This window comes from Oncorhynchus mykiss, chromosome 4, assembly GCF_057628025.1.
Source record: "Oncorhynchus mykiss isolate SJ-2025 chromosome 4, ASM5762802v1, whole genome shotgun sequence".
In the NCBI taxonomy this organism is placed as follows: Eukaryota; Metazoa; Chordata; class Actinopteri; order Salmoniformes; family Salmonidae; genus Oncorhynchus; species Oncorhynchus mykiss.
In genome coordinates, this window is record NC_143025.1 from 68,862,101 (window position 1) to 68,924,489 (window position 62,389).

At 42.9% G+C, this 62,389-nt stretch overlaps 1 protein-coding gene across 2 annotated transcripts; it reads left to right on the forward strand.

Moving 5' to 3' along the window:
- The first annotated feature begins 18,633 nt into the window (after positions 1-18,633).
- Positions 18,634-60,006, forward strand: LOC110522255 (protein stum homolog). 2 transcript variants are annotated; one of them, XM_021600489.3, is made up of 3 exons: positions 18,634-18,994; positions 38,209-38,388; positions 58,836-60,006. In XM_021600489.3, the coding sequence occupies exons 1-3, from the start codon at positions 18,817-18,819 to the stop codon at positions 58,868-58,870; spliced, it is 393 nt and encodes a 130-aa protein (XP_021456164.1). In that variant the 5' UTR covers positions 18,634-18,816; the 3' UTR covers positions 58,871-60,006. The 2 variants fall into 2 exon arrangements, with proteins under 2 accessions (XP_021456164.1, XP_021456162.1); XM_021600487.3 differs by lacking the exon at positions 58,836-60,006 and adding an exon at positions 38,478-38,737.
- Positions 60,007-62,389: the final 2,383 nt, after the last annotated feature.

The following is a 62,389-nucleotide window of genomic DNA, read 5'->3' on the forward strand; positions in this document are numbered from 1 at the left end:
TTCTAGTTCACTATGACCTGAAATCAATGTAGGTTGTGTATAGCGGTTAGCGGTCATGATATGAAGGTTTGGCTTGGAAATCATTTTTTGCCTGGTCACAGAGAGCTGATGTGTTGTGCACTGAAGTCCACAAGTGAAGGGAAAATATCAGATTAGTATAGCACGTAGATAGCTGTGAGAAGGAATTATATATACCACAAACAAAGTGATCATGCTGTTTTTATGTTGCTGCTATGAAAGTGAAATGTTTGCGTGTGATCAGGGGTATATTCATTCCGCCAATTCTGTTGAAAAACATTTTTAAAATGGAAGCAAACGGAACGAAACGGGGATTAACATACTTGAATTTGTCCAACAGAAACTCTCATTTGCAACTGTTGGACTAAGGATTACACCCTAGATCAGATAGATGCAGGCAAGAATGTGCAAGGCGGTAGTGAATGTGTCACTGTCTGTCACCTTGATTACTCAAAATTCTCTCGACCTGTGCGCCTACGTTGTAAACTTTTATTCATATGCTAGGTTGTAGCAACCTCATGATGAGTACAGGGAAAATTAGAGTTTCGTGTAGTAGCCTAAACCTATTAAAATTACAATGAGCTGGGTGAATGGAACAGGAATGACAGTCATCCAATATGCTGAACAAGAAATAAGGCCATGCTCATAAAAAATGGCACAGACTGCTACTGGTATACAGTTACATTACAAAAGAGATCTCTTTTCTGACGAAAACGGCATACACACAGGATACATATTATTCTGCAACATTCCTGCATAAGAAGTGTATCAAATCGAATCAAACTTTATTTGTCACATGCGCCAAAGTGTAGACCTTACCGTGAAATGCTTACTCACAAGCCCTTAACCAACAGTGCAGTTCAAGAAGAGTTAAGGGAATATTTACCAAATAAACTCAAGCAAAAAATAATAAAAAGTAATACAGAAACATAACAATAACAAGGCTATATACAGGGGGTACCGGTACCGAATCAGTGTGCGGGGGTACAGGTTAGAGGTCATTTGTACATGTAGGTAGGGGTGAAGTGACTATGCATAGATAATAAACAGCGAGTTGCAGCAGTGTACAAAACAAATGGAAGGGGGTCAATGTAATAGTCCGGTGGCCATTTGATTAATTGTTCAGCAGTCTTATGGCTTGGGGGTAGAAGCTGTTAAGGAGCCTTTTGGTCCTAGACTTGGCGCAGAGAAAACAGTCTATGACATGGGTCACTGGAGTCTCTGACAAATTTATGGGCTTTCCTCTGACACCACCTGTTACACACACTACGGTTAAAAAGCTTGGGGTCACTAAATGTCCTTGTTTTCCATGAAAACATACTTGAAATGATTTCCAAAATGAATAGGAAATATAGTCAAGACATTGACAAGGTTATAAATAAGGATTTTAAATGTAAATAATAATTGTGAGCTTTGCTCTTGTCAAAGAATCCTCAATTTGCAGCAATTACAGCCTTTCAGACCTTTGGCATTCTAGTTGTCAATTTGTTGAGGTAATCTGAAGCGATTTCACCCCATGCTTCCTGAAGCACCTCCCACAAGTTGGATTGGCTTGATGGGCAATTCTTGCGTACCATACGGTCAAGCTGCTCCCACAACAGCTCAATAGGGTTGATATCCGGTGACTGTGCTGGCCACTCCATTATAGACAGAATAACAGCTGACTGCTTCTTCCCTAAATAGCTATTACAAAGTTTGGAGTTGTGCTTTGGGTCATTGTCCTGTTGTTGGAGGAAAATGGCTCCAATTAAGCGCCATCCGCATGGAGTTGCAAAATGGAGTGAAAGCCTTCCTTCTTCAAGATCCCTTTTACCCTGTACAAATCTCCCACTTTTCCACCACCAAAGCACCCCCAGACCATCACATTGCCTCCACCATGCTTGACAGATGGGGTCAAGCACTCCTCCAGCATCTTTTCATTTGTTCTGCGTCTCACGAATGTTCTTCTTCGTGATCCGAACACCTCAAGCCATCACTGATCCATTTTTCATTTTCCATTGGTTTTGTCTTGTCTTCCTTCACACCTGGTTCCAATCCCATAAATTACATGTTGTGTATTTAACCCTCTGTTTCCCCTCATGTCCTTGTTGGAGATTGTTTTATTGTATTTTGTGTGCAAGTCATGTGTCGGTGTGCGACGGGTTTTGTACACACTTACATTCTTTTTTTGTATATTTTGGTTTTTGGAGTTTTATGAGCACTTATTAAATGACTCCGTTTATACCAAGATCGTTTTCCTGCGCCTGACTTCCCTGCCACCGACACGCACCCATTACAACTGTTGACGTTGAGATTGGTATTTTGCGGTACTATTTAATGAAGCTGCCAGTTGACGACTCAATGAGGTAAGGACAGGGTAACAACATATTTTTTAGTCCGATTCCTTCCAAAGGTTGTACCACATGGACTGAACTGTTCACTCCTCTTCTTCCTTAAACCACGTGGACATGGTTTTCCCAGTAAGCACAGATTTTGCCCGGTCCTCCTCTCTGCAAAATATTTCTTATCAGGACATGGTCTCCGAGTTCCAGTACTGAACTCCATGCTCTTTGATTGTAGTAGTTTTGCCCTCTCTTTGCTGCTTTTTTCATGTTCTTCGTCACAATGTTGTAATCTTCCAGTATCGATGTCTTCCATTTCTCTACGTATCCTTCACAAGACTGTGTTCTTCCTCCATTTTCTCTCCATAAAATCAGGCCTATTGGCAGTATTGGTTCTCGTCCAAAGAGAAGGAAAAAGGGAGTGAAGACAGTTGACGGCATGAACTACTGTTGAGGTAATCCTTACAGTTCAGTTTCGGTGTTTCTTTCAGTGTCCTCAGTATACTTAACAAGGTTCTGTTAAACGTTCTCCTGGGTTTGAATCGGGATTGTATGGGGTCGTTCTTGAGTGATGTATTCCACTGTAGCTTTGCAACTTTCTGAACAGTTCATTCTCAAACTCCCTCCCCTAATTATGATTAATTTTGGATGGGTAGTCGAAGCGCAGAATGAAGTTATTTAAGATCTTGCAAGCTGCAGTCTTTGTGGACTTGTTCGGTGTAGTGTAAGCCTGGGCAAACTTTGTGATCCCCAGAATGTAATCAACATCACCCTTGCTTCTCTCCAATTGAAAGGAAAAGGAAAGGGGGATACCTAGTCAGTTGTACAAATGAATGCATTCAACTGAAATGTGTCTTCCTCATTTATAAGGTAGTCAATTGAGATGATCTCAAATGGGGAAGAGGTTTTGATGGTTTGCAGCGGTGTTCATGTCATTCTGTTTGGTTTCATTTGCTTCAGAGGTAGACTTGTCACATAGTGTAAACATACATACATTTGATGGACGTCCTGATAGGAAATCTGCACCTCTGTTAGCAGTTCCAGGTGGGTATTTCAGTGTGAACCGATAATCCGGCCAACTCTCCCACCCAGTGATGTCCTACAGAATTGAGCTTCACTGACTTCTTGATGAAGGTAAGTCAAAGGTTTGTTGTCACTATGTACAGTGAAATGAGGGGCATGGAACAGATAGTCCGGAATCACTCAGTAATGGCCCACTTTAATCCAGTTTCCCAGAATGCAACCTGTAGTTCTTCTCAGTAGGGGTTAACGTCCGCAACCTGTATCCGATAACTTTCAACACACTTCCCTGTTGCTGATACAGTACGGCACCAAGACCTTCTTCAGACTCGTCTGTGTGTAACAAAAACAGCTTCTTGAAATCTGAATATCCCATCATAGGTGGATTAGTCAGTGTCTTGACGAACCTCTCTAGCACCTCTTGATGTTTCTCTGTCCATTCCACTGCTTGGGATGATGGCAGCTGGAAAGAACGACGTCCACAATTTTTCTTCTTTTGGTGTAATAACATGTCATACAGCAGCTTGGCGATCCTGGAGAAATCAGCGATGTAAGCTCTGACGTATCCCAGGAAGCCAACCAGTGTTCTCACCTCCTTGAATGTCTTTGGTTTTTCAGTGTCAGAGCTTGGATAGCCTCCACTTTGTTGGGGTTCATGCAGTATCCATGCAGTATCCATTCTCTCTCGCAAGTCCCAGATTTCTCTATTAAAAAAAATCACATTTCTTGTCTCTTAGCTTGATTCCACATTCCTTTTGTCTTTGCGGCACTTTTCGAACATTCTCGGTATGTTTGTCAAAGTCGGAGCTGAAGACCAGGATGTCATCAAGGTAAGGGACACACATCTCATCTCTTTGGTCTCCCAGACAACCTTCCATGTAGCGCTGGAAAGACGCTCGAGCATTCGGAAAGCCAAAGGGGTAAAGCCAAGCAAAAGCCAAAGGGATTCTCAACCATTCATATAGTCCCCAGGGTGAAATGGATGCTGTCTTTGCCCTGCTCTCTTCACCGATGAAGCCCTGATGATATGCTTTTCCTTGGCCAAGCAAGGTGAACCAGGAGTTTCCACCAGGATTTTCCAGTATCTCTTGTATTCTCGGAATAGGGTGACGGTCAGGTGTGTGTTCTCATTCAACCCTCGGTAGTCTCAACATCGACGCAGGCTACCATCCTTCTTCCTGACGCACACGATCAGAGAGGAATAGAAAGAGTACAATTTCTGAGTCCATCCTCAACCGTGTAGATCTTGTACGTGATTCTTCCCATCTTGATACAGTGGTAGTGGAATGCATCCTTCAGTTGTATCTCCATTTGTAGATCTGGAATACATCCAGTGTCCCAATCGTATTTTGAGAACACATCACATTCCTCTCTTAACATGCAACAAATCTTCTCTTGCTGGTCCTCTGATAAGTAATTGAGGTCGACTGGTGGGTCCCAACTAGCCTCTTCAGGTTTCTTCTCTTGGTGTTTATCCACTTTGTATTTCATGTCCGGATCTGGGCCGTGTGGACTGCTCTTGAGGTGCTGGATTAGCTTCAAAAGGGTGGATGGCATCAATAGCATGTAACCAACCAAGCACTGTTTTATTCTGGAGAGTGAAGTCATTTTGTTTGTAGTGCTCTCTACTGTCACTGTGATAACAGTTTTGTGTTCATGTTTCTTTACCTCCAATCCAATAGGCCATGAAGTATTCTCATTGGGTTGTAGCATCACAAGCTCCTGTCGTTAAATTCTTATTCAAATTGCCATAGTTCACTTTTGCAACTTTGCATTGTCTTGCAATGTGACTGTCGGTGTTGCGTTTCGGTTTCTTCAGCACTGTAAAAACAGCTCTAGGCCCTACATATAACGCTGAGTTTAGGCTGTAAACAAACTGACTTGAGGAAACAGTTTTGTCTGCAGTTGAATCTTCTTGAGCCAACTCTTCAATCATGTTGAACCCTATGATCGGCCTCTCAAAGGAACTGGTGCTTACCAACTCTAGGACTTCCTGTCTGGGTTGTCTGTCAGACCAAATTCCACTTCAAACCAGCCCTCGAAAGGTACACTTGTTCCTTTAGCAGCTGGGAGGTTCAACCCTCCATCATCAAGTAGTTCTTCAACGGATCTGATTTCAACGTCAGATAAGTATTTCCTCTTCCAGTTCAGCCCCACAATTGACACTTGTAATCCAGCATCCCACAACACTGAGGTTTTGATTCTGTCAAGAGAGCACTGGACTAGACATATGTGTCCTAGCAGCTTGGCAGCTTTCACTTGTTTCCTGGTAAGTGGCAACTGTCTCTCTGTAATTGCAGCTGAACATGTTTCAGTGAGAGTAATCTCAATCTTGCTTGTAGTTGCAGTATTCTCTTTTTGTTTACAACAGCCTGCAGATAATTGTTCATTACTGACACATTTGTAACAGTGTGCACATCTTCCATCAGGGTTGGACTCTTCACACTGTCTTGGTTTGCATTTCTCGTTACCACCACCAGTCTTTTTTTTTGTACGTGGCTGGTGTGTTTACTTCCCAGTCTTTGTCCTATCGGTCTGAGAGAGGCTGGCTACTTGTGTGGTGAGGTTTTGAAGAGCATCAGAGATAGCTTTGTTTCCAGCGTCAAGCTTCTCAACCAGGCTATTTGATATAGGTGTGAGACCCCAAGAATTGGGGTTTCTTTGGGTTCTTGAACTGCACTGGTCAATGAGTGATGCAGCTCTGTTGCATCTTTTTCAATGTAGTGAGTTCTCAGTATTTGTCTCAATGAGCTCAGTGTCAACTCAGTTCTGCTTTCTAAGTATGTTTTCAGTTTAACCTCTGGAGCGATCGACTGAATGACGGCTTCAACAATATCCCCTTCATCATAGCCTTTTTTCTGAGTTCTTTCAATCTGTTGAAGTAAAATGTATCCTTCTGGCCAACTTCACCAGTCTGATCACTGATTCTGAACACTTTTCTGTAAATGGGGTGTACACTTGCATGGCTTTTCACTCGTATTGGCTTATTATCTGACTCAATTGCACTGGCTGGTTTGTGAGGAGAAATGCTTGTAGCAGTAGTACCATCATCCACCACAAGAGGGCACTCGTCAACCACATCCACACCCATGTTCCCCAAGTTGTCAGTCAAAGGCATACACACACAATCCATGTCTCAATAGTCTCAAGGCTTAAAAATCCTTCTTAACCCTGTCTCCTCCACTTCATCTACACTGACTGAAGTGAATTTAGCAAGTGACATCAATAATAGCTTTCACCTGGATTCACTTGGTTAGTCTACAGTATGTCATGGAAAAAGCGGGTGTCCTTAATGGTTTGTACACTCAGTGTTTAGGACCAGACACTTTACTGTAATCTCATCAACAAGTGGCATCTTAGTCCCCCTCACACTGGGGCATTTTAGCAATGCTACTGCCTGCCTCCTAGACACTGGGACAAACTGTACTCGTTTAGCATTGGGAAGCATTTCTAAAGCTCTTTCTCTGAGACAGACAAGGATGGATCCTGCTCTGTTGTTCTCTTGAATTTCAATTGAAATATCCAGTTCAATACACTTACTCTGCACTTGCCTTATAGACGAAGAGGGCCACTCTGCCTCCCCAGAGATGACATGAGAAGAGCACTGAGCTCTCTGTGTAATACAATAAAACTGTGAACTATACGACCCTCGGCGCGTGCATGTCTGTGCATCTAGAAATTTGAACTGAAGCTTGAAAAGCACCGAAAGGCTATGTTTCATAAGATGTTTTGCTGTCTGGGGTTAAGACACCTGTCTAGTCTTGCTCCCAAACACACACTGGCATGATACTATTTTGAATACATCCTGAATGTGAATGCATAACAAGCCGATGAATGTTTCTCATGCGACACGTGCAAAGACGATCCTTAGTTGAGAGTTGTCGGTGATGAGGAATTTGGAAAGCAACTGTATTTTTGGGACAACATATACACACTGAAGGATCTCACTTAGTGTTTTTAATATATCACATTTCTGACAGGCAATATGAGGGAGGGACGCGAACAGGAAGTAGTCCTGTCCCTCTTGCTGGGTTTGAAAGGCTCTCTCTCTCTCTCGTGGTGCTTTTCCAATGAGACTTACCCCACACTTGTGGGCTGCCACTGTTTTATGTCAATGTGAGCTCTAGTGTTATTGTGTTTCCCTCAGGAATGTGACACTAAAGGCTTGTGGTGAGCAGAATCTCCAATCTTTGCATTATTCTACATCTGCATTGCTTGCTCTTTGGGGGTTTTAAGCTGGGTATCTGTATAAGCACTTTGTTACAACTGCTGATGTAAAAAGGGTTTAATAAAATACATTTGATTGATACATTGATTGATTGATCATTCAAGACTGTTGCTTTGTAAGAAGGTCTTAAAGATCAGTTAGCCATTGTCATGTAAATGCCAGCTGAAATGAACCCAGGGCCTTGTCTCCAAGTTAGAGCAGGTCTGCAGGAGCCATGGTCCAGTGAGACACAAGTGCCGGCCCTCGTAGATGGAAAAAGAAAAGTCTGAGCCTTTTGGGTTAAACGGCATTAGTGAGTGACAGGAAGTCCAAATGGGAGGCTTTTGAAGTTGCATAGGATGCAAGTTGCGTTCCAGGTTGCCTGTCCCCTGCAGGAAAGACTGCCAATCCGTTGTACAGGACAGGGCCCTGCAGTTGAAGGCAAGACAAAAACTATAATATGACTAAGCTGCTAGAGTGTTGCCATCGTTGGCAGCTCAGGATGTGGTTAGAATTCGGGGTCCGGATTCATGGGACAGAAAGGCTACTGTCTTGGAGGAGGTCATATACAGTCAGGACAGAAGATGGGGCGGTGTATCGGCACAATAGACAAAGCCTTTTGAGAACACATAAGAAGTTTCAGGATGCTCAGGACACAGAAATATTGTGACACCAGGTACTGGGAGTGTGACATTAGTGGGGATGTTTCTGAGACACCAGGTACTGGGAGTGTGACAGTAGTGGGGATGTTTCTGAGACACCAGGTACTGGGAGTGTGACAGTAGTGGGGATGTTTCTGAGACACCAGGTACTGGGAGTGTGACAGTAGTGGAGATGTTTCTGAGACACCAGGTACTGGGAGTGTGACAGTAGTGGGGATGTTTCTGAGACACCAGGTACTGGGAGTGTGACAGTAGTGGAGATGTTTCTGTGACACCAGGTACTGGGAGTGTGACAGTAGTGGGGATGTTTCTGTGACACCAGGTACTGGGAGTGTGACAGTAGTGGGTTTTATGGGACACCAGGTACTGGGAGTGTGACAGTAGTGGGGATGTTTCTGGGACACCAGGTGCTGGAAGTGTGACAGTAGTGGGGATGTTTCTGGGACACCAGGTACTGGGAGTGTGACAGTAGTGGGGATGTTTATGGGACGCCAGGTACTAGGAGTGTGACTCTAGTGGGGATGTTTATGGGACACCAGATACTAGGAGTGTGACAGTAGTGGGGATGTTTCTGGGACACCAGGTACTGGGAGTGTGACAGTAGTGGGGATGTTTCTGGGACCCCAGGTACTAGGAGTGTGACAGTAGTGGGGATGTTTCTGGGACACCAGGTACTGGGAGTGTGACTCTAGGGGGATGTTTCTGGGACACCAGGTACTAGGAGTGTGACTCTAGAGGGGATGTTTCTGGGACACCAGGTACTGGGAGAGTGACAGTAGCTTCTGACACAGTGCCTCAGACCCTGTGCAGGTCTCAGAGGACCAGCAGGCCTCCAGAAAGACTGACTATTGAGTGGTGATGCTCAATTGACCAAAGACTGTGATCCTGACTCATTGAATTGTTGGTTGTTGTTTTGTAATTTCACTATTGCCTATTTTCAGGGGTGCAATTTTGGTTTTAGAAGTGGGGGGGACATTATTATTATTATTATTATTATTATTATTATTTTTATCCAGTCAGATAAACACACCAAACAGCCTACCCTACAGTTTGGAGGTGTCCACATGGTCCTAAAGCACACCGTAGCCCAGTGGTATCACATTCCAATTATAAAAGGGGGGAGGGTTGATAAAAATACAATTTCAGAAAGTTTGGAACCACCAAGACTCTACCTAGAGCTGGCAGCCTGGCTCAACTGAACAATCGGGGGAGAAAAACCTTGGTGAGTAAGGTGACCAAGAACCCGATGGTCACTCTAACAGAGCTCCAGTGTTCCTCTGTGGAGATGGGAGAACCTTCCAGAAGGACAACCATATCTGCAGCACTCCATCAATCAGGCCTATTGTGGTAGAGTGGCCAGACGGAAGCCACTCCTCAGTAAAAGGCACATGACAGCCCACTTGGAGTTTGCCAAAAGGCACCTAAAGTACTCTCAGACCATGAGAAACATTATTCTCTGGTCTGATGAATCCAAGATTGAACTTTTTGGCCTGAATTTCAAGCGGCCCATCTGGAGGAAACCAGGCACTGCTCAACACCTGGCCAATACCATCCCTACAGTGAAGCATGGTAGTGGCAGCATCATGCAGTGGGGATGTTTTTCAGCGACAGGGACTGGGAGACTAGTCAGGATCAAGGGAAACATGAACGGAACAAAATCAAATCAAATCAAATGTTATTTGTCACATACTCATGGCTAGCAGATGTTAATGCGAATGGGTGGACCATTTCAGTTTGTCCGTGATGTGTATGCCGAGGAACTTAAAACTTTCCACCTTCTCTACTACTGTCCCGTCGATGTGGATAGGGGACTACTCCCTCTGCTGTTTCCTGAAATCTTCGATCATCTCCTTAGTTTTGTTGACGTTGAGTGTGAGGTTATTTTCCTGACACCACACTCCGAGGGCCCTCACCTCCTCCCTGTAGGCCGTCCTGTCATTGTTGGTAATCAAGCCTACCACTGTAGTGTCGTTTGCAAAGTTGATGATTGAGTTGGAGGCGTGCATGGCCACGCAGTCATGGGTGAACAGATAGTACAGGAGAGGGCTGAGAATGCACCCTTGTGGGGCCCCAGTGTTGAGGATCAGCGGGGTGGAGATGTTATTTCCTACCCTCACCACCTGGGAGCGGCCCGTCAGGAAGTCCAGGACCCAGTTGCACAGGGCGGGGTTGAGACCCAGGGACTCGAGCTTAATGACTAGTTTGGATGGTACTATGGTGTTAAATGCTGAGCTGTAGTCGATGAACAGCATTCTTACATAGGTAACATGGGTTAGGGCAGTGTGCAGTGTAATTGCGATTGCGTCGTCTGTGGACCTATTGGGGCGGTAAGCAAATTGGAGTGGGTCTATGGTGTCAGGTAGGGTGGAGGTGATATTGTCCTTGACTAGTCTCTCAAAGCACTTCATGATGACGGAAGTGAGTGCTACGGGGCGATAGTAATTTAGCTCAGTTACCTTAGCTTTCTTGGGAACAGGAACAATGGTGGCCCTCTTGAAGCATGTGGGAACAGCAGACTGGGATAAGGATTGATTGAATATGTCCGTAAACACACCAGCCATCTAGTCTGCGCATGCTCTGAGGACGCGGCTGGGGATGCCGTTGGGTTAACACGTTTAAATGTTTTACTCACGTTAGCTGCAGTGAAGGAGAGCCCGCAGGTTTTGGTAGCGGGTCGTGTCAGTGGCACTGTATTGACCTCCAAAGCGAGCAAAGAAGTTGTTTAGTTTGTCTGGGAGCAAGACATTGTGGTCCACGACGGGGCTGGTTTTCCTTTTGTAGTCCTTGATTGACTGCAGACCCTGCCACATACCTCTCGTGTCTGAGCCATTGAATTGCGACTCTACTTTGTCTCTATACTAATGCTTAGCTTGTTTGATTGCCTTGCGGAGGGAATAGCTACACTGTTTTTATTCTGTCATGTTTCCGGTCACCTTGCCCTGATTAAAAGCAGTTGTTTGCGCTTTCAGTTTTGCGCTAATGCTGCCATCAATCCACGGTTTCTGGTTGGAAGGTTTTAATAGACGCTGTGGGTACAACATCACCGATGCACTTGCTAATAAACTCGCTCACCGAATCAGCATATTCATCAATGTTATTGTCCGACGCTTTGCGGAACATATCCCAGTCCACGTGATCGAAGCAATCTTGAAGCGTGGAATCCGATTGGTCAGACCAGCGTTGAACAGACCTGAGCACAGGCGCTTCCTGTTTTTAGTTTCTGTGTATAGGCTGGGAGCAACATAATGGAGTCGTGGTCTGATTTTCTGAAAAGAGGGCAGGGAAGGGCTTTGTATGCGTCACGGAAGATAGAATAACAATGATCCATGGTTTTGCCAGCCCAGGTCGAGCATTTGATATGCTGATAAAATTTAGGGAGCCTTGTTTTCAGATTAGCCTTGTTAAAATCCCCAACTACAATAAATGCATCCTCAGGATATGTTGTTTCCAGTTTACATAGTCAAATTAAGTTATTTCAGGGTCGTCGATGTGTCTGCTTGGGGGGGATATACATGGCTGTGATTATGATCGAAGAGAATTCTCTTGGTAGATAATGCGGTCGGCATTTGATTGTAAGGAATTCTAGGTCAGGTGAACAAAAGGACTTGATTTCCTGTATGTTGTTATGATCACACCACGTCTCGTTAATCATAAGGCATACACCCCTGCCCTCGTTCTTACCAGAGAGATGTTTGTTTCTGTCGGTGCGATGCGTGAAGAAACCAGGTGGCTGTACTGAATCTGATGACGTATCCCGAGTGAGCGATGTTTCCGTGAAACAAAGAACGTGGAAGGGAACCCTTGCTCGGATTTCGTCTACCTTGTTGTCAAGAGACTGGACATTTGCGAGTAGTATGCTCGGGTGCGGTGTGCGATGTGCCCTTCTATGGAGCCTGACCAGAAGACCGCTCCGTCTGCCCCTTCTGCGGCGCCGTTGTTTTGAGTCGCCGGCTGGGATCCGATCCATTGTACTGGGTGATGGACCAAACAAAGGATCCGCTTCGGGAAAGTAGTATTTCTGGTCATAATGTTGGTGAGTTGACGTTGCTCTTATATCCAATAGTTCCTCCTATGTCATAAAACTTAAGATTTCCTGGGGTAACAATGTAAGAAATAACACATAAAGAAACTAAATACTGCATAGTTTCCTAGGAACGCGAAGCGAGGCGGCCATCTCTGTCGGCGCCGGAAGTATCTATCTCTTGATGAAAACTTGCTCCAGAGCGCTCAGGATCTCAGACTGGGGCAAAGGTTCACCTTCCAACAAGACAATGACCCTAAGAACACAGTCAAGACAACACAGGAGTGGCTTCAGGACAAGTCTCTGAATGGCCTTGAGTGGCCCAGCCAGAGCCCGGACTTGGACCCGATCAAACATCTCTGGATGCTCCCCATCCAACCTGACAGAGCTTGAGAGGATCTGCAGAGAATAATTGGAGAAACTCCCCAAATACAGATGTGCCAAGCTTGTGTAGTCATATATAAGAATACTTGAGGCTGTAAGGTGCTTCACTGCCAAAGGTTCTCCAACAAAGTACTGAGTAAAGGGTCTGAATACTGTTATATTTTAGTAGTTATTTTTTTACTTTGTCATTATGGGGTATTGTGTGTAGATTGATTAGGGGGAAAAAACATTTATTTTAGAATAAGGCTGTAACGTAACAAAATGTGGAAAAAGTGAAGGGGTCTTAATACTTTCTGAATGCACTGTATGGTTGAAATATATTGCATACTACGCTTTATATACATCACAGAAGACTGAAATATAACAAAAACGTTTGACATAGAAACACTGGATTATATATGTATATTTTGCACCAAGTCCGATGCACCAAGTCTGAAACCAACAGGACCCTGAACAGCTTCCACCTCCAAGCAATAAGACTGCTAAACAGTTGACCAATAGTTGCCTGGACAATCTGCAATGACCTGCAACTCTTTTGACTCATCACATACACTGATGCTACTGTTTATTATCTATCCTGTTGCCCCGTCACTTTACCACTACCTACAGTTGTCACGGTCGTTGTATGGAGGAGACCAAGGTGCAGCATGGTAAGCATGGTACTTCTTTAATTAAAGAAAGAACACTAAACACTGAACACACTATCAAAACAACAAAACGAACCGTGAAGCCAATATGCGTAGTGCAGACAGGCAACTAAACATAAAATAAGAACCCACAAACTACCCAAGGAATATGGCTACCTAAATATGGTCCCCAATCAAAGATAACGATAAACAGCTGCCTCTGATTAAGAACCAATCTAGGCAACCATAGACATATAAACACCTAGACTACCAAAATTCCTAGACAATACAAAAACTAAACAAACCACCCTCTTCACACCCTGACCTAAACAAAATAATAAAGAAAACAAAGATAACTAAGGTCAGGGCATGACAACAGTCAAAGTCAGAAGTTTACATACACTTGGGTTGGAGTCATTAAAACTCGTTTTCAACCACTCCACAAATGTCTTGTTAACAAACTATAGTTTTGGCAAGTCGGTTGTGCCTTCTTTGCCGCCACACAAGATAACAAAGGTGGCGGTGCCTTTATTTCTGTGAAAAATAAGATGCAGAGATGCTTGATTGGTTGCTAAACCTTTCCAAATGCACTCAAAAGTTTAAACTGATTGATAAAATAAAATAAATGGAGAATAAATGTGTGAGTAAGAAGGACATCATCTGATCCTTATCAGTCAGCAAGTGTTGACCTTTTTGACTTGTTCGCACTTGTTCGCAATTTCCTCAGTTATAGCCTGAACTTCAGTTAGAACACATGACCCAGGGATACGAGAGACTGTGGAGAAACAATCAAGTTCTGAGTAGGAAAGGTCGGATCATATCAAATACGCAATGAGAACCCCTTTCATATGGTACTTCAATATGTCTGGAGAAAATTAAATTCTCTCTCTCTCTCCCCTCTCTCTCTCCCTTTTTCTCTCTCATTTGGTTGGGGTTCTCTAAGGGATATGATATCATTGAAATCCAAAGCTTTCTCCAATATGAGTTGTTTCCAATGAAACATGCAACAGTAAATGTGTATAAATGAAATAAATTGAACAGTGAATTGGAATGAAAATACATTGGGCATAATAAATCAGCTTTGCATATTGCTGATGTATGTCACCCGTAAGGTATAACAGTAGTTCATTAAAGCTGTTTATGAAATGGTAATTATTTAGACATGCCTCAAGGAGATTTCATTCAAAGGGAGACCCATAGAAATATAATTATTTCAAATTCTATGGTGAGACCAATCTTCATCAAACCCAAATGTGTGCCTCTTAAGAGGCAACCCGCCGGAGACCCCGCGTAAAATGGACATGTTTGAAATGCTTTGGGGCTGGGTCACGGGGATTTCAACATATTACCTTATGGTTTAAATGACATAAATCCCACACACAGGTCAAGAGGCAAAATACCCCAAACCCCCTTGATCAATATGGCCCCTTCTACCTACAGTTTTCACTGTTGCTAGGTAACAAACAACCTTGTAGGGATAAAGAGTGACAATCTGTGTTGGGTGAGATTATGAATATTTACTGAGAATTGACAATTGCATTTCCTTGTCCAGTCCTTAATAAACCATATCTGTTTCAGAGGGGATAGTCTGAGAAAATTCTGCTCGACCTCTTGGTAATTTCACCAATTCGGTGCCTTTTGAGAAGTGTAACTTGGTAAAAAAATAAACGTTGGGATTTACCTAATTTTAACATTCTGTCATAAAGAGCACATGTTCAACATCATTAAAAACAGGTTTGTGCCAAATAAAGTAACAGGGTTGACGATTTCTTCTTAAATCAGCCATAAATTTGATTCACTGTTCATGAGTCTTATGGCAACAGCTTCTACCACTAAGCCATAAGACTCCTGAACAGCTAATCAGATGGCTACCAAGACTATTTGCATTGCTCCTCCTTTCATGCTGCTGCTATTCTCTGTTTATTATTTATGCATAGTTACTTTAACTCTACTTACATGTACATATTACCTCAATTACCTCGACTAACCTGTGCCCCCACACATTGACTCTGTATCGGTACCCCCTGTATATAGCCTCGCTATTGTTATTTTACTGCTGCTCTTGAATTATTTGTTACCTTTATTTCCTATTTTTTACTTAACCTATATTTTTCTTAAAACTGCATCGTTGGTTAAGGGCTTGTAAGTAAGCACTTCACTAAGGTCTACACATGTTGCATGTTACAAATACAATTTGATTTTTGATATGATTTGAAATTCCCTTGTGACAGCGGGAATGGAAGCTTGTTGTGTGCATCAGGGAGTGGCAATTGAATACAAGCTTCATCCCAAAACATTTCTATCCTGTCTGTCTCAGGTTTCCACCACAAAACACCAGAAAATGTCCAAAAAGAGTAGAACCAGCTCACCTGCCTTTACTCTATGGTCTGACTTTTAGATGTTCAATGTTCCATTTAAAAATAATATTTAAAATAGTTTCACCATTATGAAAACGAGAGTTCACATAAAAGGAGGGACAGATGTAAATAAATCATAATTTTCAGAAGTGACTTTTGACAAAGTAACAAAATAATTTAAACATTTTTTGGGGTTACGTGGCTTAAAATCTTCCTAAAAGTGATACAGGTGTGAGGAAAGAAATGTAAAAATGCAGAATTGTGTCAATTTATCTAGCTTTTTTTTTTTTTAGATGTATTGAATTCTCCATGTGGACTATATTAAAAGGCACTCTACAGTCTCACCACACAGTATCAAGGTTAAATTTCTTCCAACAATTCTACACATATAAATGGTTAAAATTGTTCCATACCCACAATGAGTACACAATATGTTATACAGTAACATAATGGAATTGATACCATTGTTACCTTATTAGGAGTCCAAATTATCCAAATCTTTTTAGGAGATTTCGTATTTATATAATAAAAATACATTACAAAGCAATCATGTCAATAAGACAATGCTAACCTAATTAGGCCTATGCATGTAGGAGGGAACCCAACCCAGTGGATACTGTTCTGTTCCCATTAATGCCATTTGGCTAATTGGCAGGACAAATTATACCAATCTTGCAGAACAGAAGCACTTGAGGCATAACCTCTACAATCTCACTGGTATTATAACCCTCTTACAACATGGCAATAGAAGGTCACGCTCAATAAACCAGCCGGTCAGTGAGAAATATCAGTGGTGATTTATTTTTCAAATTTGACCCCCTTTTTCTCCCCAATTTCGTGATATCCAATTACGATCTTGTCTCGTCGCTGAAATTCCCAGATGGCTCGGAAGAGGCGAAGGGTCGCATAATGCGTCCTCCAAAACATGACTCGCCAAACCGCGCTTCTTAACACCCGCTAGCTTAACCCAGAAGCCAGCTGCACCAATGTGTTGGAGGATACACCGTTCAACATGCGACCGAAGTCGCCCGCCACTAGGAGTTGCTAGAGCGTGATGAGACAAGTAGATCCCACCCAGCCAAACCCTCCCCTAACCCGTACGACACTAGGCCAATTGTGCGGCGCCCTATGGGACTCTCGGTCACGGCCGGTTGTGAGATCAAAATCCAGGCTGTAGTGACGCCGCAACACTGCGATGCAGTGCCTTAGACCGCTGTGCCGTAGGGAGACTTCAGTGGTTATTTCTAATAAGGTAGAGGGGGACTGTACTAAGGTCAGAGTGAGAGGTCATCCAGTCATATCCAATGACTGTCTTCATATCTCTCTGGGGCGGTGCCCTTGATTTGGACTCATACTGCCCTTAATTATCCCATTAATTACAGGGTAAACCTAAGGCTCTGCACAGAGCTTTAATAGGACAGCCCAGTAATTTCAGCTTTGATCTGTGGGCCCACTGGAAACATCAGGCATGATTACCAAGCAGCAGCCAAGAAGCAGGGCTGGGAGACGACTAGGCCATTTAAAAGGACCAGGAAAGCCTTTAGAATCTACAGTTGAAATCGGAAGTTTACATACACCTTAGCTAAATACATTTCAACTCAGTTTTTCCTAGTAAAAATCCTAGTAAAAATTCCCTGTCTTAGGTCAGTTAGGACCACCACTTTATTGACGTCAGAATAATAGTAGAGAGAATGATTTAAGCTTTTATTTATTTCATCGCATTCCCAGTGGGTCAGAAGTTTACATACACTCAATTAGTATTTGGTAGCATTGCCTTTAAATTGTTTAACTTGGGTCAAATGTTTTGGGTAGCCTTCCACAAGCTTCCCACAATAAGTTGGGTGATTTGTGGCCCATTCCTCCTGACAGAGCTTGTCACGACTTCCACCGAAGGTGGCTCCTCTTCCTGTTCAGGCGGCGCTCGCCAGTCGTCGTCAACGGTCTACTAGCTGCCACCGATTCCCTTGTCCTTTTCTGTTGGTTATGTCTGTATTGGTTTTACCTGTTTCTCGTTTGGGGTTTTGTTCAGGGCTATTTAAGCCTTCTATGCCCGCCTGCGTTTGTGCGGGCTTGTTTTCTGTTCTGTTTGTGGATGGTTGTGTTTGGTTATGTTTTTGGACTGTTTGGTGTCCTGTTTTGGGTAGGTCATTATTTTTGTTGGCGGTCCTAACCGATTTGCCAAAACTATAGTTTGTTAACAAGAAATTTGTGGAGTGGTTGAAAAACAAGTTTTAATGATTCCAACCTAAGTGTATGTTAACTTCCAACTTCAACCGTATTACATGTCAAGCTGTCTTTCCTTTTTCTGCCTCTCTATTTTCTCTCTCTTTCTCTATCTCACCTCACCCAATGTTAGACCTTTGATTCATTATTTCATAAATTAATGAGGGCAGACTGTAGCGACTGCGTTTGAGACAACTCATGGTCCAATGAATGCACCTGCTAGGAGCATTTGTCCTGCGTTCGAAGCTAGATCCATAATCGGTAGACGGTTCTGATTGGAGAATTGCCGTTTGCATCGCACAGCAGTGAACAAGAATCTATTAAATCCTATGTTTTCAGTTTTTTCCCCCTGCTTTTACACCTGTCTGTTGTTGGCTAATGAGTCACGCAAAATTAGCAGACGTGAAGTAAAGGGGGGGTGGGGCGGTAGCATCTAAAAACTGGATTTAATAGATTATTTTTCACTGCTCTGTGATGCAAACGGCGATTCTCCAATCAGAACTGTCTAGCCCATGATGTTCTCAACATTTATCAACACTTTATTACACATGTGAATCTGCAGCTGAGAGGTTTAGCTAGAGGAACATATCTGTTTTAAATGCAGTGTTCTCTGCTACCCAAAGGCCATTAGTTGTGCATCCATAATATGAATATAAATAGAGCAAATATTGTTTGTTGCATTTATTTATTATTATAATTATTATTTGCCTAATTCTTGGTGTCTCGGTGGCATTAATTGGTAGATATTTTGAAACACCAAGCAGGGTACTGCCGCTTTAAATATATCAGGCTATGTAACCTACAGTAAGTAGTCAGTCCCCCAGTGTTCACAAAACTGTGTAAAGGAGCAGATACTCGGTGCTTGCGTGCTACCTTCGTACACACACACACACACACACACACACACAGTCAGTCCACTTCGTTCAGTTGGTCATCTTTGGAGAGGTGTGATAAATATTTCACACTTTGCGTGTTTTATGCTCAAGATGGACCAGAAAGACACCGATATGAATGAAAAGGGAGTTACTTCTTCGACCAGTGGAGTTGTGGTCCAAGTAAGAGAGAAGAAAGGACCTTTGCGTGCAGCTATTCCATACATGCCATTCCCAGTAGCAGTAATATGCCTATTTCTCAACACTTTTGTTCCTGGTTTAGGTGAGTTTACACTTTGATTTAGCAACTTTTTTTATAACACCATGTGAAGTAGCAACTATCGAAAGCATACAGTGAGCATATGGCACTGTTTTTCTTAGGTTTTTCTTAGAACTGAATATTTGCATACTTTTTGAAAAGGTTTGTATTCATCACAAATTCGTTTATATTATCATTGTAGTTGTATTATTTTTTTTTTGTGAATGTCTGAATTCACCGTTATGCGCACCCGGGGTGTATTAATTATGCCATTCTGTTGCAAAACGTTTTGCAACAGATACTGTTTACTCCAAACTTTTTGCAACAAACGTTTTGCAACAAAACACTGTTTTATTTTGGAAAAATTCTGGTAGGTCCCTGCTCCCTTCATTCCCTTTGCTTGCAGTTCTTAAACTGTAAACGGTTTCCGTTGCAAGACGTAATGAATGCACCACTGATGCTTGGGACATGGTTGTAACATTTGCTGGGCGTAGGAGTAAAGAGAAAAGCGAGGCCATAAAGCTAAAAGTGGTTGCTGCCATCTTGCTAGTTCAGGTTTTACTGGGACTACTCTGTCCGCTCACTAGCGCTCAGTGCGTACATGGAGCAGCGAAGGAGCGACGAGGTCATCATGACGTCATCCAAAAATTTGACAGACATTGATATTAATATAAAATGTTAATGCGTTCGACATTTCAGCCCACTTTGAAGGCAAGGTGAGACTGACTAATCTACAAATCAACTTGCATCATAAATAACTACTCAATATTATTTGTAGATCAGTCAGTCGGTCACGTTTTACCCATGATACATCACAGTTTTGATGCACTCATACACTCTGAGTGCAAAAAAAAGGACCCTGCAACAAATATTTTAGTAATTAAATTGTTATTTTGTGCACAAAGGTAATGACTAAAGTGTCTTATTTGGACTAGAAAAATGTAACTTCTCTATTGTCTTTTTGGCAGTACATCAGATAAACTGCAGTAACGAAAGTGCCCTCTGAGCACAAGGGAGAGCCTGTGACATAACTTCCGCTTTTGGATGAGAGCCTCAGCTGTTTACAGTCCTTGGTGAAGCGGATTAGCGTACGACTGGAAAACATTGAGCTTTCTGAGCAAGTATTCGAGGAAGCTCTAACTAAAACTTTCAAGATTCACGGGATAACGTAAACTCACCCCATTCCGTACAAATGTGCGCAACCGCAACATTCAAACAAGGCTACAAAGAAAACTAATGGGACTGTAGCGACTGTGTTGACTTCAAAATCGGTGGTGTGAACTAGGTATCTATTCAAGCGTTGATCGACATGGTAATAGCTCTATAGTATTGGAGAAAAGTTATTTCTGCCGTAGAATCTCTCTCCACCAGGTGTAGCACTTCTCTCGTCCTTTAAAAACAAGAAATGGACAGTGACGGGGGTAAGGGGGGATACCTAGTCATTTTTTGCGTCATCATTGCATGCGATCATCATTCTCAAAGCCGCTGTTTACTTCTAAGATAACTTTAGCCCTGTCCTAAAAACCTGATTCAAATTCGACAACCTTTAAATAGGTATGTAATGACACATTATATAAACTCTTTATAGTGTTTTATTTACATTTTAGAGGCGATAAGGTGATAAGTTGGACAGATCGAGTGAAAAAAAACTATGTTCTCCTTCTCACTACCACGCATTAGTTTCGCTTCCCCACCCGCCATTTTTAAAAAGACCCGACGGTGCTCATTGTCTTCTTGAATTATGCAGAAACGGGCAGCGTTTAGGTCATGTCATTTATTTTGTAGGAAAGGGGAGAAAGTGTGCTTTACAATGGTATTGACATTACAGTTGATCTGGAAGTTTTACGTTTTTGGTGCGCTAAAATAAGGTAAATTGTACGGACCAAGGCGATGTACAAAAGTGAGTGAATTTACGTTAGCTTCTTTGTAGGCACTTCCACATACCAATTTTGTTGCTGTCAACTTTGTTGGAGATTCTATTATCGCTAGATAACACTAGCTAATATCTGGGAAGCAGCTAGCTACGGCAGGTTTGCTAGCTTGCTCTCTGAAATTGTGTCCAATATTAACAAGACGACACTCCATCTTAACAACTCCTCCAAATTTACTGAACAGTGCAGAAGAGAACCTCCAAACAGTTTCTTTCCTTAGCGTTCTGTGGAGAACTGTTCCCTTCTTTGCCAGTGTCAACTCTGGTAGCTGGCTTCCATGAAAGAGAGGCTATAACTTTAAACAATAGCAATATACACAATTAAGTGAATTAGTGATACAAATTGTTAGACACAGTACTTGACCAAAAGCATGTGGACTCCTGCTCGTCGAACATCACATTCCAAAATCATGGGCATTAATGTGGAGTTGGTCCCTCCCTTTGATGCTATAACAGCCTCCAATCTTCTGGGAAGGCTTTCCACTAGATGTTGGAACATTGCTGCAGGGACTTGCTTCCATTCAGCCACGAGCTTTAGTGAGGTCGGTCAGTGATGTTGGGCAATTAAGCTTGGCTCGCAGTCGGCGTTCCAATTCATCCCAAAGTTGTTCGATGGAGTCGAGGTCAGGGCTCTGTGCGGGCCAGTCAAGTTCTTCCACACCGATCTCGACAAACCCTTTCTTTATGGACCTCGCTTTGTACATGGGGGCTTTGTCATGCTGAAACAGGAAAGGGCCTTCCCCAAACTGTTGCCACAAAGTTGGAAGCACAGAATTGTCTAGAATGTCATTATATGCTGTAGCGTTAAGATTTCCCTAAGGGGCCTAGCCCGAATCATGAAAAACAGCCCCAGACCATTATTACTCCTCCACAAAACTTTACAGTTGGCACTATGCATTGGTGCAGGTAGCGTTCTCCTGGCATCTGGATTCATCACTCCAGAGGGTTTCCACTGCTCCAGAGTCCAATGGCAGTGAGCTTTTCACCACTCCAGCCGACGCTTGGCATTGCGCATGGGGATCTTAGGCTGGTGTGCGGCTGCTCGGCCATGGAAACCCATTTCATGAAACTCCCGACGAACAGTTATTGGGCTGACGTTGCTTACAGACGCAGTTTGGAACTCGGTAGTGAGTGTTGCAACCGAGGAGAGATTATTTTTACGCGCTTCAGCACTCGGTGGTCCGGTTCTGTGAGCTTGTGTGTCCTACCACTTCGCGGCTGACCCGTTGCTACTCCGAGACATTTCCACTTCTCAATAACAGCCCTTACAGTTGACTGGGGCAGCTCTAGCAGGGCAGAAACTTGACAAACTGACTTCTTGTGAAGGTGACATCCTATGACGGTGCCACTTTGAAAGTCACTGAGCTCTCAGTAAGGCCATTCTACTGCCAATGTTTGTTTATGGAGACTGCATAACTGTGCTTGATTTTATACACCTGTCAGAAACGGGTGTTTGCGAAATAGCCCGAATCCACTAATTTGAAGGGGTGTCCACATACTTTTGTGTATGTATAGTGTAAATCATTAATACACATTTATGAGATGCATATCATAATAGTGATACATAATATACATTAGAAAGACATTTCATCAGCAAACTATTACTCCCCTTCATCTCTTCACATCTATTAAGATGAATTCATTGAGAATCTCAGTCAGATGCTTCCTCCCTAGAGTCTCAGTAATTGCAACACTGCTGTTTAATATGGATTTTGCAATTTGGTTTTATATGCCCTTCTTCCCTCTCCTCCTCCTCCTCTCCTCCGTTATCTTCCGTTACCTAATTGTCAAGAGGCGATGCTGGGCTGGCAATAGGTCCCATTTGGAGTTCCCTCTATGCATGCCTCTGTCTTTGTACGGATGCCACTGTACCCTATCTGGACTAGAGGTTGACCGATTAATCGGAATGGCCAATTAATTAGGGCCAATCTCAAGTTTTCATAACAATCGGAAACCGGTATTTTTGGACTCGGGGGAAGTCAGTTAAGAACACATTCTTATTTTCAATGACGGCCTAGGAACGGTGGGTTAACTGCCTTGTTCAGGGGCAGAACGACAGATTTTTACCTCGCCAGCTCCGGGATTCAATCTTGCAACCTTACAGTTAACTAGTCCAATGCTCTAACCACCTGCCTCTCATTGCACTCCACGAGGAGCCTGCTTGTTACGCGAATGCAGTAAGAAGCCAAGGTAAGTTGCTAGCTAGCATTAAACTTATCTTATAAAAAACAATCAATCAATCATAATCCCTAGTTACACGTGGTTGATGATATTACTAGTTTATCTAGCGTGTCCTGCATTGCATATAATCGATGCGGTGCGCATTTGCGAAAAAGGACTGTTGTTGCTCCGTGTACCTAACCATAAACATCAATGCCTTTCTTAAAATCAATACACAGAAGTATATATTTTTAAACCTGCATATTTAGCTAACAGAAAGGTTAGCAGGCAATATTAACCAGGTGAAATTGTGTCACTTCTCTTGTGTTCATTGCACTGCAGAGTCAGGGAAAATGCAACGGTTTGGGCCGCCTGGCTCAATGCGAATTTTACGTAATTATGATATAACATTGAAGGTTGTGCAATGTAACATGAAGGCTGTGCAATGTAACATGTAATACAGTTCCGTATTTCACTGAAATAATAAATGTTTTGTTTTCGAAATGATAGTTTCCGGATTCGATCATATTAATAAGATAAGGCTCGTATTTCTGTGTGTTATTATGTTATAATTAAGTCTATGATTTGATAGAGCAGTCTGACTGAGCGATGGTAGGCAGCAGCAGGCTCGTAAGCATTAATTCAAACAGCACTTTCGTGCATTTTGCCAGCAGCTCTTCGCAATGCTTCAAGCATTGCACTCTTTATGACTTCAAGCCTATCAACTCCCGAGATTAGGCTGGTGTAACCGATGTGAAATGGCTAGCTAGTCAGCGGGGTGCGCACTAATAGCGTTTCAAACGTCACTCGCTCTGAGACTTGGAGTAGTTGTTCCCCTTGCTCTGCATGGGTAACACTGCTTTGAGGGTGGCTGTTGTCGATGTGTTCCTGGTTCGAGCCCAGGTAGGGGTGAGGAGAGGGACTGAGGCTATACTGTTACACTGGCAATACTAAAGTGCCTATAAGAACATCCAATAGTCAAAGGTATATGAAATACAAATCGTATAGAGAGAAATAGTCCTATAATTCCTATAATAACTACAACCTAAAACTTCTTACCTGGGAATATTGAAGACTCATATTAAAAGGAACCACCAGCTTTCATATGTTGTCATGTTCTGAGCAAGGAACTTAAACGTTAGCTTTCTTGCATGGCACATATTGCACTTTTACTTTCTTCTCCAACACTTTGCTTTTGCATTATTTAAACCAAATTGAACATGTTTCATTATTTATTTGAGGCTAAATATATTTTATTGATGTATTATATTAAGTGAAAATAAGTGTTCCTTCAGTATTGTTGTTATAGTCATTGTTACAAATACATTTAAAAAAATCATCCGATTAATCGGTATCGGCTTTTTTTGGGTCCTCCAATAATCGGTATCGGTATCGGTATCAGCGTTGAAAAATCATAATCGCTCGACCTCTAACCTGGACCACGGAGTTAGAGGATCTAATGGGAGTCAGTAATGGGATCTGTATAGTAGTGATTTCCATTTTCAGCATAACATTGATCTCCACACTATCCTGCCCTAAACCTAATGAATCCTGTGGAGCCCAGGCCCCACATATCCCTTTCATAGCAGGCACATCTGAAAGGAGAGGAGCCAGGAGCTGCTCGGCCCTCGTTAGAAAAGTGAACTAGGCCTACTCTGCTGTTCACTGCCAGTGCCATTCACTGACTGAGTCACTGTTGTTATTTGATCATACAGTATTTCTATTCAGTATCTGTTTCAATAGAGCCAGACGGAGCTACACACAGTCTTTCTTAGATTCCTTTCAGATTCATGTATCCATGGTTATTGACCACAGTTATTGATCGCCCTTTTATACGACACTATCCATGGCCCGAGTACTATGACTTGTCCTCTTTGGGCTGTCTTTGTGGGGACTAGGCCTAGGGAGTCTATAGTACTGAGTGTGTAACACTATAAATGTGTCTCTCCATGTGGCATATCCGTGGCATCCCAGTAATGTCATTGTGTTCCTGGCTGGCCCAGATGTAATTCTTTATATTTTTTGTGGTTTTTATTAGTATTTTCTTTAATGTTTATTTATTCTTTCAAGTATTTTAAAATTCTTTTTTTAACCTAGTCAAGTCAGTTAAGAACACATTTTTATTTACAATGACGGTCTACACCGGCCAAACCCGGGCTACGCTGGGCCAATTGTGCGCCGCCTTATGGGACTCCCAATCACAGCCGGTTGTGATTCAGCCTGGATTCGAACCAGGGTGTCTGTGGTGACGCCTCGAGCACTGAGATGCAGTGCCTTAGACCGTTGTGCAACTCAGGAACCCGAGGGGTGGGGTGGGGTGGTCTGGTCCACCTTCTGGCCATCCACACCAGTGAAAAAGAGCTTTCCTCCCTTCTCAGTCAGGACTGGCTATACTGAGTGTTGTGGGTGAGACTGCCAGCTGCCAACAGGCCTTCCCAGTTCCCATGTCACCCAGCAGCAGTTGAGGTTTCTGTGTGACTACCATGTCTCTTCAGGTTTTGTCCAATCACCAGTCTTATTCTTGATTTTGTGGTTTGACCTATACCCTGGCTAGTGTTGCTGTCTCATCAGCCTATTTACACTGAAACAGCATCACACTTCCTGCAAGGCCATCACGTCAACTGGGATTTCCACTAGTCCCACGACTGAGAGAAAATAAATGCATTCACAGGTGCTGGGCAAAGCTGTTTTTAAGTAGCAGCTTTATGTTTTATTAGGAAGGAGAGATATTTCTTAGGGCCAGATTCTGACTGGTCAGATTGGGCGTCTGTGAAGTCAGCACCTGAGATGAGGAACAGAGAGCGGATAGAAAGTAGTAATGTACAGTAGCTGAGTGCTAAATACAAAGAGACATCTCCTCCCCTCTACAGTCAGTGAGCCATATCTAACACACCCTCTCCTTGTGTTTACTGTAATTGCTAGTGGCATGTGCTGTGTGCCAAATTAAGTTAAATGAAATCTCGTTAATTGGCACTGGATTTGATACGGCTATAATTGAAAGAAATATATAAAAAAAATCCTCTGCTGAACTGACTAAATAAATTAATATCTGCTAGCTTGTTTGTCAGCACCTTTCACCAGCAGCTTTCTAGAGAGAGAAATTAGGCTACATTTAGAGTGAGACCAGATAGTGTGACTGGGACTGTGGACAGAGGGATGGGGATTCATTGGTTGAGGGAAATAGCATTGGCTTTCGTCCCATGTGATCCTTATCTGTTTGGCGAGGCTGGTCCAAATTGAATTCAGTTTCAAGATCAATGACTAGTCGTAGGAATACCCTTCAAAGACATGCCAATGGAAACATTCAAATTGGACTTTGGTATCTGTTTTTTTAACTGTTCAGACCTGTTTTCATTGTAGGCTACATGAAGCTCCCTAAATGTAAAAACAGTATATTTGAAAGAACAATTAGTTCTAATTATTGGTCTTGATGGAGAATTAAAGAAATCCTCTTATTTTTTTGCTCAATCTTTCTTCACCTTTGTGTCTTCCCGTCTTTTACAATGAAGGTATTGTGGAGGATGTCCATTATAATCTGATCAACAAGTGAGACAGTTGGAGGTACTGTATCACTCTCCATTAGTTTTCACACAATGGGAAGACCACTGTAACCTTGGACAGGATGTGTTTTTTCTTCTTCTGTGGATACATCATAGAATAGCATTCTGACAATGGCAAAGCATTACAATGTGATTCATAAAATTAAAAAGGCAGCATCAAAAACAACGTAGGAAAACCACAGTCAAACCACAGAAGCAACAGGCCATGTGTGGCTTCTCTCTGTCCCCTAACCTGTTACAGAGCAGTTGTTATTGGCTCCTTTAATCACAAGGCCTTCTGAATGGTTACAGGGCCCCCATTGTACCACTCCCATTGCTCTCCCTCCCCGTAGTACGCTGCCGTTTCCATGACAGCAGGTAGAGCTACCAGAACAGAAGGCTGTTCCTACCATTAAAGGTCTTCTCTATGGATGGCTGTGTCTTTCTTTCTGGTGACACTCAGCAGGAGTAGGACGCATAGCAGGGGGAGATTATGGGCTGTTTTAGGGAAAGCTAATTGCATACACCTGAAACGACCACTCACATTTTTAATCCCAAGATGGTAGACCTGCATAGAATATGCCATGACATTTTTTTGCTCTTTCCATAGCATAGACTGACCAGGTGAATCCAGGTAAAAGCTATGATCCCTTATTGATGTCACTTGTTAAATCCACTTCAATCAGTTTAGATGAAGGGGGGGAGACTGTTTAATGAAGGATGTTTAAGCCTTGAGACAAGACATGGATTGTGTATGGGTTCCTTTCATAGGGTGAATGGGTAACACAACATATTTAAGTGCCTTTGAACAGGGTATGGTAGTAGGTGCAAGGCGCACCAGTTTGAATGTGTCAAGAACTACAGCGCTGCTGGGTTTTTCAGGCTCAAAAGTTTCCTGAATGGTCCACCGCTTATAGGACATCCAGCCAACTTGACACAACTGTTGGAAGCATTGGAGTTAACATGGGCCAGCATTCCTGTGGAATGCTTTCGACACCTTGTAGGTCATGCCTCGACAGATAGAGGCTGTTCTCAGGGCAAAAGGGGGTGCAACTCAATATTAGAAATGTGTTCCTATGGTTTTGTACACTCATTGGATATCTTACAGTACAGTACTGGCCATCTAACACACTGTAAACAAGCTTTATTAGGACTGAGAGAGAAGAGAGATGAAAGAGAGAGAGAGCGATGCCATGGAGATGCTTGGTTTGGCATTGGTCCGGCGACACAGCTGGCTTACAGATCCTCACCCCAACAGAAGCACAGAGAATTTATGTTTCACCCTTTAGATGAGTAAGATAACATCAGACACACGTCTTCCATCTCTACCATCCATCCTGCTTTAATACTGTACAGAAACCCGGTGGCCATCAGAAATGTAAATACATTGGGCCAGAACAAATTGCCGTACGTGGTGAGTGGTTACAGTGACGTGTCAGAGTAAGTGCTGGATGATTAATGACAAACCCCCTCTAAGCAATAAACGTGAGCCTTCCTTCCCAGAAGCAACTTAATCAGCTCCATCCAGACACATGCACATTTCCATTACTGAAAACAGAGGAAAATGAGGTCTGGGTAGACATCGCAAAATGATTCATAAGAGCAGAGATCCATCATATGATGCAAAAGCGTCGGGCTGCATGAGGACATCTTGATATCCTCCCCCAGTCTCTAATTGTGTTGACTGAACTTCCAGAATGGCTTTGTGTTTGGTTTGGGAAAGAGAATAACGTGGGTTTATTTAGAAGTAGACAATAGGCTACCCCTGCTGTTTCAGGGTCATGTGTATTTGGGATCTTGGTTGAGTGTTGACAAATTAATATCAATAAGAACTATTATTCAATGGGAATGTTTTAAAATCAAACCTCAGAGACGGTTCAAGTCTCTCCCTAACACGGAACCCATCGAGCACACATTTATTTTTTCCCCCCACACCAAAGGTGACCTCGACACAAAATATCAAAACAAACTCTGAACCAATTATATTCATTTGAGGACAGGTCAAAAAGCATTAAACATTCATGGCAATTTAGCTAGTTAGCTTGCACATGCTTGCTAATTTGTCCTGGGATATAAACATTGAGTTGTTATTTTACCTGAAATGCACAAGGTCCTCTACTCCGCCAATTAATCCACACACAAACCGGTCAACCGAATCGTTTCTATTCATCTCTCTTCCTTCCACGCTTTTTCTTCTCCTGACTTTATATCGCGATTGGCAACTTTCATAAATTAGGTCCATTACTGCCACTGACCTCGTTCGTCTTTCAGTCACCCACGTGGGTATAACCAATGAGGAGATGGCACGTGGGTACCTGCTTATATAAACCAATTAGGAGATGGGAGAGGCAGGACTTGCAGCGCGATCTGCATCAGAAATAGAACTGATTTCTATTTTAGCCCTTGGCAACGCAGACGCTCGTTGGCAAACGCGAGCAGTGTGGGTGCAATAATTGAATAACATAGATTTCTACATTTATTTTGCAATGCTCGCGACACTAGCGGTGTGGTCAGCCTGTTAGAGTTTACTTCATTGTAAACAAGCAGCTCCATGCCCTTGATAAAGTGCGGTCTAATACCAATGGGAGAAAGGTGTTTCTTGCCAGGTTTTCGCACTTGATGCAGAAATATTCTACAACCCACCACAATTGCAACAGATGAGTAGAGTTGATGTGATATTTGGATACTGTTTTTTCAAACACAGCCAATCAATCTAATATAATTTAATTCAAACTGGATCCCCAAACTGTTCGTAAAAAAAGGTATTATGTAGAACTTAAAAGGGTTCTTTGGCTGTCCGAATAGGGGAACCCTTTGAAGAACCATTTTTTGGTTCCAAGTAGAACCCTTTTAGTTCCAGGTAGAACTCTTTTGGGTTCCATGTAAAACCATTTCCACGGAGGGTTCACCATGGAACCTAAAAGGGTTCTTTCTCCTTTGGGGCATCTGAAGAACCCTTTTTTCTAAGAGTGTATATGTTCTAGATTCTGGCCATTCAAACTAATCAAATTAGATTAGTCATACATTGTAGCACCTGCAGCCTGTTACAGTATGGCGCTGCTGTCACATGCCCAGAGTGCATGCTGCACTTGTCCTTGAGCTTGTGTCATTTTATAAAAATGATAAATTGAGGTCACTTAAGCACACATTTTCAATTTCCGGTCTGCATGCTGGAAAGACTTTGACAATAGTGCAATCATGGCAGGCTACACATCTCCCATGTGCCCAACCTCAAGGCTAATCCCACGTCTGCCACACACACACACACACACACACACACACACACACACACACACACACACACACACACACACACAGAAAGAGAGACTGTTATCTAGCTGTCATACACAGTTTGTTAGCGTCTAGGGATCAGAAACACAGGTAGGCACAGACAGTACTGAATGTGGGGTTTTGCTTTGATGCAAGTTAACCATCCACTAGTTATACGCTATCCCAATATGTTTGGAGGCGATATAATCCAAACAAATTGACATGTGGCCCTCTCCAGCCAGCTAGAGCATGGATGTTGTAGTATGCCACCATAATGAGAGAGCAGATCTGTTGAGAGAGCAGATGTTGAGCCCAGGTAGGCAGCCAGGCCCAGTGAAAGTGGGGGTGGTTGCATGGGTGAAGGATTGATTGGCTGTGTCAGCTAGTGCTAGAGCAGGGATGGGCAACTGGTGGCCACGGACCCCATTTTCTAGGCCCGCAGATGAACCCCCCCCCCCCCCCCAAAGAAAAACAGTTAATGTTGAGTTAGAATAGTACAATACACAAGTTGCAATTTGAAAATTGGTTGTGCATCAGCAATTTTTCTCTTGTTGTCAGTCACTGACAGTGAGTCAATTAGCCCATGTCAGCTAACATTTTTTAGATTGGTAAGTTAGTCTTTCCAGCTTTCTAAAGTTGTAGTAACCATTGTCAAATTACCGTCGAGGAGGGGGGGCATTGATTTTGTTCGCCACACTCACTCAGATATCGTATTCAAAACTGCAAACATTTCTATCCACTATATGGCAAATTGAGTAGAAAAGCCACCCCATGGCAAAATGAGTAGAATTGCATGAAATTTGTTATACATTTCAAAAATCTTCCCTCTGCCCCATGCCAAAATGTGTAGAATTGCAGAAAACTTGCTTTAACACTGAAACATTTTCTCTACATTCCATGGCATAATTTCCTGCAATTCTACACATTAACTCCAAAATGTCATTTTCTTCTCTCCATTGTCGACACGGGGTGGTCACATTTTTTTGTTGATGCTCAGAACAAAATTTCACTTGGGTCCCCAAAAAAGGCTAGGGCCGAGTGAGTGAGTGAGTGAGTATGGGATTGGAGGCGGTTGTTGTGAGGCAGGGGGAGTATGTTTTTAGCCAAGGTTAAATTTAGCAGAGGTCATTTTCTATTTCAATCTCGGCATATCCAGTTTTCTGTTTCTGTGTGGGTTAATAAATACCAGCCTGTGAACTCTTTAGGGCCTTTGGCTAGAATCAAGTTTCTTAATTTATTTGGTGCCACCCGAGCATTAGTAGATTTACTTTACAAAGACAGGGTATCTAAATGTTGTGTGGAAATGACCTTTTTGAATCATTCTGGAACTACACCATGAACAATGTTCAATCATAAATGTGAAAAACAATGCTTTGAATAGCACAGACGAGTAGATTGAAATCATGAAGGACAAGCTTTTTAGATTATCCAACAAATTAGCACCTGGACTGAAGTGTGGAACAACATGAGACACTCATTGGTGCTCAGTACTGTTGACATTGTTTGAGTGGTTAAAAAGGTCTCTCTCTCTCATCTCTCTCTCCCTCTCGCTCTCTGCTTCTTCAGCTCAGATGAGTTCCCCTCTAATTCTGTCACAAGTGGTCCCTTCCAAGGCCACTTGCAGTGAGAGTTTTCTATTTCTCTCTTGTCGTCAAAAAACATGGACTAAACAGGATAATTAACCTCCCTCTTTTTCAGTGGGCACTAAGTGTGAACGCTTGAGAAAATTACATTCATCAGCGGCTTAATGCATGAGGACGATGACACTCACCATCCCCCTGTCTCACTCCACACACAGACTCTGTGCAGGGGTGGGCGGGGGAGGGATGGGGTGGGGGGTTGAGTGAGAAGGGGCTTTGGTGAGAGAGGGAGACAGGAACAGAGACAGAAACAGAGGAGAGTATTAGACCTCAGGATAAGACCCAAATGCAGACAGTTCGAAGTAACAAAAGTTTATAAAAACAGGGGGCAGGCAAACGACAGGTCAAGGGCAGGCAGAGGGGTCTTGTTCTGAGTAGAGATCGACCGATTATGATTTTTCAACGCCGATACCGATTATTGGAGGACCAAAAAAAGCCGATACTGATTAATCGGACTTTTTTTTTTTTTTTTTTTTTAAATATATATTTTTTAAGTAGTGACAATTACAACAATACTGAATGAACACTTATTTTAACTTAATATAATAAATCAATCAAATCAATTTAGCCTCAAGTAAATAATGAAACATGTTCAATTTGGTTTAAATAATGCAAAAACAAAGTGTTGGAGAAGAAAGTACAAGTGCAACATGTGCTATGTAAGAAAGCTAACGTTTCAGTTCCTTGCTCAGAACATGAGAACATATGAAAGCTGGTGGTTCCTTTTAGTCTTCAATATTCCCAGGTAAGAAGTTTTAGGTTGTAGTTATTATATTATATTTCCCTCTATACGATTTGTATTTCATATACCTTTGACTATTGGATGTTCTTATAGGCACTTTAGTATTGCCAGTGTATAGTATAGCCAGTGTAACTGCCAGTGTAACAGTATAGCTTCCGTCCCTCTCCTCGCTCCTCCCTGGGCTCGAACCAGCAACACATCGACAACAGCCACCATCGAAGCAGTGTTACCCATGCAGAGCAAGGGGAACAACTACTAGAAGGCTCAGAGCGAGTGACGTCTGAAACGCTATTAGCGCGCGCTAACTAGCTAGCCATTTCACTTCGGTTACACAAACCTCATCTTGGGAGTTGATAGGCTTGAAGTCATAAACAGCACAATGCTTGACGCACAACGAAGAGCTGCTGGCAAAACGCATGAAAATGCTGTTTGAATGAATGAACACCTGCTTCTGCCTACCACCACTCAGTCAGATACTTAGATACTTGTATGCTTGTATGCTCAGTCAGATTATATGCAACGCAGGACACGCTAGATAATATCTAGTAATATCATCAACCATGTGTAGTTAACTAGTGATTATAATTGAATGTTTTTTATAAGATAAGGTTAATGCTAGCTAGCAACTTACCCTGGCTTACCGCATTCGCGTAACAGGCAGTCTCCTTGTGGAGTGCAACGAGAGAGAGGCAGGTCGTTATTGCGTTGGACTAGTTAACTGTAAGGTTGCAAGATTGGATGACAAGTTGAAAATCTGTCGTTCTGCCCCTGAACGAGGCAGTTAACCCACCGTTCCTAGGCCGTCATTGAAAATAAGATGTTCTTAACTGACTTGCCTAGTTAAATAAAGCTATTTTTTTTAAAGAAAAAAGAAAAAGAAATCGGCGCCCAAAAATACCGATTTCCGATTGTCATGAAAACTTGAAATCGGCCCGAATTAATCGGCCATACTGATTAATCGGTCGACCTCTAGTTCTGAGCACAGACAGTGCAGGCGGCGACGAAAGCGGAGACATCCGGAACTATGATGGGCCACCAAAAGTGTTGTCGCACAAAGGCCAGGGTCCGACAGGCCCCCCGGGGTCCGGTTGGGAACGCTGAGCCTCATGGACCTGTTTCTCTGAACCCATGACGAGGGTAGCCGCCAGGCACGAGGTAGGAAGAATGTCCAAGGGTGTAGAAGCAGGACAATTGCGGTGTCAAAGCACGTCCAGCTTAACATTCTTAGACCCCGGGCAGTAGGAGATGGTGAAGTTGAACCGGGTGAACAACAGGGCCCATTGAGCTTGCCTGAAACGTGCAGCTGCGCTCTGGACGTGGGTTAGGGCCAATCCACCACAGCGCTCACCTTTCCCAGATCCATCTTCACATTCCCAGCAGCGATGATGTATCCAAGGAAGGACATGATGGAGCAATGGAAGTCGCAAATTTCGGCTTTGGTAAACAGCTGGTTCTCCAGGAGACGCTGGAGGACTTGTCGGACATGGCGAACGGGTTCTTAAACTGAGCGGGAAAAGACGAGGATATCGTTGCGGTAGATGAACACAAACCGGTTCAACATGTCCCTGAGAACGTCATTAACTAGGGCGTGGAACAGAGCAGGAGCATTGGTCAAACCAAATGGCATCACCAGGTATTCATAGTGTCCGCTAGCAGTGTTAAAGGCTGTCTTCCACTCGTCACCTTCCTGTAACTGTACCAGGTGGAAGGTCTTCTGCAGGTCTTACTTAGAGAAGATAGTGGTCCCCTGGAGTGGCTCGAAAGCCGATGCGATGAGTGGTAGCGGGTAACGTTTTTTTTAACCGTGATGTCATTGAGGCCCAGGTAGTCGATGCACGGGCGCTGAGGGGGAGGCAGAAGGATGGATACCCCCTGCAGCCAGGAAGTCCTTGATGCAGGTCTCCATAGCCTTGGTCTCCGGACCCGACAGTAAATACAGCCGTAGTGCACGGGAGAAGGTTGATCCTGCAGTCATAGGGTTGATGCGGAAGAAGCGAAGTGGCCCGGGCCTTGCTGAAAACCTCCCAGAGATCCTGGTACTACCACGGGAACAGTTGAGAGGTCAGAGGCTTCTTCCGAGCCCACAGGAAGATGTTCCCGAGGCAGGCTGCACCGACTTCAGACGATGGGCATGGCAGAACGGGCTCCAGCCCCCAATAGTACCCACAGTCCAGTTGATAAGGGGATTGTGGCGCTAGAGCCAAGAACACCCCAATACCATGGGAACCGGAGGAGACTTGATGAGCATAAACTGTATAGACTCACTGTGGTTCCGGGACACACACAGGTGGATAGGAGTAGTATTGTGGGTAACCCTGCCTATGGAGTACCCATCCAGTGCTCTAACGTCCAGGGGACTGGAGAGGGGCTGAGTGGGGATGCCCAGCTCAGACACCAGGGTGGCGTCCATGGAACTCTCGTTGGCCCCAGAGTCAATGAGAACCCAGAGAGATTTAGACTGAGTCACCCAACAGCAGGTTGACATGGAGAGGGGTGCGAATAAGTGGAGAAGAAAAACTCAGTGTGGCATACCAGAGTACTCATAAACTACTGATGAGCCTGGTCTATTTAAAGGACCGGTAGACACAAAATGACCAGCAGTTCCACAATACAGACAGCTCTGGGTGTTAAGTCAGCATAAGCATTCGGCTGGAAACAGCCTAGCTCTGCCAAATTGCCCGGAAAAAGGCAAGTCGGCAGACCTCAAAGACTCTCGGGGGACCTCGGGTAAGCTCGGATCCTCGGAGACGTAGACGCCGGGGACTTCCGGAGTTCCTCGGAGGCAAGGTGGGATCCTTTGGCAAGCGATTGGGACTGGAATCAGACCTCCTCTCCCACCTGTTTCCGTAGCCACCCATCGATCGATGGTCAAGGCGATGAGCCAATTGAGATCCGTAGGCAGCTCCCGGGCTGCATGCTCGTCCTTATCCTCCTCCGATAATAATTTAAGGAATATGACGAACAGGAACTCTGTGTTCCAGGCACTCTCGGCAGCCAAAGCGCAGACATCAACCGCATAGTCTTCCACACTGCGGGAGTCTTGGCGAAGCTGAAGTAACTTCCAGGCAGCCTCTCTCCCAGACAACGGAGAATCAAAAACCTTTTTCACCACAGCCACGAACTCCTACAGGATAACTCACGGCAGATTGTTTTTCCCACACTGTGCCTAGCCCAGGCAAGAGCCCTCCCGGACATTAGTGTTATGAGATACTCTATCTTCGAGCACTCTAGGGGAGGGCTACAGCTCGAAAATGAGGGATCACTGGGAGAGAAACACCCGACAGGTTCCTGACCCTCCAGCAAAGTGTTCCGGAGGACTTAAGCGGGGTTCTTGGGAAGCTGGGGTGGCCTGGAGAGACGCACTGCTGACAGCGGTGTTACTGGGGGGGGGGCTGGGAGGGTACTGTCGTGGCCGGCGGCCTCATAGATAATCTACAGAATTGCTTCAGCACTGTATTCAAGGCACAGTCATGGCCTTCTGCCAATGTCTGGAATCAGTCCATAAGACCTCTGAGTATCTCCTCATGTCTCTTAATGGTGGCTCCATGGGAGGAGATGGCGTTGCGGAGCTGGTCTGAGTCTGCAGGGTCAGTCATCACCAGTTCGTACTATCAGACCTCAGGATAAGACCCAGATGCAGACAGTTACAAAAGTTTATTACAAAAACAGGGAGCAAATGACAGGTCAAGGTCAGGCAGACTCAGACCAGTAATCCAGAGCAGAGTCCGAAAGGTACAGAATGGCATGAAGGCTCAGGGTCAGGGTCAGTCAAATCTGGGAAAGCTAGAAAACAGGGATAGAAAAACACTGGTAGGCTTGACACACTGGACACACAAACACAGGATAATGGGAAACACCTGGAGGGGGTGGAGACAAGCGAAACAAAGATTATTGATGGAAATTCCACCAACAGTGGTTGGACTTTTATTTGTGTTTCTTGTCTTTACCTATTTTATTTGACTAGGAAAGAAAGTCAGTTAAGAACAAATTCCAATTATGGCCTAGGGTTAACTGCCTTGTTCAGGGACAGAACAACAGATTTGTACCTTGTCAGCTCAGGGATTTGATCTAGCAACCTTTCAGTTACTAGTCCAACACTCTAACCACTAGGCTACCTGCCACCCCAAATGTTTTGTTCTAATCACAGATTGAATGTATGTTATTATAAGTGTCATTGCAGAAAGCTCTTACTATCTGTGACCACATGCTGTAGGGCAATTCCATGGTAACAGTGATGCTGACACTGAGATTTTTCACTTTAAAATGTATTCCAAACAAAACACCAATGATTGCAAATTTTAACAAACCATATAACTCTATGCACAAGGACTACTTTTAAAAATGTCCACTGAAAGTTTGACAAAAGCATATTTACTTAAGCAGTGCAGATGCAAAGTTTTCTGTGAAAATGGTTAAAGGTAGTCCTCGTGCATTGAATTGTATGGTATGTGGAATTGGCCTGTACTAATTAAATCTAATCAAAACTAATCAAATTGTATCTGTCACATGCTCCGAATACAACAGGAGTAGACCTTACTGAGATTAACCAACAATGCAGTTTTAAGAAAATGGGAGTTAAGAAAATATTTACAAAATTAACTAAAGTAAAAAATGACACAATAAAATAAAAATAACGAGGCTATATACAGGGGCTACCGGTACCATGTCAATGTGCGGGGGTACAGGTTAGTTGAGGTAATTTGTACATGTAGGTAGGGGTAAAGTCACTATGCATAGATAAACAGCAAGTAGCAGCAGTGTAAAAACAAAAGGGATAAAAAGGGTTGTTTTGAGGCTAGGTGCAGTTTCTGGTCGTGGGTGGTACATTATAGAGTATATAAAACACAGAAAAATCTTGTTTTTGGCTGCACTGGGCCTGTCAGGATTTGTTGTGACTCTCACATTCTTGCATGTGCTCTGTTCATATTTAGAATTACTGAGAGGAGACAATTTTGCATCATCTCTCACCATGGCATAATTTGATTATCTCTAGATCAGTATGGTATGGACGAATTTCCAGTAGGATATAACCTTGATTTGAAAAGGACAGCAATTAAGCAGCATGTCAAGTCGGTCTGAAATCAACCGATCTGTCATGTTCATTCTCACATACATAACCCTCTAAATTATTTGGATGAAATCCTTATATCAATCAATTAAAGAGCATTTCACAAGTCTGTTAACTATAGTTCTCCTAAATTAGATGTTGTGTAAAATTGAACCTACCATTCTGATGCAATTATGAAATGGTCTCATCTGAACAAGCCAAACTTGGCACAGGAACAGTGAACACAAGGACTGCTAGTCCCCTGCTGCTGTCTGTTGATTGTTGAGCTATTTTCCTGTAAATCATGTTTATCTGCCTACAGAGGAAATTTGGAGGCTATTCTTAGCCTGATTGGCCCGTTTTAAAGGGAAAGGGAGGCAGATCTCTGGCAGTCTACTTACTCTGTGTCTCGTTGGAATCTCCAGTATGATTAATGGTATGTCTCATTTGCGAAGACAGATTCAAATGAAACATAGTGGGAAAATGGGAGAATATTTATTTGTTCACTTCCTTTGGCTGTTTTTTTTTTTTTTTTTGCGAAAGTAACATTGATTTAGAGGCCAAAATTTAACCATTGAGAATAGTTCAGATTCTGGAAACACTTCAAATTAATTACCCCGTATGAGGTTTGGTTCAGATCACCATAGGCACAAACACGCTCACTATACTGCCGCAGAGTAAACCAGCTGTGGTATAATTCAAGTTTATTATTGAACCTTTTCCTAATTGACTGGACAATGTTTTGGGCCATAGGTCAGTTTACATAGTGTTGCACTGCTGCATGTGAATGAATATTGTATTTGAAACTTCTTTTGACCTGCTCCCACTCTCTTTGATCATCAGAGTCCTAATATTTTGTGTGTGTGTGTGTGTGTCCGTGCGCCTTTACACCTGCGTCTTCTCTCCGCAGGTACATTCGTGTCGGCCTTCACTGTGCTGTGCGGAGCACGGACGGACCTGCCCGACCGCCACATGTGCTGTGTGTTCTGGCTGAACATCGCAGCAGCCTTCATCCAGATCCTCACGGCCATCGTCATGGTGGGCTGGATCATGAGTATATTCTGGGGCATGGACATGGTCATCCTGGCAAGTATGTGTCACTATGTATCATGCCTTTAGACGTGATTGATTTCACTTTTGAAAGTCTATGTGTATAAAACGTATTGTTGTGTATCACAGGTCTATACAGGACATTTTCGAGCAGACGGGTCAGAAAAGGTCCAGAAAGGTCATATCGTACCCCACACATGTACTGAACACAGATTGTCAGCTGATGCCATTGGCATGGTGTTATAGGTTGCCTAGATGCAGGCTGAACATATACAAACATTCCTTTGTCCCCCCCTGTCAATAAAATGTCTAAACAGTAAAAGAGACACCGAGGTAGGACTGGAGCCTGGTCAGTAGGCCTTAAATCACCAATAAAAAGTTCGGACACACCTACTCATTCAAGGGTTTTTCTTTATTTTTACTATGTTTGACATTGCAGAATAATAGTGAAGACATCAAACCTATGAACACATGCGGAATCATGTAGTAACCAAACAAGTGTTAAACAAATCAAAATATATTTTATGTTTGAGATTCTTCAAAGTAGCCACCCTTTGCTTTGATGACATCTTGGCATTCTCTCAACCAGCGTCATGAGGAATGCTTTTCTAACAGTCTTGAAGGAGTTCCCACATATGCTGAGCACTTGTTAGCTGATTTTCCTTCACTCTGCAGTCCAAACTCTCATTCCTTCACTCTCATTCCAAACCATCTCAATTGGGTTGAGGTCGGGTGATTGTGGAGGCCAGGTCTTCTGATGCAGCACTCCATCACTCTCCTTCTTTCTGATGCAGCACTCCATTGCTCTCCTTCTTGGTCAAATAGCCCTTACACAGCCAGGAGGTGTGTTGGGTCATTGTCCTGTTGAAAACAAATTATAGTCCCACTAAACACAAATCAGATAAGATGGCATATTGCTGCAGAATGCTGTGGAAGCCATGCTAGTTAAGTGTGCCTTGAAATCTAAATAAATCACAGACAGTGTCACTGGCAAAGTACCTCCACACCATCAGACCTCCTCCATGCTTCACAGTGGGAACCACACATGCGGAGATCATTCGTTCACCTACTCTGCGTTTCACAAAGACACTGCGGTTGGAACCAAAAATCTTACATTTGGACTCATCAGACCAAAGGACAGATTTCCACCGGTCTAATGTCCATTGCTCATGTGACTTGGCCCAAGCAAGTCTCTTCTTCTTATTGGTGTCCTTTAGTAGTGGTTTCTTTGCAGCAATTCGACCTTGAAGGCCTGATTCAAGCAGTCTCCTCTGAACAGTTGATGTTGAGATGTGTCTGTTACTTGAACTCTGTGAAGCATTTATTTGGGCTGCAATCTGAGCTGCAGATAACTGTAATGAACTTGTCCTCTGCAGCAGAGGTGCAGTGGTTCTTCCTTTAAAACTTTTGAGCTTATGCCGTGACCGTTAGTGGTAGATGGTGGCATTCTGTCATTGCACCACACCATCACAAGGTGGAGTTAGAACGCTGATCTATCAGTAGTCTAAACTGTGGCAATTAATGGAGGTGTTTTTCGTCTGAGAGTCTCTCCTCTGGCACTAGAGTCCTGTATCAGGCAACAACCACAAAAACTGTTGGTGGTCCTGGAGTTAAGAGAGAACTTGGGTAAATACCAAATAAAAAATAAAAAATCATCTTTATTTAACCAGGTAGGCCAGTTGAGAACAAGTTGTCATTTACAACTGCGACCTGGCCAAGACAAAGCAAAGCAGTGTGACAAAAACAACAACTCAGAGTTACACATTAACAAACGTACAGTCAAACACACAAAAGAAAAGAAAAATAGAAAAATCTATGTACAGTGTGTGCAAATGTAGAAGAGTAGGGAGGTAGGCAATAAATACTGGAGTGATAGATATGCAGATGATGATGTGCAAGTAGAGATACTGGGGTGCAAAATAGCAAGAGGGTAAGTAATAATATGGGGATGAGGTAGTTGGGTGTACTATTTACAGGTACAGTGATCGGTAAGCTGCTCAGACAGCTGATGTTTAGAGAGGGAGGTATAAGACTCCAGCTTCAGAGATTTTTGCAATTTGTTCATTTCATTGGAAGCAGAAGTGTTGGCTTTGGGGATGACCAGTGCAATATACCTGCTGGAGCGCGTGCAACGGGTGGGTGTTGCTATGGTGACTAGTGAGCTGAGATAAGGCGGGGCTTTACATAGCAAAGACGTATAGATGATCTGGAGCCAGTGGGTTTGGCGACGGATATGTAGTGAGGGCCAGCCAACGAGAGCATACAGGTCGCAGTGGTGGGTGGTATATGGGGCTTTGGTGATAAAACGGATGGCACTGTGATAGACTACATCCAATTTGCTGAGTAGAGTGTTGGGGCTATTTTGTAAAGGGTGCGGGCAGCAATCGGTTGAAGAGCATGCACTTAGTTTTACTAGCATTTAAGAGCAGTTGGAGGCCACGGAAGGAGTGTTGTATGGCGTTGAAGCTCGTTTGGAGGTTTGTTAGCACAGTGTCTAAAGAAGGGCCAGATGTATACAGAAGGGTGTTGTCTGCGTAGAGGTGGATCAGAGAATCACCAGCAGCAAGAGCAACATCATTGATATATACAGAGGAAATAGTCAGCCCGAGAATTGAACCTTGTGGCACCCTCATAGAGGCTGCCAGAGGTCCGGACAACAGGCTCTCCGATTTGACACACTGAACTCTATCTAACTCAATGGGGAAATTTCACTTGACATGTGGACTGACGATTTTCCAAAAAATAGGCACGGTGGGCTTTTGGTTTCTCTCCCTCTAAAATCAGAAATAAATAATCTAAATATCAAACTGGCTTTATTTACAAATCAGGAAGAATGTCTCACCGCATGTTCAAGAATGTCCTTTTATTTAACTAGGCAAGTCAGTTAAGAATAAATTCTTATTTACAACGACAGCCTAGGAGCAGTGGGTTAATTGCCTTGTTCAGGGGCATAACAACAGATTTTTACCCTGTCTGCTCACAGATTCAATCTAGCAACCTTTCAGTTACTGGCCCAGCCCTCTAACCACTAGGCTACCTGCCACCCCACGTTACAATTGCTCACTTTCGGTTATTTGAAATGAAATCATCTCCAAAATATAGTTTTTTTTTTTTTAAAGCCATAGAAAGTTGGTTTCACTTTCAGTTATAAAATAAATAAAATAAGGAACTTGTCTGTCGGCTCTGCACTGAAGACCAAAATTGGTTAAAGAAAATTGGTTAAAAATATAGACCACCATCTTTTGCACATGTAATGTTATTTTCATTATGCATCCTTATTTACAAAGCTATCATTATTATTGTTATTATTATTAACCCTGCATTATAATTATAGTAAAAGACCCTTAGATATTCTCACAGAGCAGATTTGCCCTAACGTAAAATGCCCCTTAGATATGAATTTAGATTGCTCCAATCCTCTAAATGTAATTATTGGCTGAGAGTCACGTCATTGGCGGAGAATCAGGCGGCATTGGCGGGGTTGAAGAGGGCGACGAACGATCCATGCCAGGCAAACATGCAGATGCTTATTTCAACTACATTTTAGTTGCAACAAGTTTTATCGGGTTTAAATATACTGTCGGCCTACCGTAGGTGACATGAGTCTCACTAGTGTTCAGTAATGTGCTTTTAAATGTGTTGTAGGTCTTTTATTTATTTATTTATTTATTTATTTGTAACATTTATTTTACCACATGAAGGTCTACTTACTCTGCTGGCATCAGTTTATGCCCTCATACATTTAAACTCAGTTTTTCACAATTCCTGACATTAAATCATAGTAAAATCTCCCCGTCTTAGGTCAGTTAGGATCACCACGTTATGATGTGAAATGAAATGTCAGAATAATAGTAGAAAGAATGATTTATTTCTACTTTTATTTCTTTCATCACATTCCCAATGGGTCAGAAGTTTCCATACACTCAATTAGTATTTGGTAGCATTGCCTTGTGGTTGAAAAACGAGGTTTCATGACTCCAACCTATGTGTATGTAAACTTCCTTCTTCAACTGTATGTATGTATGTATTTATTTATGTGGAAGCAGCATCACACTTTAATTTTCCAGGTCAAATATCCCCGTAGGACAATAAATTGTATCATATCATGTGTTCATGGACAGTGTTATGAGTTTTTCTTGCCCACATGCCCTGTCCAGGAACACTCATGTTCATAGAGGGTTGGTATGGTATTATAGTAATACTCTGCTCCTGAACACTTTCCAGCCACAGCCGCAACAGATAGTTTTTTTGTGTGGTTTGATGGGTACTGTAATTATCTATCTCCCTCTCTCTTCATTGCTCACTGCAGATTGAATTGCATTGCTAAATGTGTTTTTATGAATGAGAATGTCAAAATACTAGAATTTTGGCTCCCATTGTGCATGAGTTACTTGGCGTATAGACCCCACTTAGCGTTTGTGGCTGGGACCTACTCTTTGTTACTGTTTCTGTCGGCCCTGCAAGCTGTGTTGGCTGGAACCCTGTGGAGTACCAGCACTAGCCTACATTGCTACCATCATGCCGCACAAAGTTAAAGAAGGTTGGAGTAATGGAGAGGACAGTGTTTTGCTAACACGGGTGCGTGATCTTTTAAATCAACAAGATGTCCAAGCAATTATTACAGCAACAGGAAAATTGCTTCAAATGATTTGTCCAAAACTGGCGGACTCAACTAACAAAAGTATGGGCGATCTGACCAGAGGTCCTAGACTTTAAGAACAGTTTGCAGTTCTTCCATGGAGAGGTGTATGTCATGAAAGAGACTTGCAGCAAGATGACAACAAACTGTAAGTCCACGTGAGATGACAGAACTGTCTGTGAATCATTATTACAGGTGACTGTGAAAACAGACTATCGAGGGACAATCCAGGAGGAATAGCAATGTTGTGAAGAGTCTCCACTTGAGACCTGGATGGAGTCTAGGGACAAAGTGAGGAAAATGATCACCGAAATGCTGCAGATGGATCATAGGAAGATTGAGGTGGATCGCGCCCACAGTTCTGAAAAACCGGTAACGAGCCCAGGTGACAGACCCAGGCCGATAGTGGTCAAGGTCCTAAGGTTCAAGGACAAGATGGCTGTTCTGGAGAGAGACAAGAACTTGAGAGGAACTAAAATCTTCCTCAACGAGGACTTCCCAGCTATAAAAGCTGCCAGGGGGTGTGGGGACATTGCTTACATCTGCTACGACAAACTCATTGTCCACCCTCCCTCCCAAAAGCCTGGAATGACTGACGGAGTCAAGCTTCCGGGTCTGTAGCTACATCACACACACACATATATGTGCAATGCTTGATAGTGTGTGTGATGTTAACAGGGAGGACTATTTTCTGCATGACCTGAACATTGACTGGTTAGCAACTAGCTATCCTCTCAAGAGGAAGCTTCTAACTGTGACTAAAGCCTATAATATGACCCAGGTTATCGCTCACCCGACTAGAGTGCATACCAGTAGTGTTGGATCTGCGACATCCACTTGTATTGATCATATCTAGCACGGGACGCAACGTCATCATAGCGCCGATCCATCACGACTGGTCTGCCGATGTAATTCCGTCCGATGTGCCCTCAACTGGCCTTTGCCGGACGTCGGTGACACCCTTGTCCCAAAGCTAGCACCAGTTAGCCTCGAGACAGGCGCATCTCCCGGCTAGCGTAGTAACGACTACCTAACGGCTTCCCTGTTTCATCTATTTCTGTTCACTGGACCCTATGATGACTTGGCTACATAGCTGATGCCTGCTGGACTGTTCATTAATCACTGTACTCCATTTAGTTGATTTAGTTTATCTGTCAGCCTCAAACTCAGGCCCTGTGTGTAGTTAACTGACCCTCTCTGCCTATTCATCGCCATTTTACCTGTTGTTGTTGTCAGCCGATTAGCTGTTGTTGTCTTACCCGTTGTTGTCTTAGCTAGCTCTCCCAATCAACACCTGTGATTGCTTTATGCCTCACTTTATGTTTCTCTCTAATGTCAATATGCCTTGTATACTGTTTAGGGTAGTTATCATTGTTTTTATTTTACTGCAGAGTCCCTAGTCCCACTCAACATGCTCTATTGTCCCACCTCCCACACATGCGGTGACCTCACCTAGCATAACTAGTGCCTCCAGAGATGCAACCTCTCTTATCGTCAATCAATGCCTAGGTTTACCTCCACTGTACCCGCACCCTACTGTACATTATGCCCTGAATCTATCCTACCACATCCAGAAATCTGCTCCTTTTATTCTCTATTCACAACGCACTAGACAACCAGTTCTGATAGCCTTTAGCCGTACCCTCATCCTACTCCTCCTCTGTTCCTTGGGTGTAGAGGTTAACCCAGGCCCTGTGTGTCCCCAGGCGCTCTCATTTGTTGACTTCTGTAACCGTAAAAGCCTTGGTTTCATGCATGTTAACATCAGAAGCCTCCTCCCTAAGTTTGTTTTACTCACTGCTTTAGCACACTCCGCCAAATTTCCATCCCCAACTACAACATTTTCCATCAAGATAGAACTGCCAAAGGGGGAGGAGTTGCAATCTACTGCAGAGATAGCCTGCAAAGTTCTGTCAAAGTTCTGTCATACTTTCCAGGTCTATGCCCAAACAGTTCGAGAGCTGGGAGCTGACACTGTCGTAGTCCATGTTGGGTCAAACGACATCAGGAGGGCCAACTCAGAACATTTGAAAACTGATTTAAAAAAACTAAATTTAGTATTAAAAGACTCCAAAACGGCCAATCATTTCAAGTCCAGTACCATCGTTGGATTGCGGGTGTAAAAGATTCAGCAGACTGTTGGCATTACATATCTGGCTAAAATATTATTGTAGCTCTGCTGGAGTCACTTTTATAGATAACTTTGACACCTTCTGGAAACAGAAGATACTCCACAGGAATGACAGAGTCCATCCAAATCATCGTGGCTCCTGGACTCTGGCCACACATTTCAAGGCTGTGTTGAAACTATGACATTTCAATTATCCAAGACCAGCTCTGTTAATCCCTACCATTGTGACAATGAGTCGTCATAATGCTGCGTTATGATTATTATTTTATGTGCCCCTAATTGCACCGAGTACCTCTGTTTATCCTACAGCTATTGTATGCTTTAAACATGAGCCTATGAACCAGAGTTACACTGTTAGCACTTAGACAGTATGCCCTAGTAGGAAGACCACTTTGTGCAGCTCACCCTGCACTATCAATTCCAATATAAATAACATGAGCAAGTCTACTTCTGATAAGCTTCCCAGTAAAGCATTCAAAACAATCAAGCAACCCAGAAAAGTGCTAGAAAATAGCTCATATTAACAAATGCAGCCTGAGAAACTAGGTCCATGAAGTCAATAACTTGCTTGTAACAGATAAAATGCATATTCTATCTCTGAAACTCACTTAGATAATACCTTTGATGATACAGTGGTAGCATACATGGTTATGACCTCTGCCGAAAAGACAGAAATGGCAACGGGTGCGATGTTGCGATCTATATTCAGAACCACATTCTTGTAAAGCTTAGAGACGATCTATTGTTAAATACTTTTGAAGTAATATGGCTACAGGTTCATCTGCTTCACATAAAGCCCATTCGTGTTGGAAGCTGCTATAGACCACCAAGTGGTAACAGTCAGTATCTGGATAATATGTGTAAAATGCTTGATAATGTTCAGGTTGTCAGTCAACCTACCAGGGTAGTTACAAACATCACAGGAATTAAATCTTCAACGTGTATTAATCACATATTTACAAATGCTGCATAAATTTGCTTTAAAGTAGTATCCAAATCTATAGGATGTAGTGATCACAATATAACAGCCATATCTAGGAACACCAAAGTTCCAAAGGGCCTAATATAGTGTATAAGAGGACATACAATAAGTTTTGTAGTGATTCATGTGTTGATGATGTAAATCCTTTTTGCTGTTCTGTGGTGTGTAATGAGGAGCAACCAGATGCTGCACTTGACACATTTATGAAATTGCTTATTCCAGTTATTAATAAGCATGCACCCATTAAGAAAATTACTGTAAAAACTGTTCAATCTCCTTGGATTGATGAGGAATTAAAAAATTGTATGGTTGATAGGGATGAGGCAAAAGGTATGGCAAATAAGTCTGGCAGCCCAGCTGAATTGGCAAATGGACTGCAAATTAAGAAATCATATGACTAAACGAAATAATTAGAAAAATAAACTATACTATGAAAAAAAACAGTTATATAAAAATTATAGTAAAAAGCTTTGAGGCACTTAATTGAAATGTTGGAGATAAAAAGCCAACTCGGCTCCATCATTCATTGAATTAGATGGCTCATTCATCACAAAGCCCACTGATATTGCCAACTAATTTAATGGCTTTTTCATTGGCAAGATAAGCAAACTTAGGGATGACATGCCAGCAACAAAGCTGATACTATACATCCAAGTATATTTGACTAAATTTTGAAAGACAAGTGTTGTACTTCTGAATTCCATAAAGTCTGTGTGGAAGAGGTGAAAAAAGTGTTGTTGTCTATTAGAGGTAGACCGATTATGATTTTTCAACACCGATACCGATTATTGGAGGACCAAAAAAAAGCAGATACCGATTTAATCGGCCGATTTAAAAGAACATTTATTTATTTGTAATAATGACAATTACAACAAAACTGAATGAACACTTTTATTTTAACTTAATATAATACATCAATAAAATCTATTTAGCCTCAAATAAATAATGAAACATGTTCAATTTGGTTTAAATAATGCTCGTTAAGTGTTGGAGAAGAAAGTAAAAGTACAATATGTGCCATATAAAAAAAGCTAACGTTTAAGTTCCTTGCTCAGAACATGAGAACATATGAAAGCTGGTGGTTCCTTTAAACATGAGACTTCAATATTCCAAGAATATTAGGTTAGGTTTAGGTTGTAGTTAATATTGTATTTATAGGACTATTTCTCTCTATACCATTTGTATTTCATATAACTTTGACTATTGGATGTTCTTATAGGCACTTTAGTATTGTCAGTGTAACAGTATAGCTTCCGTCCCTCTCCTCACCCCTACCTGGGCTCGAACCAGGAACAGATCGACAACAGCCACCCTCGAAGCATCGTTACCCATCGCTCCACAAAAGCCGCGGCCCTTGCAGAGCAAGGGGAACAACTACTCCAAGTCTCAGAGCAAGTGACGTTTGAAACTCTATTAGCGCATACCTCGCTATCTAGCTAGCCATTTCACATCGATTACACCAGCCTAATCTCGGGAGTTGATAGGCTTGAAGTCATAAACAGCGCAATGCTTGAAGCATTGCGAAGAGCGGCAAATGCACGAAAGTGCTGTTTGAATGAATGCTCACGAGCCTGCTGCTGCCTACCACCGCTCAGTCAGACTGCTCTATCAAATATCAAATCATAGACTTAATTATAACATAATAACACACAGGAATACGAGCCTTAGGTCATTAATATGGTCAAATCCGGAAACTATCATTTTGAAAATAAAACATTTATTATTTAGTGAAATACGGAACCATTCCGTATTTTATCATAAGTATAAATATTCCTGTTACAATGCACAACCTTCAATGTTATGTCATAATTACGTAAAATTCTGGTGAATTAGTTCGCAACGAGCCAGGCTGCCCAAACTGTTGCATATACCCTGACTCTGCGTGCAATGAACGCAAGAGAAGTGACACAATTACCCTAGTTTAATATTGCCTGCTAACATGAATTTATTTTAACTAATTACTCAGGTTTAAAAATATATACTACTGTGTATTGATTTTAAGAAAGGCATTGATGTTTATGGTTAGGTACATTTGTGCAACGATTGTGCTTTTTTCGCAAATGCGCTTTTGTTAAATCATCCCCCTTTGGCGAAGTTGGCTGTCTTTGATAGGAAGAAATAGTCTTCACAGTTTGAAAATTACTGAGGATAATAGCAGACGATATTGCCTCTCCTATTTGCCACATCTTCAATTTAAGCCTACTAGAAAGTGTGTGCTAAAGTCATTCCGCTATTCAAGAATAGTAAAGCCCCCTGGCTCAAATAGCCGACCAATCAGCTTGTTACCAACCTTAGTAAACTTCTGGAAAAAATGGTGTTTGAACAGATACAATGCTATTACACAGTAAACAAATTGACAACAGACTTTCAGCACGCTTACAGGGAAGGACACTCAACAAACACAGCACTTACACAAATGACTGATGATTGGCTGAGAGAAATTGATGATAAAATGATTGTGGGGGCTGTCTTGTTAGACTTCAGTGCAGCTTTTGACATTATTGATCATAGTCTGCTGCTGGAAAAATGTATGCGTTTTGGCTTTACACCTCCTGCTATAATGTAGATAAAGCATTACACAGAGGGTCGGCACTTCCGGCGCCGACAAAGATGGCCGCCTCGCTTCGCGTTCCTAGGAAACTATGCAGTGTTTTGTTTTTTTACGTGTTATTTCTTAAATTAGTACCACAGGTCATCTTAGGTTTCATTACATACAGTCGAGAAGAACTACTGAATATAAGATCAGCGTCAACTCACCATCAGTACGACCAAGAATATGTTTTTCGCGACGCGGATCCTGTGTTCTGCCTTTCACCCAGGACAACGGAATGGATCCCATGCAGCGACCCAAAAAAACGACTCAGAAAAAGAGGGAAACGAGGCGGTCTTCTGGTCAGACTCCGGAGACGGGCACATCGTGCACCACTCCCTAGCATTCTTCTCGCCAATGTCCAGTCTCTTGACAACAAGGTTGATGAAATCCGAGCAAGGGTAGCATTCCAGAGGGACATCAGAGACTGTAACGTTCTTTGCTTCACGGAAACATGGCTCACTGGAGAGACGCTATCGGAGGCGGTGCAGCCAGCGGGTTTCTCCATGCATCGCGCCGACAGAAACAAACATCTTTCTGGTAAGAAGAGGGGCGGGGGCGTATGCCTTATGGCAAACGAGACATGGTGTGATGAAAGAAACATACAGGAACTCAAATCCTTCTGTTCACCTGATTTAGACTTCCTCACAATCAAATGTAGACCGCATTATCTACCAAGAGAATTCTCTTCGATTATAATCACAGCCGTATATATCCCCCCCAAGCAGACACATCGATGGCTCTGAACAAACTTTATTTGACTCTCTGCAAACTGGAATCCATTTATCCAGAGGCTGCATTCATTGTAGCTGGGGATTTTAACAAAGCTAATCTGAAAACAAGACTCCCCAAATTTTATCAGCATATCGATTGCGCAACCAGGGGTGGAAAAACCTTGGATCATTGTTACTCTAACTTCCGAGACGCATATAAGGCCCTGCCCCGCCCTCCTTTCGGAAAAGCTGACCACGACTCCATTTTGTTGATCCCTGCCTACAGACAGAAACTAAAACAAGAGGCTCCCGCGCTGAGGTCTGTTCAACGCTGGTCCGACAAGGCTGACTCCACACTCCAAGACTGCTTCCATCACGTGGACTGGGACATGTTTCGTATTGCGTCAGATAACAATATTGACCAATACGCTGATTCGGTGTGCGAGTTCATTAGAACGTGCGTTGAAGATGTCGTTCCCATAGCAACGATTAAAAAATTCCCTAACCAGAAACCGTGGATTGATGGCAGCATTCGCGTGAAACTGAAAGCGCGAACCACTGCTTTTAATCAGGGCAAGGTGACTGGTAACATGACCGAATACAAACAGTGCAGCTATTCCCTCCGCAAGGCTATCAAACAAGCTAAGCGTCAGTACAGAGACAAAGTAGAATCTCAATTCAACGGCTCAGACACAAGAGGCATGTGTCAGGGTCTACAGTCAATCACGGACTACAAGAAGAAATCCATCCCAGTCACGGACCAGGATGTCCTGCTCCCAGGCAGACTAAATAACTTTTTTGCCCGCTTTGCCACTGACACGGCCTGCAACGAAAACATGCGGACTCCTTCCCTGCAGCCGAGGTGAGTAAGACATTTAAACGTGTTAACCCTCGCAAGGCTGCAGGCCCAGACGGCATCCCCAGCCGCGCCCTCAGATCATGCGCAGACCAGCTGGCCGGTGTGTTTACGGACATATTCAATCAATCCCTATACCAGTCTGCTGTTCCCACATGCTTCAAGAGGGCCACCATTGTTCCTGTTCCCAAGAAAGCTAAGGTAACTGAGCTAAACGACTACCGCCCCGTAGCACTCACTTCCGTCATCATGAAGTGCTTTGAGAGACTAGTAAAGGACCATATCACCTCCACCCTACCCGACACCCTAGACCCACTCCAATTTGCTTACCGCCCAAATAGGTCCACAGACGATGCAATCTCAACCACACTGCACACTGCCCTAACCCATCTGGACAAGAGGAATACCTATGTGAGAATGCTGTTCATCGACTACAGCTCGGCATTCAACACCATAGTACCCTCCAAGCTCGTCATCAAGCTCGAGACCCTGGGTCTCGACCCCGCCCTGTGCAACTGGGTACTGGACTTCCTGACGGGCCGCCCCCAGGTGGTGAGGGTAGGCAACAACATCTCCATCCCGCTGATCCTCAACACTGGGGCCCCACAAGGTTGCGTTCTGAGCCCTCTCCTGTACTCCCTGTTCACCCACGACTGCGTGGCCACGCACGCCTCCAACTCAATCATCAAGTTTGCGGACGACACAACAGTGGTAGGCTTGATTACCAACAACGACGAGACGGCCTACAGGGAGGAGGTGAGGGCCCTCGGAGTGTGGTGTCAGGAAAATAACCTCACACTCAACGTCAACAAAACTAAGGAGATGATTGGGGACTTCAGGAAACAGCAGAGGGAACACCCCCCTATCCACATCGATGGAACAGTAGTGGAGAGGGTAGCAAGTTTTAAGTTCCTCGGCATACACATCACAGACAAACTGAATTGGTCCACTCACACAGACAGCATCATGAAGAAGGCGCAGCAGCGCCTCTTCAACCTCAGGAGGCTGAAGAAATTCGGTTTGTCACCAAAAGCACTCACAAACTTCTACAGATGCACAATCGAGAGCATCCTGGCGGGCTGTATCACCGCCTGGTACGGCAACTGCTCCGCCCACAACCGTAAGGCTCTCCAGAGGGTAGTGAGGTCTGCACAACGCAGGGGGCAAACTACCTGCCCTCCAGGACACCTACACCACCCGATGTTACAGGAAGGCCATAAAGATCATCAAGGACATCAACCACCCGAGCCACTGCCTGTTCACCCCGCTATCATCCAGAAGGCGAGGTCAGTACAGGTGCATCAAAGCTGGGACCGAGAGACTGAAAAACAGCTTCTATCTCAAGGCCATCAGACTGTTAAACAGCCACCACTAACATTGAGTGGCTGCTGCCAACACACTGACACTGACACTGACTCAACTCCAGCCACTTTAATAATGGGAATTGATGGGAAATGATGTAAATATATCACTAGCCACTTTAAACAATGCTACCTTATATAATGTTACTTACCCTGCATTATTCATCTCATATGCATACGTATATACTGTACTCTATATCATCGACTGCATCCTTATGTAATACATGTATCACTAGCCACTTTAACTATGCCACTTTGTTTACATACTCACCTCATGTATATACTGTACTCGATACCATCTACTGTATCCTGCCTATGCTGCTCTGTACCATCACTCATTCATATATCCTTATGTACATATTCTTTATCCCCTTACACTGTGTATAAGACAGTCGTTTTGGTATTGTTAGTTAGATTACTTGTTGGTTATTACTGCATTGTCGGAACTAGAAGCACAAGCATTTCGCTACACTCGCATTAACATCTGCTAACCATGTGTATGTGACAAATAAAATTTGATTTGATTCTTAAATGGAATTCTCTCAAACATAATCCAGGTAGAATCAGGAATTCCCCAGGGTAGCTGTTTAGGCCCCTTGCTTTTTTCAATCTTTACTAAGACATACCACTGACTTTGAGTAAAGCCAGAGTGTCTACTTATGCGGATGACTCAACACTATACACATCGGCTACTACAACGACTGAAATGACTGCAACACTTAACAAAGAGTTGCAGTTAATTTCGGAGTGGGTGGCAAGAAAGAAGTTAGTCCTAAATATTTCTACTTAAAACATTGTATTTGGGACAAATCCTTCACTAAACCCTAAACCTCAATTAAATCTTGTAATGAATAATGTGGAAATTTAGCAAGTTGAGGTGACTAAACTGCTTGGAGTAACCCTGGATTGTACACTGTCATGGTCAAAACATATTGATACAACAGTAGCTAAGATTGGGAGAAGTATGTCCATAATAAAGCACTGCTCTGCCTTCTTAACAACACTATCAACAAGGCAGGTCCTACAGGCTCTAGTTTTGTTGCACCTTGACTACTGTTCAGTCATGTGGTCAGGTGCCACAAAAAAGGACTTAGGCAAATTGCAATTGGCTCAGAACAGGGCAACACGGCTGGCCCTAGGATGTACACATGTACACAGAGAGCTAACATTGACATGCATATTATTAATCTCTCCTGGCTCAAAGTGAAGGAGAGATTGACTTCATCACTACTTGTATTTATAAGAGGTATTGTTGACATGTTGAATGCACCATGCTGTCTGTTTGAACTACTGGCACACAGCTTGGACACCCTGTCACTCTCTGACCTTAGAAATCCTGTTTATGTCTATTTTGGTTTGGTCAGGGTGTGAGTTGGGGTGGGTATTCTATGTTCTATGTTTTCTATTTCTTTGTGTTTGGCCGGGTGTGGTTCTCAATCAGAGGCAGCTGTCTATCGTTGTCTCTGATTGAGAACCATACTTAGGTAGCCTTTTTTCCACCTGTCTTTGTGGGAAGTTAACTTTGTTTAGGGCACATAGCCTTTAGCTTCACGGTTTGTTTTGTAGTGTTTATTGTTTTGTTTGCCGTCTTGTTTCTAAATAAAGGAATATGTACGCTCACCACTCTGCACCTTGGTCCTCCTCATTCAACAGCCGTGACACACCCATACTTACCCCACATGACATGCCACAAGAGGTCTCTTCACAGTCCCCAAGTCCATAACAGACTATGGGAGGTGCACAGTACTACATAGACCCATGACTACATGGAACTCTATCACACTTCAAGTAACTAATGCTTGCAGTAAAATTTGATTTAAAAAAACTGATTAAAAAAACACCTTGTGGAACAGAGGAGACTATGAAGCAACACAAACATAGGCACAGACACATGCATACACACACAACAACATACGCACTATACACACACATACACATGGATATAGTACTGTAGATATGTGGTAGTGGTGAGGTAGGGGCCTGAGGGCACATAGTGTGTTGTGAATGTATTGTCATGTTTTTAAAATTGTATAAACTGCCTTAATTTTGCTGGACCCCAGGGAGAGTAGCTGCTAATGGTGATCCATAATAAATACAAATACAACTCTTCACTATTGCTGCAGAACTTTGCAAAAGAGCAATATCAGTTCCCATTGACTGCGGTGACCATAACATTGAGGCAATAACAAGGAAAGCCAAAGTGCCAAAGGTTGGGCCTAAAGTAATTTATAAGAGATCATACAAGATGTTTTCTCAGGACTCTTTTGTTGAAAATGTAAAAAATGTATGTTGGTCTGATGTGTATGAGGAAGTGAATCCAGATGCAGCACTGGAGGTATTTGTAAAATGATTCATTTCATTTGTTGACAAGCATCCACCTGTTAAGAAATGAACTGTGAGAACTGTTAGAGCCCTCTGGATTGATGATGTATTGAACAATTGCGCCACTCGGGAGCATAAAACTTATAATAATGAAAGAAAAGGATTGCTGTTTTGAATTTGGACATGTTAGTGTGGGAGAAGTGGAATAACTATTGTTATCCATCAATAATGATAAGCCACAAGGTATAGACAACCTTGATGGGAAACTAATGAGAATGGAACTGTAGCAGATTGTATTGCCACCTCTATTTGCTATATCTTTAACCAAAGCCTAAAAGAGTGTGTGTCCACAGGCTTAGAAGGAAGCTGAAGTAATTCCACTACCTAAAAATAGTAAAGCACCCTTTGCTTGCTCTAGCAGCTGCCCAATCAGTTTGCTGCCTGCTCTTAGTACGATGATGGAGATAATTGTGTTTGACCAAATACAATGCTATTTTTCAGAGAACATGTTAACTACTGAATTTCAGCATGCTTATAGAGTAGGCCACTCCACTTGTACTGCACTGACTCAGATGACTGATGATTGGTTACGATAAAAGGATAATACGATAATTGGAGATGTATTATTAGATTTCAGTACAGCCTTTGATGTTATTGATCATGTTGTTATTGAAAAAACTTGCATGCAATAACTTTACATCACCTGCCATCACATGGTTGGAGAGTTATTTATCCAATAGAACCCAGAGAGGGTTCTTCAATGGGAGCTTCTCTTCCATCAGATATGTACAGTGCGATGTACCTCATGGCAGTTGTCTTGGGCTGTTACTCTTCTCTATTTTTACAAATGATTTGCCACTGGTCTTACACAAAGCTAAAATGACTATGTATGGGGATTATTCCACTCTCTGCATGTCAACACCCAAAGCCAGTGAGCTCACTGAAATTTTAAACAAGGAGTTACAGTCAGTATCAAAATGGGTGAATAATATAAGCTGGTCTTAAATACATCTAAAACTAAACACATTGTATGTGGTTCAAAACATTCTTTAAGACCTAAACCTCAACTGGAGTTGTGTGTAAAGGGTGTAAGCATTGAGGATGTCAATTATCATGGTCAATTCATTTTGACAAAGTTGTTGTGAAGATGTGGATGGGTATGTCTGTTATAAAAAATATGTTCTGTGTTTTTGACACAAAAGTCATCTGTACGAGCTGTTCAGGCTCTGGTCTGCTCCCATCTTGATTACTGTCTGATAATATGGTCAAGTGCAGCAAAGGAAGCAAGGCTGCAGCTGGCTCAAAACAGAGCAGCACGCCTTGCCCTTAACTGCACATACAGAACTAACATCAACAACGTGCATGCCAGTCTTTCCTGGTTGAGGGTTGACGAGCGATGAACTGCTTCTCATCTAGTTTTTATGATAAGTATTCATGTAATGAAATTCCAGATTGCCTGCATAATCAAATAACATTCACCCATACCCCACAAGACCTGCCACCAGGTGTCTCTTCACAGTCCCCAAGTCCAAAATGAATTCACGGCAACACACAGTATTATACAGAACAATGATCGCATGGAATTCCTTTCATGTCCAATTACTCAAGCAACTAGCAAAATGACCTTTAAAAAAGTATTAAACAACATCTCATAGAACGGCAGGGACTTTGAGGGGACACACAAACACACACACATCATTTTTTGTTGTTGTATTGTTTGTATTATTGTTATTTATACATTTTTGTTGTTGTACATGTAATGGTTTTATATTATTGTACCCTACATGGCCAAAAAGTATATGGACACCCCTTCAAATGACTAAAATCTGAGCACACAGCAATGCAATCGCCATAGACAAACATTGGCAGTAGAATGGTCTGTACTGAAGACCTCAGTGACTTTCAACGTGGCACCGTCATAGGATGCCACCTTTCCAGCAAGTCAGTTTGTCAAATTTCTGCCCTGCTAGAGCTGCCCTGGACAACTTTAAGTGATGTTGTTGTGTATTTTACATTTGTGTGACTGTCCTAGTCTATCAGTGTATCAGTGTTTTGTTACTTGTCATGCTCTGTGTTTTTTGTGGACCCCAGGAATAATAGCTTCTGCCTCTGCAAAAGCTAGTGGGGAGCCAAATAAACAAACAAACCCCGTTCTTCCCCTTGCACTCTCTTGTGTCTGCTTTATGTTATCACTTGAGTCAGTATTTTATTAAAATGAGGCTACATTAGCTACATAGTTCTTTCTCCCCATGGATCCCACTGATATTTCTTAGATATCTTGGATTACATTATTATAGTTCTCTCCCTCTGAGCCACATAAGGGGATGGATTCATTGGAATCATGACAATTACTATTGTTTGCCTAGAGAAGAGGTCTTTGTCAAGATAACAGTGTGGTATTAATTGCTCTGTGTGTGGGAGGGAAAGACTGCTCCCAGAACACTGTTGAGCATTTTCATGCTGTTATTATCAACCCTGTTATTGAATCTAACCACTGAGCTCTGGGTCCTATCTTCTGTCTCGTCTTCTTTCCATATCAAAGAGGGATGTTTTTCAACCGTGTTTCTCACTATAATAGTCTTTATCAGAACATCTCCTGGAACACCATGTGCCACTGTGCAGTACACCTGTAGCTTGTCATGGTTTCAAAACTAATTTCTCTTGTTTTTTTTTTTCTTTGCTTGTCCTCCTAAACGGATGAAAGTTTCTGATGGTACGTACTGTGTGTGTAGTACTACACAGTCTCTGTGTTTCCACCAACATGTTGCTGCCTCCTCTCACTCGCTGCCACCATTGCTTTTTTCCTGTTCCATCGACTCCATCTCTGATAATGTTCCTGTTCATCCCACCACCTCCCTTCTGGCTGTCTCTCACACTGTTCGGCTTTGTTGTCCTCCATCATGCTCGTTATACCGGGCGTCATTTGCAGGACCGGAATGGAGAAATAGCTGGGAGTGCCCAGAATGTCCTCAGCACTGTCCCTGACTCCGTCACAGCATGCTTTGCAACTATCAGCATCACAGATCAGAGAGCACGCTATACTCTCAGCAGTGCATGTCTGGGAAGATTTTTCAATAAGATTATTCAGTATAGATTCAAATTTAGTTCTCTTATATACAGTGCCTTGCGAAAGTATTCGGCCCCCTTGAACTTTGCGACCTTTTGCCACATTTCAGACTTCCAACATAAAGATATAAAACTGTATTTTTTTGTGAAGAATCAACAACAAGTGGGACACAATCATGAAGTGGAACGACATTTATTGGATATTTCAAACTTTTTCAACAAATCAAAAACTGAAAAATTGGGCGTGCAAAATTATTCAGCCCCTTTACTTTCAGTGCAGCAAACTCTCTCCAGAAGTTCAGTGAGGATCTCTGAATGATCCAATGTTGACCTAAATGACTAATGATGATAAATACAATCTACCTGTGTGTAATCAAGTCTCCGTATCAATGCACCTGCACTGTGATAGTCTCAGAGGTCCGTTAAAAGCGCAGAGAGCATCATGAAGTACAAGGAACACACCAGGCAGGTCCGAGATACTGTTGTGAAGAAGTTTAAAGCCGGATTTGAATACAAAAATATTTCCCAAGCTTTAAACATCCCAAGGAGCACTGTGCAAGCGATAATATTGAAATGGAAGGAGTATCAGACCACTGCAAATCTACCAAGACCTGGCCGTCCCTCTAAACTTTCAGCTCATACAAGGAGAAGACTGATCAGAGATGCAGCCAAGAGGCCCATGATCACTCTGGATGAACTGCAGAGATCTACAGCTGAGGTGGGAGACTCTGTCCATAGGACAACAATCAGTCGTATATTGCACAAATCTGGCCTTTATGGAAGAGTGGCAAGAAGAAAGCCATTTCTTAAAGATATCCATAAAAAGTGTCGTTTAAAGTTTGCCACAAGCCACCTGGGAGACACACATGTGGAAGAAGGTGCTCTGGTCAGATGAAACCAAAATTGAACTTTTTGGCAACAATGCAAAACTTTATGTTTGGCGTAAAAGCAACACAGCTGAACACACCATCCCCACTGTCAAACATGGTGGTGGCAGCGTCATGGTTTGGGCCTGCTTTTCTTCAGCAGGGACAGGGAAGATGGTTAAAATTGATGGGAAGATGGATGGAGCCAAATACAGGACCATTCTGGAAGAAAACCTGATGGAGTCTGCAAAAGACCTGAGACTTGGACGGAGATTTGTCTTCCAACAAGACAATGATCCAAAACATAAAGCAAAATCTACAATGGAATGGTTCAAAAATAAACATATCCAGGTGTTAGAATGGCCAAGTCCAGACCTGAATCCAATCGAGAATCTGTGGAAAGAACTGAAAACTGCTGTTCACAAATGCTCTCCATCCAACCTCACTGAGCTCGAGCTGTTTTGCAAGGAGGAATGGGAAAAATGTCAGTCTCTCGATGTGCAAAACTGATAGAGACATACCCCAAGCGACTTACAGCTGTAATCGCAGCAAAAGGTGGTGCTACAAAGTATTAACTTAAGGGGGCTGAATAATTTTGCACGCCCAATTTTTCAGTTTTTGATTTGTTAAAAAAGTTTGAAATATCCAATAAATGTCATTCCACTTCATGATTGTGTCCCACTTGTTGTTGATTCTTCACAAAAAAATACAGTTTTATATCTTTATGTTTGAAGCCTGAAATGTGGCAAAAGGTCGCAAAGTTCAAGGAGGCCGAATACTTTCGCAAGGCACTGTATTAAGGTTTCACTATTAAGCATTTTCCAGCTTGCTGCATGGCTTTACTCAGTTTGCTCAGGCTATTCAGGGCTCACCTGCACCGTTGCACTCAATGTGTTCAGGTGGTGTGTTCACCAGTCTACTTATCGACCTGTAACCTCACTGTGTCCTGTCTCTCCTCCAGGCTATAGGGATCAGGGGGTTCCCCAGCAGGTTTGAGCCCAGCTAAACGTTAAGCCTGGATGTACAGTTGTCTCCTAGCATCCCCCCGGCCAACTGGGGCAGAGAAAGAGCTGCGAGGAGGTCGCACCACTGGGCGGGGAGCCAAGGCAGGATGATATTCACAGGCTTAACCCTACCCTACCTACTGTACCGTATCGCCTACTGCTACAACTGCTGCTGCTCCACTTCACAGCTCATTTGTAGAATGAGGAGCACGTCAATATCGATGGAAAGACGTTTTCTACACCCCGAAGCGTCCTGTGAAAATAGAGAATATAACACAATAGAATATAAATATGTGCCAACTGTATGTACAGTACTGTACCATGTGCTAAGGACTATCTATCCTGTCTGGGGCAATATTCAGTGTTCAGTGGTTTTTATGAAAAAGTGAAATGTGCAGTTTATTCCTTTTGTGTATATTATCAGCTGTTTAACCACTCACTTGACTAGTAGACTTCCATAGTCTGAAGATGGTATCGGTGTCTGTTAAGCCCTCCACGATTGTATAGGGTGTGATGTTATTAAGACTTATGGCAAGTGGAGATGATCTTGTTTTATATACAGTAATATTCTGCATGGATACCTTGTGTATCATTCTTCAGATATGTCTTATCATATTTAAACTACTCTCATCACACACAGACATTAATAGCCTTCTGTGACTTTGTATGACTATTTATTGGTTGTTGTTTTTGTGAAACATCAATGTTTTGTTCACTAAATCCTTCTGGGCCAGTTGCCATAGATACTGTCCATTTTAAGCAAGTATCTTTGTGTGCACGTGGAGCTAAAGTGAAGGTAATTGGTACAAGTTATGGCAGGAGGAGACACAGCTAAAGTGACCAGTGGTGATGTATGAACCATTTAAATAGTGGGATTTTAAAGTTAGAAATAATAGAACAATAGACATATACCGTAGATTATAGCATAAGCTTTGATGGCGTTCAAAGATTGGATTGTGAAGAGTATGACATCCTCATTGGAGACTGCCATTACTTTCACAAAGAGAGATATTCAATGCATTTGTGAAATGTATCCAATTTGCCCCCCAAAAAACTGTAAAATCACATTGGTGTACAGAACAGCAAAAATAAGTGTCACCCTCAATAAACAAAGTATGTAATGAACAACTCTGTGTTTGTACTGAATGTGTTCAAGGTTTAAAAGGCTTTCTCTTGTCCTGATCGGTCAGAACTGTTGCTAGGCCATTCCCATTGAACCGGCAATTTTTTTCCTCATGTGCAGATCTATTGTGGAGATGTTTCTGGTACTTCTCCACTTGCAATGGCAACATCACTTGAACAAAAGGTGCCATTGAGGGACACAGAGGCTTTGAGAGAGGGGAGGATAGCGATGGCCAGGGAGGGGTCAGCGATTGTGCTGAGCGGGAGAGATGATAGAGACAAAGCTGACTGCGTGCTCTAGTCGTCAGGGCAGGGCTCAAAGGTATTAGGAAACCGTATGACTTGTCATGGGTGGGCAGACTTTGCCTCACAGTTGTCCTAAGATATATTGTCTCAGGTATAATAAGGAATTTACATAAAGAAATATGTATTTTGTGTCTCGGATGTTATTATTCCACATGCAACCAGACTGAAAACACATTTCAGTATGATATGAATGTAGCATGCAGGATAATGGTTGTCCTTGGATGTCCTCTCTATCTCTGTTCCATAACAGCAGACAGACAGACATCATCTCTTTTGAGTCAACAGTAAAAAGGCTATTGTTACAGTATTTGTCCTTTAAATGTGTCTCGGTGGAATTCCCTCCCTTTGATAGCAGGCTAATGGATCCCTTTTCTCCAAATAAGTAATTCTCTCTCCTGGTAGAACGGGCTTTCATGCTAGATCTTTTCAGGCAGCGACAGACAGCATTCCATTACTGATTGGGAGACAGTAAAGTGCTATTCTGTATTTTTAAGCTATCTGAGGTTAGGGTAGTGGATATTAAATCATTTTATAACAGTGCTGGAGATACCAACTAATATAAACATACTCAAATTCTCTGTCTTTGGTTGTTCAATACTGTGATGGTAAGACAGTGATACACAGAGACAGTTGGGATTTGATCCCAAGCCTCTGTGCGAGAAAAGCATTGGGTTATTGTTTCAACCATGACATTACAGGCCAGTAGGGAGCGCTCTGAACTTTATTAAAAGACAATAGGAGACTGCACACGTCAACAATGGTGCCACTGATACCCTGACTATGCAAGGTCTCGGTAGTCGTTTCTCGTTTCATGCATCTTCACCATCTCATCCTTGTAGTGTGCACCTACAGTATCATGGTACCTTGGCCTGGAGAGACTGATTTGTATTTACAATACCACTAATAGCAAAGGAGTTTTGTTCAACATCACTGGTTGACGTAGATGTCTAATATCATTCCTTTTCACAGCACCTATCTTATGTTCCTTTTCTGCACCAGAGAATGTGAGGGAATGTAATGGGAAACAATGCTTCATCTACACTGTGGATATGGTGAGGACACAGCTCTGCTTCTCAGTCTGAGGCTTCTTGGAGGTGTGACATACATTTCCTCATTCCTCTGCGTTTCTGTCAAGTGGGTCTCCAGCATTCCACTCTCTGTTTCCCATGATGCTGTTGGCTCTGGGAATGTGCAAGACGTATTCTCTACCAGCAGCTGCTCTGTTTCTCAGTAGTATCACTGAATAAACAACACATGCGTACAGTTGGCCCGGAACCTGTATGGAGTGTACAAAATGTAAAGTAAAGGTAATACTTGGTGATGTACAGGCCACTGCCAAAATAAATGAAACAACATTGTGTCTTAATAGACCATTTGGCCACCACGAGCCAGAAGGGCTACAATGAGTCTTGGCATATATTCTACAAGTGTCTGGAACTCTATTGGAGGGATGCGACACCTTTTTTTCTATGGGAAATGTCATAATTGGTGTTTTGTTGATAGTGCTGGAAAACGCTGTCTCAGGCCAACTAGCTCTCACAGTCTCACGTCAGAATTAGACGTTCATCCATGTTTCTCAAACATCACATTTCGAAAGTTGCTGCAAACGTCACCTTTCTAAGTGTTTACGGTTAAGTTTAGGTGTAACCGATGTGAAATGGCTAGCTAATTAGCGGTGGTGCACGCTATTAGCGTTTCAATCGGTGACGTCACTCGCTCTGAGACCTTGAAGTAGTTGTTCCCCTTGCTCTGCAAGGGCCGTGGCTTTTGTGGCGCGATGGGTAACGATGCTTCGTGGGTGGCTGTTGTCGATGTGTGCAGAGGGTCTCTGGTTTGGGGCGAGGAGAGGGACGGAAGCAAAACTGTTACGTTGATGCTGTTGACCCGGATCACTGGTTGCTGCAGAAAAAGGAGGAGGTCAAACGGGGAGTAGTTTGAAGTAGTTGTTCCCCTTGCTCTGAGAGGGCTTAGGCTTTTGTGGCCCGATGGGTAACGATGCTTCGAGGGTGGCTGTTGTCGATAGGTGCTGTTTTGAGCCCAGGTAGGGGCGAGGAGAGGGATGGAAGCAAAACTGTTACGTTGT

Bases quoted from the DNA above. Each gene is read 5' to 3' on its own strand.
- LOC110522255 (XM_021600487.3), top strand. From the start codon at position 18,817: ATGCTCAAGATGGACCAGAAAGACACCGATATGAATGAAAAGGGAGTT. The intron at 18,995-38,208 runs GTGAGTTTACAC...TTCTCTCCGCAG, and splicing joins CACTTTTGTTCCTGGTTTAG to GTACATTCGTGTCGGCCTTC. The intron at 38,389-38,477 runs GTATGTGTCACT...TGTGTATCACAG, and splicing joins GGACATGGTCATCCTGGCAA to GTCTATACAGGACATTTTCG.